Genomic DNA, 72089 nt, shown 5'->3' with positions numbered 1-72089 from the left:
GCAGAGATTGCTCCGAATCTGCGCTTCAACATACATTCATTAGAATTCTCTTATCTCTTCTCTTCTTTTCTTTTATTTTTATTTCATTGATCTAGCCAATGAATCGTTGTATAAATATTATAATAGATTATTGCACTTTATTGATATCGTGCAGGATTTGTTTATTGAACTAATTAATTCATTAAGTTGATTAATTGGAAAAAGAATAAGGGTTCATCATAGAATTAGTTGGTATAAATTATGTGTTCTTAAACCCTAGACTTGACAACCCTAGGAAGTAGTCAAAGGTTAAACGAGGTTGGGAGACAAGTTGCTGAGTAAATCATAATTTATCTCAGTGGAGAAAGTGAGGTCAAGAGATAAGCGAGAATCTGCTGATTAATTAATTAATAGAGCCCGAGAGGTAATACTAGTTAATTAATAGCTAATTCTTATTAAAACCTAAGTTCTAAAATTAGTTAATCATCTATTTATTAATTAGAGATTTAATAGACCATAGGCTAGAGGTTCGCATTATTGACACTGGGAATAGGAAATTCCATTAGGTTAATTTAGGTTTATTAATTTAATTAGTTTAATTAATATTTTGATTTGGATTCACACTACTAATTTGTGACTTGATTAGATTAGTAATTTTTTTCTTTAATTAATTTAATAATAATTTCACCAATATGCAATCCCTTGGGTATGATCATCAGAATACTTACCGGTGTTTAGTTGTTACACAATACTATATTACGATTTAACCTGTATGCTTGCGGACACAGCTAATTTAATTATATATTTTTGGTGTGATATTTTTACTATAAACGTTAACACGTTTATAGCAGTCAAGTTGTTGGTGCCATTTCCGGGGATTGTAATGATGAAATTTTTATTAGATTGGTTACTGTAAAATAATATTAATTGAAAGTTGAACGAGTTAGATAGTGTTCTAATTATTTACATAATTAATTATTTTCATTTTTAATATTTTTACTTACCTTGTTGATGACAAATTTAATCAGGAATGTTGATTTTTTATAAGCCTGTATACGAACTATCCAAATCGAGTTGCTTGCACGGAGCTTCCACAAACCAATGGAGTTGTGATTAAAAAGACGAGTAGCCTGAATGTTCAAACAAACTCCCACCTAAGTCAAACAAGTAAACATTTGAGAGGGATGGCGACCCGACAAATCAACGGAGTTATGACGGAGAATGTGAGATGCTTGACTACTCAGTTCAGCAAGAATTGGATTTAATAATGGATGATGTATATAGGTGCTTGCCTGAGAAAATTCAGAGCAAACGAAGACCAAGTCAGGCACAAGAAGTCTCAACAAATCAGCGAAGTTATGATTATAGGCTTGAAGCCTACGATTATTCATCTGAACTGTCGTATGAGTCAGATTTATATAAGTCCTTTCTTTAATCTTGAATTCCAAGCTAACTTAGATGAAATTCAAAAACAGGTGGACAGTTAGATGAATTAATCCGAAAGCAAATAGAAGTAGAGGCTCAATTGGAAGAGGTTGTACATGATATCCCTAATTTCGATCCAGAGGACCAATGTATTGTTGACGACCATTTGGAATCAAATCTTGAAAGTCAACAAGAGTTTGGCACAGAGACGAGAATGAATTGAATATAACTGAAGATGTCTCCAATCCAGTTAACATAGATTTAGTAGTTTAGTAGTAGAAGTAGCAATAAGATTAGAGGTAGAGGAGCTTCAACCATTTTTGAATGAAAGTGTAGACAAGTCGATACACTTTCTGGCCATAACCGAGGAGGTGCCAGCTGAAAAAGTAGACAAGTTATCTCATTCTCGTTTGATGTTGAAGATAAAACTGAAGAAACCAAAGCTTTTCATGACATGGAGGGGAGGAAGCTCGAGCCAATAATACCCTGGAAGACAATTTGGGGTTGGCTCAAATTTGACACCAAGTGGCTCGTGATGTGGATGTTGTGTCGGTCAAAGATAAGGCGATATCATTGAAATCGATCAAAAGTTCTATTTCAGATTTATTGACAATGGAATAAATGATAGATCAAAGTGTTGAGGACTATTTGGAATTTTTTCTTTAGGGGTGATATGGATGATCCCGACTTCAAAAAAAGGACTTTGCTTTTAAAGTTTGTTTGATTTTAAATTTTATTTTTTGTTGTTTTTTATTGTTAGTTATATTTTACGATTTAGATTTTTAATTGCATGTTAGAATTAAGAGCAAATAGGTTTTTGGACACAATGTGACAAGGAAAACCTAAGAGGGGACAAAAATGGACGACTGGAGGATTTTAACACATTATGAAGGGCTAGGAGCAACATTGTGTCGCGCCATGCACAAGCTATGGCGCGACACGCCTATGCTTTTCAGCCAAAATTGAGCCATTTTATTCTTAAAGCCAATTGAATGTCTATTTAAGCCCACCAATTTTAGTCATGAAAACACGCATCTCAAACATTCAAAGAAGATAAAACACCCTACTTTAGCTGTCACACCTCTTCCGCAAGATCTAGCTTCAAGTTTTTGCATTCCCTACATCCGATTCCCATAAGTAAGTTCTCTTGTCCTCATTTCTTCATAATTTTCTATTTCTCATCTTTTATTGGAGATTTATAGTCCACATCAATTGGGAATGAACTTTTTGGAAACTACTCGAGGTTTTGTGCTCTAAGTTTTTTGACCAACAGATTATGAGTGAGTATTTCGACTAGACTGATCATCGACGAAAGGTGTGTTGATCTACGACTCGAGCCATCATGGCCCGACCAAGAATTCGAGAAGGTGGGCTACTAAAGCATCAGTGTGGCGCAAGAGGAGCAAAACACCAATGATGGAGGAGTCCAAACCTGATTCCGACTAGTTCCGAACATTTTTATTTTATATTTGGACTTTGTAATTTATTTTATTTAGGATGATTTTTAATTTTTGCTTGCATTTTTAATTAGTTAGGATTTGGTAGTTTATATATATTTGTGTGTTTTACTTTTTCCTTGTAGGAACCCCACAACTTTACGACACTACAATTGCGAGCCAAAATCGAAATGAAGAGTAGTCCCACCAATTCAGTTGCACGAATCATGAAAATTGGGTAACCTCTTTCCTTTATATTTTTATTGCACATTAGGGACAATGTACTGAATAAAGTGTGGGGTGCTTTAGGAAAATTTTTAATATTTTTTTTGTTATTTTGTTTTTCTAGGTTTTAGTAAATTTTAAAATTTTTCTTACATATTTTCTATGTGCTTGAGCTTGTAGAAATATAAGTGATTGGTTAGGAGCATGTAAATAGGATTTTGTGAATAAACTATAAATTTAGTTTGATGATAATTGATTCTAAAATTTCTAATTTTAGACTACTTAATTCAATTCATTACATTGTGAATAGATTTAAGATGTTAAGTATACCACATGATAAATATATATATAAATAGAATGCATGTTTACTTGAATTATAGGTTGTAGAAATTGATAGACTTGGGTGATTTAATCCATGTATTTAATTACCTAGGGATGACCTAAGACATTGTTTGATAGACAATTTTTTGAGCCAAAAAGCTATCTTGTATATATTTCCTATTACCTATTTTGAAGTTTGAATCTATTTCTTGATGAACCGCAAATGAAACCTTAAGCCTAAATAATAATCTATTTGATTCTTTACTTTTTTGGTCCTTGCACGAATTTAGACGTTCGACCATTGATATTAAGGGATTAGGTAGATAAATCATGGTAGTTTCAAAAAGAAAAAAAAACGAGTGAACTAAGGAATTGTATGGTATAGTGAGTATAGGATTTCTTGAGTTTGTAGCAAAACAAGGCAAAATGCCAATCGAGAAAATGTTGAAGAAAAAAATAAAAATAAAGTGAGTTGGAAAGAAAGTAAGCTCATATTTGTTCAAAAAAAAAATACGAGCTCGGAAGATTGTAATCACGAATACAATACTAGGCCTTAGTAAATGGAGAAATAAGGAAGGTGAGGGAAGTGGATATAAGGTGGTGAGATTATTCAAAATTGGGGGAGTATCGGAGATAATATAATGTGCCAAACTCCTTTCGTGCTTAACCATTTTGTTGGACCTGATCTTTGAATTCCAAACCAACCTAAGCCGCAAAACATTACAAGCCAAAAAGTCCTATGTGACTTAGGTAGTAATTTATGTGGATGAAATTGTACCAAAGATTGATATTTTTACCACTTATATTCATTTGAACACAATTGTATATTTATATATCTATTTTTCTGGAAACCTATACTTAACATTCTGTTATTTTTTGCTTTGTAATTTAGTGAACTAACTCGTCTAATTTTAGAAATTGCGAGTCAATTATATATCATGCCAGATCTATTTTTTTTGGTTGTTGTTTTGTTTTGTTTAGTTTTCTTGAAGGAAAGAAAAGACTGAAGTGGGGGGATATTTGACCTGACAACAAATGTAGTAGTTATTTTGGTATATTTCTACACTTAAGGACCTTATTTTCTAGGAATTTTAATATTAATTATTAGGCTCAATTTATGAGTGTTGATGACTTATTAGACCGACACGGGGCTTAGGTAGGTTTAATTTATGTATTTAAGTATGCAGGTGGCTTAATTTTAGGCTCAATTGATGTAGGAACTTGTGACGAGTGCTGCACAAGCTTCCCAAGCCATGAAAGCATGAAAAAATCATCCAAAGTCATAAAATGACTTCTATGGCACAACACATACCCTTTGTTGGGCCATAGCAACCTAAGTTGAGCTATAGAAGCCTATGTTGAGTGATAGCCTGAACGTGGGTTACAAGCAATGATGACATCAGTAACCATATTTTGGCAGATTCTTGTAGATTTTATTTCTTACTTGCATCCAAAGTATCGAGGGCATATCAGAGATAAAATGCAGATATTACATAAATAATAGTCTTATGCACACAAATTAGGACATCTATCCATCCATCAAACACAATTTTACTATTCAATTTTCTTTTCTTTTTATGTTCGCTTAGTTGGAACTTTTTTATTTTGATGTGAAGACAATCACGAGCAAAGATTGCTTTGGATCCACGCTTCAATATATATTCATGAGAATTATCTTATCTTATCTCTTCTTTTATTTATATTTCGTTGATCTGGCCAATTAATCGTTGTAGAAATATTATAATAGATTATTGTGCTTTATTCATATCTTGCATGATTCATTTATTGGAACTAACTAATTCATTAAGTCGATTAATTGAAAAAAGAATAAAGGTTCATCATAGACTTAGTTGGTACAAAATATGTCTTAAACCCTAGTCTTGACAACTCTAGGAAGTAATTAAAGATTAAATGAGGTCGGGAGACAAGTTATCGAGTAAATCATAATTTATCTCGGTGGAGAAAGTGCGGTTAGGAGATAAACGAGTATCTTCTGATTAATAATTAGTAAAGGTAAGAGGTAATACTAGTTAATTAATAACTAATTCATATTAAAACCCAAATTTTGAAATTAGTTAATCTTCCGTTTAATAATTACAGATTTAATCGATCATAGGCTAGAGGCTAGTATTGTTGACACTAGGAATAATAAATTCCATTAGGTTAATATAGGTTTTAAATTTAATTAATTTAATTAATATTTTGATTTGGATTCATGCTACTAATTCTTGATTAGATTATATTATTAATTATTTTCGTAATTAATTTAATAATAACTTCTCCAATTTGCAATCTCTTTGGTACGATCCTCTGAATACTTCTTCGTGTTCTTTGTAACACAATATTATATTACAATTTTACTCGTACGATTGCAAACATTGCTGATTTAATTATATATATTTTTTGGTGTGATATTTTTCTATAAATGATAACACATTTATAGGTAGTCAATGCTATGTGTTGATTTGAAAATGCATTACTGGTTGTAAGTTTAACCATGTGATATAGATGAAATGCTTGGCATAAGATATGTCGTGTATTAAACAGTAGAATTGGCTGAGTGCTTGTGTATGAATTGAATGTATAAATGATTATGTGGTTTAATGGAGGATTGTCGAAGTGTGATTGAGATGGGAGGAGTAGCGGAGAATATGATATGTTACACGTTTTGCCTCTGGTATGGCATGTAAATGCATATATTTAGTCCCTTAGCTTTAATTAACTATTTTCTCGATAATATTATTTAACCGAAACTCAATATATTTTCATACTATCTTCATTGATACATATATTTTGTCCTTACAAACTCGGTTTATAGAAATGGGGTTTCAAAATTGTATTTTTCGATACTACTGAAAATTAGGTCACTACAATTCTTCGTCGAGAAATTTCGTCCTCGAAATTTACTTGAAAATAGGTGAAGATATTGATATCGCTTTGTCTCTTCTGGCTCCCACGTAGCCTTTTCCATGCTATGCTTGTGGCATAAGATTTTCAACAATCAGACATGCTCATTTCTCAATTCTTTCACATCTTGAACTAAAATTTTAATTGGTTCTTTGCTATAGGTCAAATGATATTGTAGCTCAATTTCTTCAAGGGATGAGACGTAGGAGGGATCAAATCTGTATCTTCTTAGCATTGAAACATGGAAAAAATTATGACTTAAATAATTCCGGTGTTGTAGCGCTAAAAGATAAGCAACGAGTCCAATTCTTTCAAGAACTTCATAAACTTCAATAAATCTTAGACTAAGTTTCCCTTTTCTACCGAAATGTAGAGTTTTTTCCAAGGTGAGAATTTTAAAAAGACTTTATCACCTATCTTAAACTCAATTTCTCTTCTTTCGACATAAGATTTTTGTCTATGTGAAGCAGCTTTTAAATGATCTTGAATAATCTTGACTTTATTTTCAATTTTTTGAACTAAATCGATTCAAATCATTTTAATTTCACTCAATTCCATCCAACACAAAGGAGTTCAACATTTAAAACCATACAAAGTTTCATAAGGTGCCATGTTGATACTCGATTGACAGTTGTTATTATATGAAAATTTCACTATCGGTAGAAATCTTTCCCAACTTCCTTCGAATTCAATCACATAGCTTCGCAACATATCTTCAAGTATTTGAATTGCTCGTTTCGATTGACCATCAGTTTGAAGTTGGAATGCTGTGTTGAAATTCAATTTACTGCCTAATGATTTATGAAACTTACCCCAAAATCTAGAGGTAAACTTTGGGTCCCGATTTGAAATGAAGGACAATGACACTCCATGTAATCCCAAGATATCAGAAATATACAATTTGACTAGTTTTCCCAATGAGTAATCGTCTCTTACTGGAATAAAATGAGCGGATTTCATTAATTTGTCAACAATTACTCAAATTGAATCTCTTTTTTAGGTGATAATGACAACCCAATCACAAAATCCATAGTGACTCACTCTTATTTCCATTTAGGAATCACTAGAGATTGTAACAGTCCTAAGGGAACTAGATGTTCAACTTTTACTTGTTGACACACTAGACACTTGGTCACATATTCAGTTATATCCTTTTTCTTGCTTGACCACCAGAAAAATGTTCCAGATCATTATACACTTTATTTCTACCTGGATGCATCGCATAAGTACTATGGTAAGCCTCTTGAAGAATGTCTCGCTTTAAAGTTGAATCATTTAGTACATACAACCTACTCCAAAAGTATAAACTCCTATATTTTCTTACTTTAAACTCACTGGTTTTCCCATTTTCAACTAATATATATTTTTCTTCAAGCTATCATTACACTCCTACAACTCTAGGATCCTTTGGAGAAACACAAGTTTAATTCTCAATTCCGTTAAACTAGGGCCATCGCTCTCCAAGTTCAAATGTGCATTCATCACCATCAAAGTGAATAAATAATTTTTGACTCAAAGCATCAACCATGACATTGGCTATTGCTGGATGACAGTTAATGATCAGATCATAACCTTTGAGTAGCTCAAGCCACCAGTATTGTCTTAAATTCAATTCTTTCTACGTGAGCAAATACTTTAAACCTTGTCCTTAGTAAAGATGTGACATATCTCACTGTAAAGATAATGTCTCAAAATCTTTAAAGAAAAAAACTGTAACTGTGGAAACACGAAAATATACACACTTTTCATGCCCTTTTTAACTCAAATTAATGCAGTTTTGGTGAAATTCTTGTTGAAAAATATATAATTGTTATAAAATAATTAAATTAAACTAAAATTATGAAAATTATGAATTTTAATTAATTTTATATAAAATTTTGATTAATTTTGATTATTTTCGACAGATTTGCACAAAGGGAGAAAAATGGCTCGGCAGACACTGCTAGAAGCGCAAAATTGAGAAGCAATTTTGAAGCATCAAGGAGGATTAATTTTTCAGCCTAAGACGGTCCAAATTATTTAATTTTGGGTTAAATAAATTATTATTTAATTATGAAAAGTGGCCCAATTGAGCTGAACCGAGAAAACTGATCCAACCGAGCACTGCGCAGCCCAAAACCGTCCCACATGCTGACCCAATCAGATTTTTTGGCTGATTATTTTTCTTGCAAAATGGCCCTTGAATACTCCTTCAAATTGCATTCAAACGTGTCCACTATTCATGCCGTTCAAGATTCGGCCCTACCTGAAAATAGCATGTTTGAAATCTTCAAACATGCCAATGTGTGGATGGCCATGGGGGGAGTATTTGGCTGTTGATTTTGGATATTTTTAGAAGCCTTCTCAACCTATAAATATCCCCCTTTGCTACTCACTTCAAACAAACCTAAAAACCTTTCATTCTTCATTTCTCTCTCACTTTTCTCTCTTCATTCCCTTCCATTGTTCTTGATTTTCTTCCTCTATTCCTTTGCCAATTTCAACTGTTGAAAAAAAGTCATTCAAACACCATTTGGAGCAGCATTCAAGTGTTCGTGGAAGCCTCGGTTCAACAAGAACAAGCGGGGATGGAGAAGTAGAGCAAACTAGTCAAACCTCGGAGAAACTCCGGATTTGATTCTTGTTCTCTATCCTTTTAATTTTGTTGTTGTTATGATGAACATGTCTATGAATATTTGTGATGTTGATATGTTTAATTTAATTAATATGACTTAAATTTAATTCGTGTTAGGTTGATTACATTTCATCTGCTTGAGTTATTAAAATTGTGTTTGTGTTGTTATAGGTCTCGGTAACATGTTTGATTAAGTAAAATCATGACTAAGTTATTCTTGCATTACAATTGAAAGGTAAATAATGAATTAATTACTTAAACGGATTGAAATTGTAATTAATTGACACAATACTTAATCAGTGCATGTTTGATCATCTAAGGAAGCTGAGGATTGAATTAGCAATGATATCTAACGATACATTAGCCTTGCATGACTTGCAAGATTATTGTGATTAAACTGTTTCAAGGTAGAATTACATTATTACTTCACGTAATCTTTTATGTGCTTATGAGATTGAATTAATTTTTTGAATTGGCATAGAGATATGTACAAGAGATTATTTTAATTTCATAAGCATGTATGTGCATTAACACGTTTGCTTAATAAAATTTGTTTAATCGGTGAATTGACATAGAGATATAGTCAAGAGATAAATGGATTTTGGTAGATAAGTATGTTCATAAGTTAGCAAATTACCAAGTTGCCGTGAATTTATTCGTAACAACATAAACATGAGTGTAATAATTCTCAGTTAATAAGTGTAATTAATCTAACACAATTATGTCATCTTGATTGAAATCATCTTTTGAGATCGCGGATTGGAACTTTTATTTTATTTTTATTTATTTTACTTAGTTAAAATCATAATTTTTAATCACCTCCTCAAATCAAAATATTTTTTTTTCCAAAGTGTTTTTAAAATTGCAGTAATAAATAATTATTGTCACAGTTCCTGTGGGTACGATAACTCGATATTTACTTGCCACTTTATTACTTGTTGCGATTGTGTACACTTGCACATTTTCGTCGTTCCAAGCTGCAAGCTCCAAGTCATGACTGGGATAATTCTTCTTATTATGTTTGAGTTTTTGAGACCATATTGCATCAATACACATCCTAAACTGATACGAAACACGTCACTGAGTACTACAAAATCCTTTCCTGACTCAGGTTGGGTTAGTATTTGTGCTTCAGTTAACATTGTCTTCAACTTCTCAAAACTTTGGTGAGATCTCTCAGACCATTCAAAATTAACATTCTTTTGTAGTAACTTAGTTAATGGGGCAGTTATCATCAAGAACCCTTTTACAAATCATTGGTAATACCCTACTAGGCTAAGAAAAATCCTTACTTCTGTGACATTCTTCGGGGGTTTCCAATCTAAAATGGTTGAAATTTTACTTGGATTGACACGAATGCCTTCAGCTGATATTACATGCCCCAAAAATCCCACTTCTCAAAGTTAAAATCCATATGTGCTAAACTTAGTATATAATTTCTTATCTATTAATACTTGTAAGACAATCCTCCATGTCGATTATGCTCTTCTTCATTCTTTGAATAAATTAAAATGTTATCGAAGAATACTACTACAAAACGATCCAAGTATGGTTGAAAAATTCTATTCATTAAATCCATAAAGGTTGATGGGGCATTGAAAAGCCCAAATGATATTACCAAGAACTCATAATAACCGTACCGATTTTGAAAGCAGTTTTTGGTACATCTGGGTCTTTAATTTTTAGTTGATAATATCCTGGATATTTTTTTTATTGTAACCTTATTCAATTGTCTATAGTTGACACACAGTCTCAATATATTGTCCTTTTCCTTTACAAATAGAACTGGAGCTCCCCAATGCGATACACTTGGCCTGATAAACTCTCGATCTAGTAGTACTTGTAATTGAATTTTTTATTCTTTTAACTCAACTGAGGCAATTCTGTAAGGTGCAATAGAAATTGGTGTAGTTCCATATGCTATTTCTATAGAAAATTCAACTTCTCTATCAGGTGACAAACCTGGAAACTTCTTTGGAAATACATCAAAAAATTATTGAATTATGGGGAATTGAGCCAACTTTGATCTTGATATATGGGTATCTAGAATATAGTTTAAACATGTCTCACACACTGTTTTGGCGAGTCCTGAATTTGGCGAGCAAACCAAAAGAAATCTGAGTGGCGTACTGCTATCTGCCCAAATAATTCTTTTGGAGTATAGATCGGGCATAGTAGATGTTATAATATTGAAAGAATTGTTTACAACATGTGTTGAGTTGTTAAGAGGAGGATAATGGTAAGAGTATTGGGGATTTTGAGTAACTTGGGTAATCACTGAAGGTATTGTATGCCTAGTTCATTTAGTCATGATCTAAATGAATTGGTTAGGAACTAATTGAATAGAAGAACAAGAGAAAAATATAAAAATATTGGGTTTTCATAGCTGTAAACCAATTATAAAGGCAATGGTGGCAGTTTGTGACACGTGTTAGGTTCTAATAAGGGCTTAGGTTAGATATTTAGATATTCAGGTTAGAAAAAAAGAAGTTTTACTCCTTCCTTATTCAAGAAGTATTGTTACTTGAAACTTAAAGAACCTAGAATAATTCTTTCTCCTTAAGCTAGAGTTGTAGATCTGGATCTTCACTAGTGATTACTTGTAACACCCTTAACCCGTATCTGTCGTTGGATTAGGGTTACAGAAAATTACCATAAAAATGGAACATTTAAACATAATTTCATTCAGTATCATAAACATACCATAATCCAATCATGCATACACATTCCATGCCTAAATTGAGCCCTCAAGGCCCTAGAAATACCTTAGAAACAATTCGGGACTAAATTGAAAACATTTGGAAAGTCTAACAAAAGTTAACAAAAAGTTGGAAACAGAGGTCACACGACCGTGCCCCTTACACGGCTAAGACACAGGCCCGTGTCTTAGGCCGTGTAACCTTCAAACTAGGGACACCCGATTGTGTCCTAGCCCATGTCCTCACCATTGTATCTCTTTGAGTAGGGTCACAAGGCCATGTGCCAAGCCATGTAATTCTTTGAGTTGCCCTATATCCCTGTGTGCTAGGCCATGTAACTCACTGACTTGCATACAATGGAAGTCTCAGATGACATAAGACCATTTCGTCAGGCTTTGTGCGATACACAGCTGAGTCACACGCCTGTGTCTCAGGCCACGTGGACATAAATTTACTTAAAATCAAGCCATTTCCTATACCATTTCATGTATGAACATTTAAACCAATTGTGCACACTTACAAGACATAAAAATCTACCTAAACATACATATGTATATGCCATTCCCAGACCCTAATTCAACTAACCAATATGTCATTCAAAGGCACCTCAAATACACACAACAACACTTACCTAAACATGCATATTTTACCACATTTCAATCTCCAATTACTAATTCAATACTTTCCAAAACATGCCATAACTTGACCATAAGGATATCAATTCAAAACATACATCATAAGATAGACAAAATGACACAATCTAGTAAGGTATCAAATGGTACCAAACCAAGACAACATCCATAACTTATACAAGCCAATTCACAAACTAACCATTCAACAAATGACATTACAATTCAAACTATACATGCCATTATAACCTTGGCCAAAAGCATTCAAAATCTATTGATATATATGTTGGATAGTGTGATAGATCTCCGAAGAGCTTCCAAATTGATCGAGCTTCTGATAATCTATAAAACATTGGAAAAAAACTACGTAAGCACATAATGCTTAGTAAGTTAGTAGAAAATAAACATAACTTACCATTCATTTACATAACATAAAGTATAAGCGTAGTATAACCCAAACCACAAGCTTGTGACAAGCCTATACATCATCATCAATACACAAGTTAGTGTGTTTGTACATGGTTCAAATGAATTCATACATAACAAGAAATTTGCACATGTATTCATATCATTTAGATCACCACTAATTTTCATAGGTTCATGATACATTACATTTGAACACTTACCCTTTCCATTTCCTTTTTCATACCTGTTGAACCATCTAGAATTTCATCGGACACTTGGGAAAGCTCACACGAAGTGTGCCTTTACATAACTGTAACCTTTCCTTTACATCATTACTCACATGAGCTGTTGAATGGGCTTGCTCACATGAGCTGTGGGTCAGAATGTAAACTACACGGTGCTGCTCACATGATCTGTGGAGTATTCGTGAAAAATGCAGGACCTCAGCCATCGGTAGGACATTCAAGACCGGGACTCGATAACCGTCATTGCATTGATTTAATTATACATTTATCGTTTGAAATTATTAATAACATAATAACATACGATTTGAAATAACATTAAAACGATAACCATTATACAAAATTACCTTGACAACTAGGGGCATAGAAATTAAATCAAGCTATTTCGAAGCTTTTGCTTTACATCGATCTAGGTCCGTACTTGGTCTACCTTGATCTAAATAGACAATTTCAGTCCATTTAATACTTATAGCATTAAATTTAGTCCAAAATTAATACTTATGAAAAGTACTATTTTGCCCCTAACATTTTAACTTTTCACAATTTAGTCCTTAAGCTCATGAATTGAAATCTAAGCATTTTAATCCATCTTATTGGCTAACTAAATTTATTAGGGACTTAAACCAACCCAAATAAATCATCATTTCATAAATTTAACATGAATTTTTACCATTTTTACAAATCGATCCTTAAATGCAAATTTCATCAAAAAGCACTTTACAAAACTTGTTTATTTCTGAAAAAAGATTCATAATCTATCATTAAATAGAAAAAACCATATAAGAACATTCAAGGCATAACTTTCTGCCTTTAACAATTTTGCAAATTGACCCCGAGCTAGCTAGATTAAGCTAAAACAAGATAAAAAATATAGAAATCATTAAAAATAAGATGAAAAACACTTACCATGCAAGTGCTTAAGCTAACCGAGCCTCAAACCCTAAAAATGGTTTCCTTTCCTTCAAACTTTTGGTGGTCATTTGCTTTTAGGAAGATGATACCATCTTTTACTTAATTTAATTTAGATTTATTTATCAAATTACTAATTTAACCTTGATCATTAAATTTGAAAATCAACTAAATTATGTCAATAAATGCCCATTTACCTTATGAATGGTATAATTACCATTTAAGTCCATTTAATTCCATTACCATAATCATTTAACTCTTTTAACTTATAGAACTCAACTTTTGCACCTGTTACAATTTAGTCCTTTCTACTTAATTCATCATGCAAACATCAAAATTTCTTATTGAAAATTTTAATGAAATTTTAATATGACCCTAATATAATCATGTAAGCATTAAAATAATAATAAAATAATAATTTACTCATCAGGTATGTGGTCCTAAAATCACTGTTCTGATTTCACTGGAAATAGGTTGTTATATTACTCCATGACAAGGTAAGATTTATGACTCTGCCTGTTATATTGTGAAAGAGTAAGTCTGTTGGATCTAGTAAATCAGTAAGATGATGATATAATGCCTTTTTTGGGGATTTCCAATGTTGGAAATGATTGAGAAATAGGTATATCTTAATGGGTTTCCATGTTCTATAGCAATAGTTGCTTCTAATTGCACGGTGGAAGTCTGGATTTGGAGTTTTGAGTTGCTGTAGGTGAGAATTAGGTGATTCTCTGTACTGAATCTTGTATGTGTACTGTTCATACAAGATACTTTTATGGTAGTTGATCGAACTATGAAATAGAAACCAGAAGTGCATAGTTTGAATGTTTGCTGAGGTTGCGTGTATAGTTTGTATGACTTTGAAAAGTTAAGTATGTTAAGTTTGAGTATGGCTGTATGACACATCTGAAATGCATTTGATGAAGTGTGTGATTAGTGGCTTAAAGTGTTGAGTCTTAAGCGATGTCAGTACATGAAGAGTCTGTCAAGTACGTCTGTATCTATTCACCGCGGTGGAGTCTAAAGGGGTCCGTCGAAAATAAAAACACGATCTCTGATATGAATAGTGAAGGAAAAGCCCATGGCTATGACACCTTCTAAAAGGAACTAAAGGAAGATGATTACCTAATGGGGTTCTCTATGTGTCCTAGGACGATGATGGGCAAATCTCGCATAACGTGATTTTAGGTAAATCTATATCGTAAACACATCAGGAAATGAATGCTTTTGTGGCATAAAATGAAAGGAATGCCTTTATGGCATAAAATGAAAGGAACGCCTTTGTGGCGTAAAATGAAAGAAAGCCTTTGTGACATAAAATGAAAGAAAGCCTTTGTGGCGTAATATGAAGGAAAGACTTTGTGCCAAACTCCGTAAGGAATGCCTTCGTGGCACACATTTAAGATTCGCCCTTGTGGCGAGCATTGAATCAATAGCCTGTGTGGAAAATTATGACGTGATAGCCTTTATGGCGAAGACTTGAAAGGACAATGTGCATGGTAAAATTTGAAAGCAGTGCCCTTGTGGTGTATCTTAGTAAGGCTCGCAATGGTGTAACCTAAATGAATGATTCTTAGTGGATTTTGTATTAAATTGCTTTAGCGTATTCAACATGGCTTGTAAATGTGATTAGAAAGATTAGTAAGGCACAATGTCTTTATAGGCTACGATGAAGTGTTATACAATACCATGGTTTGATTGTGAATAGTAAAGTGATGAGATATAGAAGAAGTGATGGATAAACATAAAAGAAACATATTTTGAATAAGGACTTTTTTAACTATATATTAGATGGAATGTACCTATTAAGTATAGGTGATCAAACATGGATTGTAGAATGATGACTTAAAGTTACTTATATTAGAGGAACAGTTATTCGGTCGTATGGACCTCTATAAAGGAAACAGGTAAATAATTACGAAAGATTAGATTGAAAGAGGCAAGTGGCGTATCAAAGATGTTGATGGGTAAGAAATGAGCTCTAAGCAAGGTATGGTATCTAATTTGTAAATGAGAATAGAAATTGAGGGAGTATTCACCAGTGACTAAGTTGAAGGTTCAGAACGATATGATCATCTAAATATGTTACTGGTTGAGATGTGCAGAAACGACACAGGTAAATGATGTTTTCCTCACTAAGTTCTTACGAACTTATATGGGTGTGTGTTTTGTTACAGGTGAATTGATATGAGTCTGCGTCAAGAGGGATGATGTTAGGTCTATGCCTAAGGAGTGGCGTATTACGTTGTTATGTATAGAGAGCAAGTTGGTGGCATGTTCAAAGAATATAATACTCCTTAAAAATTAAATTAGGTACCTGTAATAAATTAAGGTTCCAATTTGGATATCATTGTAGTTTAATTACCTCGTGTTGTATCTGTATTTACACATGTGTTTTAGTTTGAAATTTGTAGTTAAGTAAGTTATCTTAATCTATAAATTTTATAAGTAAATTAAGCTTGTGTCTTTATTTGTGAGGTAATACCCAAGATTTGGATTTGATTGATTGGGTCGGGTTGAGGGTGTTACAATTCTTGAGCCATTATTGTAGAAATTGTATTGGTCAAACATTTTAGATTTATATTCCTTAACATCACTATCTCACCCCCATGGTTTTCAGTGAGATTCTCTTCAGCTTGGAATTTACTATGGCATTGTGGGAAGCTAACAAATCCATACCAAGTATTGCGCCAAATTAATTGAATGGTAATAACATAAGGTTGGCCAGAATTCATGTCTTTCAAATTTCAGTGGATAATTCCTACAAAAATTATTAATAACACACGCTGGCCCAATGGGTTAGTTGACCTACGGTCAACTAATGCATGTAGATGTTGTAACACCCCTAACCCGTATTTGTCGCCGGATTAGGGTTATGGAACATTACCATATAAGCAAAACATTTAAACTCAATTTCATTTAATAACATAAACATATCATAAATCAATCATACACATACATATCATCCCTAAATTGATACATCGAGGCCTTAAAAATAACTTAGAAACAACTCGGTATTGAATTGAAAACATTTGGAAAGTTTAAGAAATGTTCACAAAAATTTGGAAATAGGGGTCACATGGCCGTGTGCCCAACATGGCTGAGACATACGCCTCGTGTCTCAGGAAGTGTAACCTTCGAACTAGGGACACAACGCCGTGTCCCATCCCGTGTCCTCACTCGTGTAACTCTCTGAGTAGGGGTACACGGCCGTGTCACATGCCCGTGTGCCAGGCAGTGTAACTCTCTGAGTTGACCTACATGCCTGTGTGCCAGGACATGTACTAGGCCATGTAACTCACTGACTTGCATACAATGGAACTCTTAGATGGCACACAGTTTTTTTGCTAGGCTATGTGCCACACACGGTTGTGTCACACGCTCGTGTCTCAAGTCGTGTGGACCTAAAATTCACCTAGAATCATACCAATTCACTACCATATCATGCATAACTTCTCAAACCAATCATGCATACAAAAAAGAGACTTGAACATCACTTGAACACACCTCAAAGTACCATTTCAAAGTCCTAACACAACTAACCAATATGCCGTACAATGACACCTTAATCAACAACCAAATATTACCTATCTAAACATGTCATTTATACCATAATTCAATCATCATTTACTAGTTCAACATTTACCAAAACATACCACAACCGTATCCATTAACACATCATTTCAAGCATACCATTTGAACCATTCAAACATGCATAGTAGCATAACCAAGTTGACACAATTTGACAAAGTATCACACGATACCAAAGCAAGATAACATCCATAACTTATACAAGCCAATCAACCAACTAAACATTCATCACAATGAAATTACAAGTCAACCTATACATGCCATTATAACCTTGGCTAAAATATTCAAAAACTACCGATATTTATGCTGGATAGTGTGATAGATCTCTGACGAGCTTCCAAACCGATCGAGCTTCTGATAATCTAAAAAAAACATAGGAAAGAAACTATGTAAGCAATTAATGCTTAGTAAGCTCGTATAACAAAAACACAACTTACCATTTCATTTGCATAATGTAAATATCATAATTATAACACCAACTAAACCATAAGCTTGGCATAATGCCTATAAAACATCATCAAATACACAAGTTAGTGCATTTATACATAACTCATTTAAATTAACCATATAATAAGTCATTTTCCGTATAAAAAGACATCATTTGATTCATACATCCTTTCTATGAGCATATGCATAATTCCATTTGAAAATTTACCATTTCAATCTCTTTTCTTTCTCGTTGAACCATTTAGAATTTCATCGGATGCTTGGTAAAGCTCACACGAAGTGTGCTTAAACATATAACCGTAACCTTTCCTTTACATCATTGCTCACACAAGCTATGAAATGGGCCTGCTTACACAAGTTGTGGGCCAAAATGTAAGCTACACGATGCCGCTCACACGAGCTGTGGAGTATCCTCAACAAATGTAGGACCTCAGCAATCGATAGGACATTCATGACAAGCACCCAAAACATTAAAACCTTAATGACATATATTCGAATTCCTAAGGTTCAACCGGGACTCGATAACTGTCATTTGATTTGGATACGCATCACTCAATTACATTATGAAAACATAATAACATATATTCGAATAACATGAATACAACAATCGTTCATGTGAACTTACCTCGACAACTAGAGGCGTGAAGGTTAAATCGAGCTATTCCAAAGCTTTTGCTTTGCCTCATCTAGGTCCGTACGTGGTCTGTCTTGATCTAAATAGACAATTTCAATCCATTTAATACTTCTAATATTCAATTTAGTCCACATTTCATATTTATGAAAAATTACTATTTTGCCCCTAACATTTTAACTTTTCACAATTTAGTCTTTAAGCTCATAAATTGAAATCTAAGCATTTAAATCACTCTTATAGGCTAACCGAATTCCTTGGGGACTTAAAGCAACCCAAATAAATCATCATTTCACAAATTTAACATGAACTTTTACCATTTTTATAAATCAATCCCTAAATGAAATTTTTTTCAAAAATTACTTTTCAAAACTTGTTTATTTATCAATAAGGATTCATAATCTATCATTAAATATCAAAAACTGTATAAGAACATTGATGGCATAACCCTCAACCTTTAACAGTTTTACAAGTTAACCCCCAGGCTAGATAGATTAAGCTAAAACGACCTCAAAAACATAAAAATCATTAAAAACGGGGTTGAAAACACTTACATGCAATCAACACAAACTTGCTCAAACCAAGATGTCATCCATGGAGTTTCTTCTTTAAAATAGATTAGGGCAAATAAATGAGGGTGATATCATTTTTCTTTTCTTTTAACCTTATTTACCTAATTACCATTTTAACCTTTAAAAACTTTAATAATTTCATTAAAACCATGTCCATAAACATCCACTATCACCTCAATTGGACTATTTACCATCCAAATCCTTCAGTTAAAGGTTTCATAGTCATTTGACCTTTTTAACTAATGGAACTCTACTTTTACACTTTTTATGATTTAGTTTTTTTTCACTTAATTAATCATGCAAACATCAAAATTTCTTAACGAAATTTTAATACGACCCTAATATAATCCATAAACATTAAAATAATAATAAAATAATAATTTACTCGTTAAATTCGTGGTCTTGAAACCACTTTTCTGATTTTACTAAAAACGAGTTGTTACACATGTATATAAAAAAGAAAATTAACCAACAATCATATCTGGATCATCAACCTCTTCTCTGGCCCTAATAGCATAGGCTCTGGCAGGAGTGCGAGTCTTGGATTTTAAATAAGTCTCTATTCCTATAGTGGTACTACCCATTCCTGATTTTCTACCTTTTTACATTACTGACATTGGCGTTGTAGTTTGCTTGATGCTTTTCTCCGTCATTTTCAGTCAATCTCTCATAAAGTGATCTTTGGAGCCACGTTTGAAATAGGCTCCTTTCATTATCCAACACTCTCCTGCATGATTTTTCACACAATTCTCACAATTAGGTCTAGTCATATTTAAGATATTTTTAGTACTAGCGATTGGCATAACTTGAGGTCGTTGATTGCCGTATTTTTGCCCTCCTCTCCTTGGGATCCCCGAAGGAGTAGAGAAATGACTTCAAAAGTCATTGGTCTTCTTAACTAGTGGTCATGGAAATATTCTAACCATACCTTGTTTACCAAAAGCTCAATTTTTGGACTTAGCTTGTCGTTTCTCATTCAGCATATTCTCTATTTTATGGGCTCACTAAGACAGAATGACAAATTCTTTTAGCTCTAAGGCTCTAACCAACATTCGAATGTCTCTATTCAGTCCCCATTCATCAAGTCCACATAACTGCTTCACTGGTTAGAAGCCCCTAAGCATATTGACTCAGTCAAATGAATTCTTATTCATATTTAGCCACCATTATATTCCCTTGTTTCATCTCCATAAATTCTTTTTTCTTCCTCTCTAGATATAATTGGCTTGTATACATCTTTTTTAATTCTGTTTGAAATAATTCTTAATTTACTCAATCTCCTAGGGTTATCATTGTTAGGGTCACCCACCATTGGTATGCTTCCTCCTTAAGCAAAGGCACTGCACATCTCAAACCATCCTTGAGTGTACGTAATAGTTCATTAAGTGCTCTTGAAGCAATACAGAACGTTTATTGGGTCGTCATCCTTTTAACCCTTAACCTCTTCTGCCCACCCTTATGAAGTTTTTCAATTATAGGGTGATTAACAAGTGTTGGTGTAGGAGCTTAAGTTCGACTTGCGCAACTAGGGACACTTCAGGTGAAATGGGTGGAATTTGTTGTTTGGGAGTCGAAGGGGTTGTTCCCATAAATTGATTGAACCATTGGTTCATCATTTGAATAAAAACATTCCTAGCATCACCCTTTGGCTCTTTCGGGTCAAGAAAATTCTAAGCTCCTTGATTAGAGGTAGGAGCATTACTTTCTACCTCATCATCTACTACTTGTCTTGAGTTAGCTGACATGGATAATCTATACAGAAAACTAAAGCCAATTTAAATCAATGATACATTACACTATCGTAGACTTTTGTGGTATATAATTTTAGACTTGATATACATTTCAATTTAGACCTAGAATCAACTAAAACTAAGCTCTGCTACCACTAAATGTAACACCCCACACTCAACCAAAATACTAGGTCTTACGAGATGCCACATTCGTTATCGAAGTAACTATAAGTGGTTACGGTTCAATTAGACAGTTCATAGTTGCTACTATAATCATTACTCAATCATGACATGCTTTACAATTATAATCTAGCTTTGTACAAGTTTACGAAAACCCTTGGATAATCCAAGGTTGGATACAAACTAAAATGCAGAATTTTCAAAACTTAGTGAGTTGGCGTCAAGACTAAGGTAGACCCACATCGCGAATTCATCGATAGAGGCTCAGTGTCACGAATTTAGATGTGGAGTTTTGTGACTTAGGTAGTAGTGCATTGATGTCACTACTTCAAACAGGGAATGTAGCTGTTGAAAGAAATCTAGTTTGAAAATCTTTTTCTTTCATAGTGGAAAATTAAAATTTTGAAAATCGACCCAATTTGTTATATTAATAGCAATAAACCTTAGATCAAAATCATACCTTTGTTTTCGAATAAGAGGATCCTTGATGTTTTTCAACTTTCAACCAAATGATCTTCTTTGTTATTCTCGTACCACGAATTGCTTCGAGTGTGGGCTCGAACCAATTGAATCAAAACACAGAAGTAGAAAAAGATCTCTTTTCCTTTTGGGTTGAAAATGAAAATTCTCTCTCTTTTTAATAGAAACCGATAGAATTGTTATTCTAGAAAAATATATTTAATAGTTGGGAATAAATTGTCAGTATTTTTTTAGCAAAGTAACAATCTCTCAAAGTTGTGTTAATAGCTCTACCGGTGCCATCTATTGACAAAAAGAGAAAGTAGAACCCTTGTTGAATTGTAGAAGTTTATTTCAGCTACAAAAACAACTTCTACTTAGGGTAGGAGTATGGTGGAAGACATCCCCTAATATTCCTGCCATGGTTGTCCCCCTTCATAGCTTTACTAGCCCTTTCATATTCCCGGGCTTTTCAACCAAGTACGTTATAATTTGAGCCAACCCGATTCTACTTTTTTGTTTCCTAAAATAAATTTTAATATTTTATATTAAATCATATCTCATCCCAATTTTATCCCTAGTAAAATTTTTGAGAAAATATGTTTAATATTTTACCACTTAACATGTTCACTATGACCGAGTGGTTTATTTTTATTTTTGAGCTTTAAAATTGCTAAAAAAAACTTATTTTTCAGATCATTTATGAGTAATCCATGTACATTTGCAAATGTATCATTTCTCATTTCCATTTCCATTTCGATTTCCATTTTGAGAAACTTACATTCATTTCCAAATGATTCCATTTCTCTATTTTGGAGAAAACAATAATAGTTTCTAAATGTTTCCCATTTCTCTATTTCTATACATTCCATTCATTTCGATTCAAACATGTAATTCATTTATGGTTTCAACGAGTTAGTAAAGGGACCGATTGTACATATGCAATTAGGGCTCTAATGATCTATAATTAAGTTTTAGTTTTTCGCCTATTAAGAATAAACTCATTTAGTCATGAAGTTATTCCACTATAGTATCATGATTGAGCTCCCCCTAACAACATTCCATTACAAAAGCATTTACTCAGTGCTCGTCTAATGACGTTGTCATAAGCGTGTGACCCCCATAGCATATCCTTAATCTCTTTGTGATAATATCCATTCTCCCAATATGATCTTATTTTATTTCATGGTAAGCATTACATCTGTAACACCCCAAACCCAACTCGTCCGTCGGATTTAGGAATTGAGTGTTATAATGGACCCATTTCACCTATACTTAATTTGTTTATCGCCTAAATTGTTATAAAAAAACTAAATTAAAACCAATAATAATTAAAAAAAGGGCCTTAAACCACTAGATGCTTTGTCTCTCAAATTTCTATCTCTAATTCGACTTTTTATTTATAATGCAACTCTTAAAACTCTTATCCAGACTAACTATCCCAATACCCAAATTCTAAGTGTGCTATCTGGATACAACATAACAATTCTTGGGGCGAAGCCTCCCATGGTACCCCTTTCCTATGTGCATAAATTTGATCCCATAGTGATCTCTGATCCCCACTCCATCTTGCTTGGTCTTTCCTTTAAGTCCTCGAACATCCTCGTAAGTCCTATGAACATCAGTCAACTTCGTAAGTTTGAATAAACTTAGTGAGTTCCTTCACTGCACAATAAGTTAACCCTATCACACAAGGGCAACAAATGTAAAATAAATTATACTTATAATAACTCCTTACTTGCTTAAGGCGGGTGTTCTTTATCTAGGTGGCATATTCTACCCGATCTTCTGAGTTACTTGGCTCACTATAAGACTTCCCTTTATCAGAGTCTCTACTTGACTGTACACCAAATACTTCCCCATATCTGTGATCATATCCTTAATTCTCATCTTTCCTCCCTTTTACCCTCCCCTCACATGGGATGTTCATTGACCTTAAACTGATTCGACTATAAGCCACCTTTCCATACTATTTCCCAAAAGACTCGTTAATGTTTCCATATTATGCTGTCTTGTAGCAAACTTCAGTACTATGGCAAACCCATTCTTGTTCACCTTATTGTTCACAGTGGTGGAAATAATTCCAGTAACCCACCCATAATTTGAACCTTTCCTAAGGACTCACTTATCCGGTAATGCCCCACGCTAGACCCGTCCATTGGATCCAGGTATGGAGCGTTAAAATGGGCCTATACTACTTTTTTATCGACTAAACTAATAATAAATAGACTGACATAAAACCAATACTAATTCTTATATCCAAGGGCCTTAAGCCACTAAATGTTAAGGTCCTCATAGCTTCAATTCTAATCAGACTTTGATTACAAAGAAATTCTTAAAATTTTGCTAAGGATTATCTGTCCCAAAATTCCAGATCCTAGATATGCTATTTGACTACGTAGAAATAGTTCTTGAGACTGTGCTTCTAATAGTACCCCATTCCTATGTGCATGAATCTATCCAACAGCAAGCCTCTATCTCTACTTCATTTGGCTTGGTAGATTATGGGTCCTTGTTGACAAATAAACAAGTTTTGTAAAGTGATTTTTGATGAAAATGACATTTGGGGACTTATTTGTAAAAGTAGTAAAAGTTCATGTTAAATCTATGAAATGATGGTTTGTATGAGTTGATATAGGTCCCTAGAGAAATTGGCTAGCTTGACAAAAGGATGAAAATGCTTAAATTTCAATTTATGAGCTTAAGAACTAAATTGTGATAAGTTAAAATTTTAGGGGTAAAATAGTAATTATGTAAAAAATATGAAATATGGACTAAATTGAATGATAGGGATATTAAATGAATTATATTTGTCTATTTAGATCAAGATAGACCACGAACGGATCTAGATCAGGGAAAAGCTAAAGCCTTGGATTAGTTGATCCTGTTTTTACGCCCTAGTTGTCGAGGTAAGTTTGTATGTACGGATTATATGTTATTATGTATTAAAAATGCTATTGACCTAATGTATATCCAAAAATCCTACCATGACAGTTATCGAGTCCCGGTTGAACCTTAGGAATTCTAGATTAAAAATGACATGTCATTAGGGTTTTTATATTTTGGGTGACAGTCTTAAATGTCATACCGATGGATGAGGTCCTACATTTGTTGCAGATACTCCACAGCTCGTGTGAGCAGCATTGTGTAGCCTACATTCTGACCCACAACTCATGTGAGTAGGCTCATTTCACAGCTCGTGTGAGCAACGATGTAAAGGAAATGTTACGGTTATATTTTTAAGCACACTTCGTGTGAGCTTTCCCGAGTATCCGATGATATTCTAAATGGTTCAATGGGCATGAAAAGGAAAGGAATGTTAAGTGTTCAAATGAACTATATCATGTATTCATGGAAAGGAAATGATGAATTCAAATGAAGTATGTTCATATACAAATGGCTTACCTTATGTTTAATTCAAGTGAATTATGTTTGAATGCACTAACTTGTGTTGGTGATGGTGCTTAGGCTTGTGCCAAGCTTGTGGTTGGATTACATTATGCTTATACTTATGTTATTTAGATGAAATGGTAAGTCATGTTTCATGTTTTACGAATTTACTAAGTATTATGTGCTTACGTAGTTTTCTTTCCTATGTTTTATAGATAATCAGAAGCTCGATTGGTTTGGAAGCTCGTCGGAGATCTATCACATTATCCAACATTAATATCAGTAGTTTTTGATGTTTTGGCCAAGGTTATAATGGCATGTATAGGTGGACTTGTATTTGTATTTAGTTGAATGTTAGTTGACGATTTTGCATGTATAAGTTGTTTTGGTTGATACACTTTTGGTACTTTTGGCGCCTTATTAGTACGTGTGAATGTGGCTATGTTATGATTCATGTTTGAATGGCCAAAATGGTATGTTTATGTTGAAGTGCTATTGGTCATAATTATGTTATGTTTTGAGATGGTATTGAACTAGATGTGTATGATTGAAATGTGGTAAAGTATACATGTTTAGGTAAGTTTGAATGTTTGTATTTGAGGTGTCTTGCATGACATATTGGTTGAATGAACTTGGACTATTGAATTGTTCATTTTAAGTAGGTTTTGGTCATGTTTTAATGCCTTGGTATTGTGTACTAAAGGCCTTTAGTTGGTTGCATGGCTTGGTGTTGAAAATGGCTTGAATTTGGGCAAATTCATGTCCACACGGCATGAGACATGGGTGTTACACGACCTAACACATGGCCTGGTACACAAGCGTGTGGGGCTATTTCGAGAGTTACACGGCTTGGCACACGGGCGTGTGACACATGGGCTAGGAGACGGATGTGTGTCCTATTTTGGTTGTTACATAGCCTGAGACACGGGCGTGTGTCTAAGTTGTATGAGGCACCAGGCCTGGCCACACGGTCATGTGACCCCAGCAGTCAAATTTTTCCAACTTATTATACGTTTCAATTGATTCCAATTTGGTCCCGAATTATTTTCAGTGTATTTTTAAGGCCTCAACGACTTGATTTAGGGATGATATGTATGTGATTGAATGATTTATATAATGTTTAGATCAACGTATGAAATGTATGTTTTAATGTTCCATTGGTACGGTAATGCTTCGTAGCGCTATTCCGATGACGGATAAGGGTTAGGGGTTTACATTTAGTGGTATCAGAGCTACAGTTCAGTCAATTCTCAAACTGAACGTAGCATGTATGAGTATAGAATTACGTGCAATTATATAACCTGGGATAGTGTGATAACTCTTGACTTGATTTGAAATATGTTTTCATATAGATAAGATGTCATCCAACCAAACTAATTTTGATGAAGTTGAAAGTAACGCGCAAGCATCCATTCACAGAGTAGCGTCAAGTGGTAGTAGGCCCATATCTAAAGGCCTGCAAGGTGAGGCTAAGGAAGCCTTCTTCTAGATGATGGCTAAATGGTTATTCGAGTTCGTGCTAACAAACCCAATGGCTCGACGACCTCCACCCCAACCAGCCTCCGTAGTTCCTCAGGGTTAGAAACCAATACGAGTGAGCATGCCTCCATTTGATAAAATCTGTAAGTATGGTTGTAATGAGAGATCGAGTAAACTAGAAATTCTTTCAGACTGAATTCTGAAAGAAATATGTGAGTCAGAGATTTCATCGACAAGAAATGCAAAGAGTTTCTTGAGCTGAAACAAGGCCGAATGACAATATGTAAATATAAGAGAGAATTTATTTGACTCAGTAAGTATGCTGGAGAATGTTGTCTGACAGAGGTTGCTATCTGTACTCAGTTTGAAGATGGGTTAAATGAAGATATCAAGCTATTAGTCGGGATCCTTGAGCTGAAGGAATTTGTAGTTTTGGTTGACAGAGCGCACAAGGCTGAAGAACTTAGCAAAGTAAAAAGAAAAGTTGATTCTGAGGCTTTAGACTCGGGAAAAAGGCATATGGGAAAGTCATACTCATTGTCGTTAAAGACGTTGAAAAAATATCATGGTCGTTCGTCAGCTTCAATGGGTTATTTCGGGAAAGAGAGAGCAATATTCGAGCTTGAAACTTAGGCTACATCTGTAGCGAGTGTGGGCAGTGTCAGAAACAACAAACCCGAATGTCAACAATGTAATAGACGACACTTTCGTGAATGAAGATTGAAAGACGAAGCATGTTTTAAATGTGGTTCATATGAAAATTATCTCAAAGATTACCCGGAATGGTCAGATAAGGAAAAGGCTCAAACTACTCGACCAGTAATACAGTTGCGAGAGGGAGACCACCTCGAAACACTAGAAACACATGTAATAGACATAGTAGGATGAAAGACTTTACAGTGAGATCTAAGGCACGAGCATCGGCAAGAGCTTACATGATTTATGCTCGAGAGGAAGCTTCAGCACCTGATGTTATCACTGGTACATGTACATTTTCTATCTTTGATGCTAATGTTAATGCTTTGATTGACCCGGGGTCAATGCACTCATATGTATGCAGGACTTTAGTGTTAGTTAAGAAGTTAACTTTTGAGCCTATTGAGTTTGTGGTTAAAGTAACAAACCCACTAGGTAAGTATGTGTTAGTTGATAAAGTTTGTAAAAACTGTCATTTGATGATCTGGGGTTACAACATTTCTACTGATTTGATGTTACTATCTTTTGATGAGTTTGATGTGATACTGTGTATGGATTGGTTAACTATGCATGATGCTATTGTGAACTATAGATGAAAGCATATTGTGTTAAAGTGTCAGAACAGTGAAAAGCTTCGAATTGAATTAGACAAACTAGATTGTGCATCTAATGTTATTTCGACTATGCCAACATAGAAATATGTTAGAAAAGGATGTAAAGCGTATCTTGCATATATATTTGATTCCAAAGCTTTAAAATTGAAGCAAGAATCGATTTCAGTTGTATGTGAGTATAAACATATGCTTTCAGAAGAGTTACCAGGGTTACCGCTGATCAGAGAGGTTGAGTTTGCTATTGAATTAATGCTGGGAACATCTTCGATATCGATTACTCTATATAAAATCGCACCTACAAAGTTGAAAGACTTGAAAGCTCAGTTGCAAGAGTTGACAGATAGAGGATTTGTTTGGCCTAGCTTTTCTCATTCGGCTGCTCTTATGTTATTTGTTAAGAAAATGGACAGGTCAATGTGACTATGTATCGATTATCGATAGCTCGACAAAGATACGATCAAGAACAAGTATCCATGCCACGTATTAATGATCTGTTTGATCAGTTGAAAGGTGTGATGGTATTCTCAAAGATCGATATTCATTTTGGTTATTATCAGTTACAGGTTAAAGAGTCAGATGTGCCGAAAATCGTGTTCAAAACCAGGTATGGACATTATGTGTAATACCCCTAACCCGTATCTATCGTCGAATTAGGGTTACTAGGCATTACCGAACAATACACAGCTTAGGAGAGTCATTCATTACTATTCATGTTTAAGGTAGTATAAACTTAATTAAACGAATCATATGTACATCTCCTTTATAGCATTCAAATAATAAAATTATAACATAGATTAATACATGACAAATTCCATGTGCATACATTAAGACATTCAAACATATATCGAATACATGCCAACATATCAATTTATTTTGAATAATATCAAACATATCAATTCCTTAACTCTGCATGTGCGCATGTTAAAAAACCAAACAAACTATTACACACCAATTATTGTCCAAACACATATGCAACCTTAGTATCATTACCAAATAGTCGAACATATCTTTATGTAACATAAATAATTTGCATTTTAGCCTATCACTATGAACCATTATAAGAGCACAAAATACAAACCATAGTACACCCCATTTGCATGCTAATTATCATGCATAAATTGCACTCACATAACCAATTCCCTTCTCACCTATTTCAGCTCTCAAATTTAGATTCAAAAGTAGCACAAAATCTTACATGTAATCAACTATTGATGCCGCTGTCCTTACACGAAATCATATACGATACCAATGTCCCAAACATGGTCTTACACGTAAATCTCAAATCGATACCAACATCCCAGACGTGGTCTTACATGAAATCACATATCAGAGTCCTATGTCATGACATAAGTATCCTAACTATTCCTAAGGTTTGTACGGGGCTTTCAGACGTCGTAAGTCGATCGATTCATGCTCGTAATAAATCATTCTATTCTAAATTCAATTCGATAATGTAGTTATACATACATACAATTCAATTCGGCTATGTACATAATAAAAATATTCAGTTTAACATCATTTATTCACTTAGGAACTTACCTCATGCGGAGACGAATGAACCGGAACGACTAATCGACAACTTTTGATTTCCCCCGATCCAAATTCAATTTCCTCTTTTCTTGATCTAATTTAATACAAATTTAACTTATTTAATCACATATTTACTCAAATTCATCCAAAACCACATAAAAGGGCAATTAGCACTTTATCCCCTAACATTTTACGTTTTTCACAATTTAGTCCTTATTTCACAAAACAAAAAATATTCAAAATTTCACCAAACTCAAATATAGCCGAATTTTACTAAGGTTCATAACAGCCCATTTATTTCATTTATTTTATATTTTGACCCCTCAATTTACAAAATTCACAATTTAATCCTTAATACACATAAAAATCACTTAATTAAACATAATAATCTAACAACTTATTTTTATTTTCCATCATCAAACAACAAAAACTTAATTAAACATCATTTATTCACTTATGAACTTACCTCGTGCAGAGACGAACGAACCGGAACGACTAATCAACAACTTTTGATTTCCCCCGATCCAAATTCAATTTCCTCTTTTCTTGATCTAATTTAATACAAATTTAACTTATTTAATCACATATTTACTCAAATTCATCCAAAACCACGTAAAAGGGAAATTAGCACTTTATCCCCTAACATTTTACATTTTTCACAATTTAGTCATTATTTCACAAAATAGAAAATATTCAAAATTTCACCAAACTCAAATATAGCCAAATTTTACTAAGGTTCATAGCAGCCAATTTATTTCATTTCTTTTATATTTTGACCCCTCAATTTACAAAATTCACAATTTAATCCTTAATACACATTTTACTAAAATCACTTAATTAAACATAATAATCTAACAACTTATTTTTATTTTCCATCATCAAACAATAAAAACAACAATTTCTCATCAATGGCAAATCACAAAATACACAACCAATTCAAAAAAAATTCAAGCATGGGCTAGCTAGTATCGAAAGCAACGATCTCAAAAACGTAAAAATTATCAAAAACAAAGTAAAACACATACCCGAATCAAGCTTCCAAAGGTGCTGAATATTCAAAGCTTTCAAAGCTTTATTTTCTTCTTATGTTTCGGCCATTTTAGTTTTTTTAAAATTTTATTTCATGTTATTATACTTTTTACTATTTTAACCTTAAGTATTTAATTAGAAACTATATAATGGTTGTCCATATTTGTCCATTCAAATATTTAATGGTCAATTACAACATAAGGACTCCACATAATAATAGCCATAACAATGTAGCAGTTTAAGAAATAGCTAGCGACTTTTGCATTTTACGCAATTAAGTCCTTTCATCAAATGTTGCACAAAAACGATAAAATTTTCACACGAAACTTTCACACATATTAATTCACATACTGTAAACACCAAAAATAATATTAAAATAATTTTACGAGTTCAGATTTGTGGTTCCGAAACCACTATTCTGATTTAGCTAAAACTGGGCTGTTACAACTCTTCCCCCTTAGGGATTTTCGTCCCCGAAAATCTTACCGGCGAATAAGTTTGAGTAACATTCTCTCATAACATCCTCAGGATCCCACGTAGCTTCTTCAATTTTGTGTCGATGCCATAAGACTTTCACTAAAGAGATTTTCTTATTTCTCAATTCTTTAACCTCGCGATCTAAAATCCGGATCGGTTCTTCTTCGTACGTCATGTTAGGTTTAATTTCAATCTCAGACGGAGAAATCACATGCGAGAGATTAGATCGATATCGTCAAAGCATAGATACGTGAAATACATTATGAATCTTTCCTAACTTAGATGGCAACAATAATTTGTAAGCAATTGGCCCGATACGCTCAATAATCTCATACGACCCAATAAATCTCGGACTCAATTTGCCTTTACGACTGAATCAGAGTATTTTTTTCCACGGAGACACTTTCAAAAACATTTTATCCCCGATCTGAAACTCAAAATCTTTCTGTTTCAAGTCTGCATAAGATTTCTGACAATCTGACGTTGCTTTCAGACTATCGCGAATCACTTTCACTTTCTATTCAGTCTCTTTGATCAAATAGACCCCATGTATCTTATTCTCATTGAGCTCAGTCCAATACAAAGGATTTCAACATTTGTGACCGTACAAAGCCTCGTAAGGTTCCATTTTGATACTCGATTGAAAGATATTATTATACGCAAATTCAATCAGTGGCAAGTATTGTTCCGACGTACCTTCAAACTCAAGAATGCAACATCTCAACATATCCTCAAGTATCTGAATAATCCGCTCGGATTGACCGTCCATCTGTGGGTGAAAAGCAGTGCTAAAGTGTAATTTCATACCTAATGCATCTTGCAGTTTCTTCCAAAATCGCGATGTGAATCTCGGATCTCTGTCCGAAATAATAGATATAGGTACTTCGTGCAATTTCACAACTTAAGAAATGTACAATTCAGCCAGCTTATCAAGCGAATAATCTGTGCGTACTGGAATGAAATAAGCCAGTTTAGTCAGTCTGTCGACAACTACCCAGATTGCATCTTTCTTACTCGAAGACAAAGGGAAACTCATACAAAATCCATCGTGATTCTGTCCCATTTCCACTCGAGAATCATAACCGGCTGTAGTAACCCAGATGGCACTTGATGCTCAGCTTTAACTTGCTGACAGATTAGACATTCTGAAACAAATTCAGAGATATCTCGTTTAATATCAGGCCACCAGTAAAGTTGTTTTAGATCGTTATACATTTTTGTACTACCCGGTGAACAAATAACCGACTACTATGAGCTTCATTTAAAATCATCTAAATCAATTCTAAATTTCTCGGAACACATATTCGGCCTCTAAACCTCAAACAACCCTCAGCATCAACTTGGAACTTTGAATCAGTATTCAAATCACATTGAGCCCGTTTTTCTAAAAATTCGTTATCGACTTTTTGAGCTTTTCAAATCTGCTATACAAATAAAGGTCTCGCTTTTAATTTAGTTACAATCGAGCCATCATCATTTAGAGCCAAATGCGAATTCATTGCATGAAGAGCAAACAGAGATTTTTGACTTAGAGCATCAGCAACAACATTGGCCTTTCCCGGATGGTAGTCAATCACAAGCTCGTAATCTTTTAGTAACTCTAACCACCTTTGCTGTTGTAGATTCAGATCTTTCTGAGTCATCAAATATTTTAAGCTTTTGTGATCAGAATAGACATGACATTTCTCACCGAACAAATAGTGGCGCCAAGTCTTCAACACAAATACAATAGTTGCCAATTCCAAATCGTGTGTCGGATAGTTATTTTCGTGTGGCTTTAACTGTCTCGAGACATAGGCTATCACTTTGTCTTCCTGCATCAAAACACAGCCCAAACCATTCAAAGATGCATAACTAAAGATTACAAATTATTTACCCAATTCTGGCTGAACTAACACTGGAGCTTCAATCAACAAAGCTTTCAATTGATCAAAAATTTTCTGGCACTTTTTTGACCACTCGACCTTAACATCTTTCTCAAGTAGTCTCGTCATCAGGGTTGCAATCATTGAGAAACCTTTTACGAATTGTCTATAATAACCAGCAAGTCCTAGAAAACTTTAGACTTCGGATATATTTCTCAGAGGCTTTTGATCTAGAATTGCGTAAATTTCTCTCGAATCAACCCGAATACCCGATGCTGATACAACATGTCCCAGAAAATTGACTTCTCGTAACCAGAACTCACATTTACTGAACGTCGCATATAACTGCTTATCACGCAAAGTCTGTAGTCCTAATCTTAGGTGTTCGGCATGCTCAAATTCATCACGGGAATAAATCAAGATATCATCTATGAACACAACCACAAATCAATCCAATATGGTCTGAAGATCCGATTCATTAGATCCATAAAAGCAGTAGGTGCATTAGTAAGTCTGTAAGGCATAACCAAAAACTCATAGTGTCCGTACCTCGTTCAGAAAGTAGTTTTCAGCACATCGGAGTCTTTAACTCGTAGCTGATAGTAACCTGATCTCAAATCTATCTTTGAAAACAAAGTATCCCCTTTTAACTGATCGAACAAATCATCAATCCGTGGTAAAGGATACACATTCTTTATAGTCACCTTATTGAGCTGTCGGTAGTCGATTCAAATTCTCATAGTTCTATCTTTCTTTTTCACAAACAAAATTGGTGCACCCTAGGGAGAAAAACTCGGTCGTACGAAGCCTCTATCCGTCAATTCTTGCAACTGAGCTTTCAATTCTTTTAATTCGGTTGGTGCCATCTGTACGAAGCTATCAAAATCGGAGTTGTCCCCGGCACTAACTCAATACCAAACTCAACCTCTCGGATTGGCGGCAAACCCGATAACTCTTTGGGAAACACATCCGGATACTCGCACACAACTTGTACTGATTTAATTTTCTTTTCGGTCACTTTAGAATCAACCACATAGGCAAAGTAAGCTTTATAACCTTTTTTCAAAAATTTCTGAGCTAACATCGAAGATATCACTGCCGGTAAACAATTCAGATCATTAGACTCAATCCGAATAATCTCATCATTCTGACATAGCAAATCAAAGGTTTTTCGTTTGCAATTCACAATAGTATCATGTAACGTTAACCAATCGATACCAAGAATTATATCAAATTCATCGAATGGCAACAACATCAAATCACAAACTCAGTAAACTCTACAGGCAAAGTCTTACTGGATACTAAAGTCTCACATACATAAGAATGAGTTGATCCAACATCAATCAATGGAACAACATTAATATCATAGAGAGTGAAAGTACAAGTAATAACATCTGGGGATGAAGCCTCTTCGCGGGTGCAAATAGCATAAGCTCTGGCAGGTGCACGAGCCTCAAATCTAACAGTTGTGTCTTTAGTTCCTCTCTGATGGCTACTCACATTACCCATATTTCTAAGTGGTCTACCTTGAGCTGACATGTTACTCGGTCTCGTATTCTGCACTGTGTTTTGTTCAACTAACTCAGGGCATTCACGAATGAAGTGATCCATCGATCCACATTTAAAACAAGCCCGATCATTCAATCTACAATCACCGGGATGTTGTTTACCACAATGTCTACACTCAGGTTGGTTCGGTCGAATGTTACTAACACTAGCAATCGAGGTGGCTTTCGAACTCACAGGTGGTCTATCTCAGTCCCGTCTAGAATAACCCACAGTAGCCTTTGAACGACTAAAATCATCCCGAAATTTCTTTGATGCTGACAGAAATGACCTACTCGATGATCTCTTTCGTGAATCTCTAGCTTTGAAATCAAATTTTCTTTTCTCTTTCCCGAGCTCTTTAGCTTTGCATGCTCGCTCGACTAGTACCACGAACTCTTTTATTTCCAGAATACCGACTAGCAGTTTAATGTCTTCATTCAACCCGTCTTCAAATCTTTTAGACATTATTGCTTCAGTCGATATACATTCCCGGGCATATCTGTTGAGTCTCACAAATTCTCATTCGTATTCTGTCACTGTCATGCGACCCTGTTTTAACTCAAGGAATTCTTTTCATTTTTGATCTATAAGTCTCTGGCTGATATATTTCTTTTGGAATTCAGTCTGAACGAACTCCTAGGTAACCCGCTCTTTCGAAACCACCGACACTAGTGTATTCCACCAGTGATACGCAGAATCTCGAAGTAAAGATACAACACATTTAATACACTCGTCAGGGGTACAGGATAGCTCATCAAACACACGAATAGTATTATTAAGCTAGAATTCAGCTCGCTCAGCATCATCATCAACAGTGGCTCTGAATTCTTCAGCCTCATTTTTTCTAATTTTATCAACCGGAGGTTTATTTAATCTCATCAGATCAATAACTTAAGGTATTAAAGGTATCTGAGGAGGATTAGGCGGGGGTGTAGGTTGTTGAGCAGCCAGATTTGTACATATATATCGTGTGAACCAATCATTCATCATCAGGAAGGAGGCTTGTTTATCTTCTCCCTCGTGGCTACTTGTAATAGGTCTAGAATCAAATTGCACTGCCCCTTGAGCGTGAGCGGGTGCATTACTTTCCACGTCATCTGCTACCGCTGAACCAGGATCCATTTACTATACAAAAACACATTTTCAAATGTCAGGAATCATCACACTATTGCAATATAAGAATATGGCATGTATAGCTAGACTCACACGCGCTACGTTAGTCCTAGAATCGATTAAACCGTAGCTCTGATACCAATAAAATGTAACACCCCTAACCCGAATTAGTCGCCAGATTAAGGTTACTAGGCATTATCAAACAATACACAGCTTAGGAGAGTCATTCATTACTATTAATGTTTAAGGTAATATAAACTCAATTATACGAATCATATGTACATCTCCTTTATAGCATTCAAATAATCAAATTATAACATAGCTTAATACATAACAAATTCCATGTGAATACATTAAGACATTCAAACATATATCGAATACATGCCAATATATCAATTTATTTTGAATAATATCAAACATATCAATTCCTTAACTCTACATGTGCGCATGTTAAAAACCAAACAAACTATTACACACCAATTATTGTCCAAACACATGTAACCTTAGTATCATTACCATATAGTCGAACATATCTTTAATGTAACATAAATAATGTGCATTTTAGCCTATCACTATGAACCATTATAAGAGAACAAAATACAAACCATAGTACACCCCATTTGCATGCTAATTATCATGCATAAATTGCACTCACATAACCTATTCCCTTCTCACCTATTTTGGCTCTCAAGTTTAGATTCAAAAGTAGCACAAAAATTTTACCATTCAATATTAAGCTAACTTTTCCATTACAAGTCATGATCATTATTAGCCATCACAAGCTGAATCTAAATAACCAACTACACATGATCATATTGTTGGCATGCACACTTATTTTACTTATTACTAGCCGATTATAACCATTAACTTAACATTTTTAACTATCCAAATGGTCATAATTTCAATTATCAAATATAAATGCAACAATCATACCATTCCATCCCATAACATATTTCGTAAACACACTTCTAAAATAAATTAGCATCATGGCCTAATATACATTATGCTTATCATTACCCCTTATTGAATCATATAACAAACATCACAAACATATATACTTAGTACTAAGCTTACCAACTTGAACTAATTCATATTACAAATCATACCTTCCAAATAAGCCAATATTAAGCCACAACCGAAGTATACATCCATCAACCATGTTTACTTCGTTTGATTCGAATCATAAAAATCAACAAATACAAACCATACCAATATGTCAAGCTTACCATAATGAACAATCATAAGCCATACATATCATTACTTTAAACCGTAAGCATATACCAAGCACACCACACATATATGACATGCATATTACTTACTAATATATTACATACTATAACTCAACAAGCATCCATCATTTACCTCATTGCCGAAACACATGACCAAATTTTCATAACGATTAGCATTATAATCAAGCCATTTTCGCATGGCTAAATATATACATACTTCAAGATCAAACATATTATCTAGCCTATACATGCCATAGGTTCAAAGTTAAAACTTATAAAATACCGAAAAAGTGATCAATAGTGTGACGAAGTTCCTTGACGATCCCCGAGCTCTTAACTAGCTTCCAAAATCTATAAAACAACTAATGAACACACACATAGTAAGCTTAAATAGCTTAGTAAGTCATAAGCAAATAAAATTATTAAATGAACATTAGCATTATAATTTCAACTAGGCCGAATATGAACAATCTCATATACATATAAATCACTCTTTTATCATGCATACTTTATATCATCATCACAAGTACTATACTTACCTTATTTTCATGAACATTTAACTTTGCACGTACCTAAACTATTTAACTCGATTTCACATTCAATCTTATCTCAACATTGCCCGTTGAACCATTCGGAATCAATAAGGATACTCAGCTAGCTCCAAAAGCTCGTACAATGCCAACGTCCCAAACGTGGTCTTACATGTAATCAACTATCGATGCCACTGTCCCAGACAGGGTCTTACACAAAATCATATACGATGCCAATGTCCCAGACATGGTCTTACTCGTAAATCTCAAAGCGATGCCAACATCCCAGACATGGTCTTATACGAAATCACATATCGGAGTCCTATGTCATGACATAAGTATCCTAACTATTCCTAAGGTTTGTACGGGGCTTTCGAACGTCGTAATTCGATCGATTCATGCTCGTAATAAATTATTTCATGCTAAATTCAATTCGAAAATGTAGTTATACATACATACAATTCAATTCTGCTATGTACATAATAACTACATTCAATTTAACATCATTTATTCACTTATGAACCTACCTCGTATAGAGACAAACAAACCGGAATGACTAATCAACAACTTTTGATTTCCCCCGATCTAAATCCAATTTCCTCTTTTCTGGATCTAATTTAATACAAACTTAACTTATTTAATCACATATTTACTCAAATTCATCCAAAAACACATAAAAGGGCAATTTGCACTTTAGCCCCTAGCATTTTACATTTTTCACAATTTAGTTCTAATGTCACAAAACACAAAATATTCAAAATTTCACCAAACTCAAATATAGCCAAATTTTACTAAGGTTCATAGCAGCCCATTTATTTCATTTATTTTACATTTTAATCCCTCAATTTACAAAATTCACAATTTAATCCTTAATACACATTTTACTAAAAATCATTTAATTAAACATAATAATCTAACAACTTATTTTTATTTTCCATCATCAAACAACAAAAACAAAAAATTTTCATCAATGGAAAATCAGAAAATACACAACCAATTCAAAAATTCAAGCATGGGCTAGCTAGTATTCAAAGAAACGATCTAAAAAACATAAAAATTATTAAAAACTAAGTAAAACACATAACCGAATCAAGCTTCCAAAGGTGTCAAATATTCAAAGCTTTCAAAGCTTTATTTTCTTCTTATGTTTCGACCAAGAAAGATGAATGCATGGCCATTTTAGTTTTTGTTTTATTTTATTTCATGTTATTATACTTTTTGCTATTTTAACCTTAAGTATTTAATTAGAAACTATATAATGGTTGTCCATATTTGTCCACTCAAATATTAAATGGTCAATTACAACATAAGTATTCCACATAATAAAAGCCATAACAATGTAGCACTTTAAGAAATAGCTACTTTTGCATTTTACGCAATTAAGTCCTTTTATCAAATTTAGCATACAAACGATAAAATTTTCACACGAAACTTTCACACATATTAATTCACATACTTTAAACCCCAAAAATAATATTAAAATAATTTTACGAGTTTAGATTTATGGTTCCAAAACCACTATTCTGATTTAGCTAAAATCGGGCTATTACATTATAAGTTTCTTATGATGCCATTTAGTTTGACTAATGCACCTGCTATATTCAGACCATATTTAGACAGATTTTTTGTTGTGGTCATTAATGATATTTTGATCCATTCATGGGATGAGACAGAGCTTGCCCAACATTTGAGAATTGTGTTACAAACCTTACACAAAAGGCAATTGTTCGCTAAGTTCAGCAAATATGAGTTCTAGCTTCAAAAAGTCAAACTTTTGGGACATGTGGTATTGGCAGATGGTATTAGATTTGATTCGAGTAAAATTTATGCTATGTGAGATTGAAAACTTCCAGGTAATGTATCTGATGTTAGAAGTTTTTTGGGTTTTACCGAATATTATAGAAGATTCATCAAGGGATTCTCGATGATTGCTATGCTGTTGACGAGATTGTTGCAAAAAGATGTTAAATTCGAATGGTTAGAGAAATGTTAGCAAAGTTTTAATCGGTTGAAAGCTTTGTTAAACAAGGCACCCGTGTTAGTTCAGCCAAAGTCTGGTAAAGAATTTTTGATTTACAGTGATGCTTTTTTGATCCAAGAAGGAAAAGTAATAGTGTATGCTTCTAGAGAGTTGAAACTACACGAAAAGAATTATCCTACCCATAATTTAGAGCTTGCAAATATTGTGTTTGCTTTGAAGGTTTGGCGACACCATTTGTACCGAGAAAAATGTCATATCTTCACGGATCATAAAACCTTGAAGTATTTGATGTCACAAAAATATTTGAATTTGAGATAACGCAGATGGCTCGAGTTATTGAAAGATTAAGACTTGGTCATTGACTATCATCAGGGAAAGGCTAATGTTGTTGCTATGCAGTGAGTAGAAAATCCCAGTTTGCCTTACAAGCATTGAACACGATGTTGATATTGATAGATGACGGTTCAATTTTGGCAGAATTAAAAGCTAGATCGACTTTCTGTAATAGATTTGTGAAGCTTAGAAAGGTGACGATGTTTTCATAGCTAAATGAAAATAGATTAAGATGACAACCGATTAGATTTTTATGTTGGTTTCGATGACAGTATCTACTTCAAAGGTAAAATTTGTGTTTTGAGAAATTCTGATCTCATTCAAAAAAATTTACAAGAAGCTCAAAATAGTAGCTTGTCAATTCATCCTTGTAGCAATAAAATGTATGACGATTGGAATCGTTGTATTGGTGGTCGGGTATGAAACTAGAGATTTTAGATTATGTATCGAAATGTTTGGTTTGTTAGCAAGTTAAAGCTGAGCATCAAGTACCTTTTGGTTTTTTACAACCAGTGATGATTCCAGAGTAGAAATGGGAATGTGTCATGATGGATTTCTTATTAGGATTGCCTCTATCTCTGAGAAAAATGATGTTTTGTGGGTCATTATAGATCGTTTGAAGAAGTTCGCACATTTCATTCCAGTGCATACAAATTTTTCACTCGAGAGATTGGCAAAGTTGTATGTTGCTAAGATTGTTAGATTACACGGTGTGCTAGTTTCTATCATTTCTAACAAGGATCCATGGTTTACGTCTCAATTCTAGAGTAAGTTACATGAAGCTCTAGGTACTAGACAGCATTTTAGCACAACATTTCATCCTTAGTCCAATGGTCGGTCCACGTGAGTAATTCAGATACTTGAAGATATGCTTCGATGTTGTCTTTTGGAGTTCGAAGGTAACTAGGAGAGATTTCTACTGTTGGTTGAATTTGCTTATAATATTAGTTATCAAACGAGCATTAAAATGTCACGTACGAAGCTTTGTATAGTCGAAAGTGTTGAACTCTGTTATATTGGACTGAGTTGATAGAGAAAAAGTTATTTGGCGTTGATTTGATATGGGAAACTGAAGAAAATGTCAAAGTGATACAAGCAGTTTGAAAGCAGCTTCGGATAGACAGAAATCTTACGCAGATTTAAAATGAAAAGATATTGAGTTTCAAATCGGTGACAATGTATTTTTAAAAGTATCGCCTTGCAAGAAAGTTTTTTGATTTGGCTGGAAAAGAAAGCTTAGTCCACAGTTTATCGGGCTGTACGAAACCATTAAGAGGATTGGACCAGTAGCTTACAGATTGGCTTTACCGTCAGAATTAGAAAAGATTCATAATGTCTTCCATGTATCAATGTTACAATGGTATCGATCAGATCCTTCACACATGATTTCACCTGTTGATGTTAAGATACAGCCAGATATGACGTACAGTGAAGAACCGATCAGAATTCTAGCTCAAGAAGTTAAAGAATTGAGAAATAAAAGCATAGCTTTAGTAAAAGTTCTTTGGCAACATCATGGTATAGATGAGGCCACTTGGGAACCGTAAGAAGCTTTAGTAAACGATACTCTAACTTCTTATACTTTCTAATTATTTACAATTTGGTCCTAAATTTTTTCAATGTATTTTTAGGGCCTCGAAGGCTCGATTTAGGGACGATATGTATGTGAATGAATGATTTATATCATGCTTAGATTAATGTATGAAATGTATGTTTTAATCTTCTGTTGGTACGGTAATACTCCGTAACCCTATTCTGACGACAGATACAGGTTAGGGTTGTTACACCACACAAGATGACATCTTATTCTAGCTCAATTATGGTTGGTGAGCCTCAATTCATTAATAAACCTCCTTACTTCAATGGTGCAAATTATTCATATTGGAAGACTAGAACGACATTGTTCATACAAGCCAACAATCTTGTCGTATAGGACATCATCATGAATGGTCCATCCATACCTCAAAAGCAAGGATGAGAGATATTAGTTTCAAAGAGCAAAAAGGAATGGAACGAGGAATATAGGAGAAGCATAAAACTCAACACTAAGGCCATGTACACTCTCTTTTGTACACTTGGTTCAGAAGAGTATAGTAAGGTATCATCATGTGCCAATGCCATGGAAATTTGGGATAAATTAGAGCTCATTCATGACAGTACCAATCAAGTCAAGATATCAAAGGTGAGAATTTTCACTCTCAATTATAAGACGTTTATGATAAAGCTTGACGAGGACATCAAAGTGATGTTTGATAGATTCACCATCATCATCATTAAGCTCAAAATCTATTAGAAAACCTATTCCAAATAAGGAAGGACTCAAGATTGAATCTACCAAGGAGAAGGACCCTATCATATTCTATGAATGCGAGAAGGTGGGACACATCAAGTTTGATTATCCTCAATGGAAGAAAAGAGGGCCAAGCAAACAAAAACTCAAGGCTCATTTTCATACTTGGAGTGATGAAGATTCATTCGACAATGAAGATATAAAAGTAGCCAACCTTTTCCTTATGGCCATCGACTACTCTAAGGTAACTTCTAACTCATCCAATTCAACTTGTTATTGTTTTGAGGAATTACAAGATGCTTATGAGGAGTTGGGTTTGGAGTTTGAATTAATGGTTTCAAAATATAGAGAAAGTAATTCAAAACTAAAAGATGAAAATAATTCACTCTCCAAAGTCAAGCATGAACTTGAAAGTAAAATAAATGATATGCAAGTTAGTATAAATGATTTTGGAAAAAGAATTTTGACTTGCATAATTTTCTTTCTAAAGTTCATAATGATAATAAAAAGTAACTTGAGTTGCTTAAGAGTGAAAAAAACTCACTCTAACAAAGTTTTACCAAAAATATTTTTTAGAGGAAAAAGCTCAAAACAAAACTTTGTCGAAACAAGCTTTAATTTCTATAAACATAGAGGTCCCCAAAATTTTTACAAAGGAAAACTTATTAAAAGTATATGGGTCCCCAAAGGACACAAAAGTTCTCAAGATAAAGACATCCTTTCAAAATGGATACATGAAGGGACTATTCATCTCATGCATTGAGTCTAAAATTATCAAAGAAACATTAAATGATGAATATTGGATATTGGTTATACAATAAGAGTTAAATCAATTTGAGAGAAGTAAAGTATGGACCCTATTTGAAAGATCTAGTGAAAAATATATTGTAGGTAGGGGTGTTAAAAAATGCCCGACCTATTGACCCGGTAAAAAAATAGGTATTTTTTATTTTTAAGTTTTTTTGGGTCGGGTACCCGACCCGCTATTTTTTATGGGTACACAGGTTGGGCTTGGGTCGCAATTTCTAAATTCCAAGGGTACCTGACCCTGTTACCTATGTTTATTTGTATTTTTTATTTTTAAATTATTTACATTTTTTAGTTAAAAATTAAACTGATTCCAAATTTTTTACCCTAATTACTAAATTACTGTCCCACTCGTTCAATTCTTCCACGTAAATCATCTCAGTGAACTCCACTCCCACCAATCGACTGACCATCTGTGACCACCTGGCGCTCGTCATCTGACCACTCCCACCATCACTGCTCGTCGCCATTTCAAAGCTCAAGTAAGCACTACTATTCAGTATTTCAGTCTACCCGTGTTTCTCTTTGTCTCTTCTCAAACTTCTCTGTTTTGTTCTATTTTTGTTTGTTTTTTCTTTGGTATACTAGTCAGTCAATTTGAGCTTTTGTTTTCTATTTCACTATGGTGCTTTGGAAATCTTTTGGGTGATAGACAATTAGAAATTATGGATATTTTATAACAACCGTAAATGCTAGAGCTTGATATTTACTATTCTTATGTTTAAAGATTCTAAATTATTGCTTGATTGTTTCCATTTTATACCTTATGTTGTGACCCTATAGGAATGAGGAGACGAATGATTTGCTATTAACTTTGTCTAGTATTAGACAATTAGACTTTCATCGATTTTATTCTACAATCTGTTTAATCATAAAGACTGCTCTATACTTTTTTTTCTGAATGCACTTTGTTCTTGCCTATGCCCTATGGATGGCTTCTGTTCATAAATCATGTTCCTTTTTCCTGATGTTATTTGTTGACTGTAATTTAAAGGTTTTTGACGATACTACCTATGATGAAAAACTCATTTCTTAATTAATTGTTTTGATTGTAATTGTCATCTTAACTGTTCTCTTGGTTATTATTTAGTCCACTTTTTCCACTAGCTCTGTGAGAATAAGTAGTTGAGTTATGGTAGTTGAATTATCTAATTTTCAACTTATTTTTTTATGATAAAATTTTAAAATTTTAGCCAAGAGTATTTGTTATCATGGTTCTCGTTGCTTTCACCTTTCATTGTATATGTTGGCATTTTGACTTTTTCTTTATGTTGTCACTTTTTTCATGTGTTTAACCAATAATGGTTTAGTTAATTTTCTTCTATATAAGGAAGAAGGCAAGTAAATATAAATAAACTAAACCAAAGCTCATGTGTACTTTGTTTGTTCTACGAATCATAATTAACAAAAGTATATGTTGTTTTTTTCAGAATATGTCGACGACTTAAAGAAGATATCTTCCTTAGCTGAATTGTCTAAAGAACCTGAAAAGGCTAAAATGGTGATGGAGACTCCAACAAGTGCAAAAAACAAAAAGAAATGGGAGAAGGCCATTGAAATTACAACAGATGGAGGTAAAAAGAGGAAATCGTCTACTATTTTGGATCATTTTAAAATAATTGATGGTGATTAAAATCATGCTGAATGTATTTATTGTGGTGGAAAGACAACTTGTTCATCTAACACTAGAACTAATGCAATGAGGCATCACAATAGTCGGTGTAAGAAAGACTCTTTCAACCTAAATAAAAAACAAACAATCTTAGATTTTGAGTCTAAGACAAAGTGCAACGCTGATGGGACCATAGAAACTATTAGAGCTTGTTTGGTTTGGTGTATTGGCTATGCCAATACACCCCTAATCGGTGGGCCCCACCTAATACCTCTCTAATCCGTCGTTTGGTTCAGCGTATTGCTAGTACGCGTGTATTTCGTTACTTTCCTAATCGGTGAAAAGCACCGATTTCTATTCCCCTTCGCCTGATTAGGTGACGCTCAAAGAAACCCTCCTCTTTACCCTCCCCCGATCCCCTTTGTTTCTCTTCTGTTTTCCACCTTCATCTGATTTGCTTCCTTGTTTCATTACTTTTCTTTTCTGCCGATTTGGTCCCAGTTTATTTTCTTGCCTTTTCTACCGATTTGCTCCCTCGATTCTTTTCTTTTCTATTTCGACCGATTTGCTCACAGTTTCTGCCGATTTGCATCATCGGTTAGTCTATATTTCCCGATAGAATAATATCCTTTTCTATTGTAGATGAAAACAAAAACTTTCGAAGTAAACCTTTTCTATTGTTTTTATCTAATCGGTTTCCCCTTTTGCTTTTTTCAGGTTCTTCTTCATTGTGCCCCGATTTGCTAATAGGTTAGTTTTCCATAGTTATTTTCTTTGTATTGCATGTGTGATTGAAATGTGTTTTCTGTTGTTGGTTAGGCTTAAGAAATGCATGCTGTTGATTTGCTATTATTTTTATTATGGATATTGTAGGGAAAATTATGCATGTATGTCTTTTCATCAGCATAGGACCGACAATCCTTTGAAAACAATAGTCGGATTAGGCTTAACAGATGATCCTTTAAAATTGTTCTCTCTTCTCTGCTAACCTTCGCTTTTGAATTTTTTTTTTGATAATGGATGGTTGTTTTATAGCCAAATTATGAAGTTTGTTTGATCGAATTTTGATAACTTTTAAGTGGTTCCCAGTGTTTGAAGTTGTTCTCTCTTCTCTGCTAATCTTCGATTTTTGTTTGTTCTGTTGTAATTTTCGAGTCCTTTTTTGATCTCCAAAACCGAATGAGATTTCTTCTTTGTTTGTTTGTTTAAGTGCCCGAATCGAGTCGTTTTTAATTTGGTCCTCTGAAAGTAGCAAAATAGGTAAGATGAAAATGTTAGATGATAACGAATGTTCAAAAGAATTTATAATGTTAAGAATATTGAATTTCATCTTTGAGTGTGGATCATAGAAACTAGAAGTCATTAGATGCAATTTGTGTAGTCTAGCTTTGGATATATGTGTGAAGATACGACATCGGTACTTCAATGTCTTTTATGTATTCCATTTTTTCTAAAATAATTATACATACACATGGTCAGTTACATAGATATCAAAGACCTTATGATTTCAATCTTGTAGGTAAGTTAAAGTACTTGTACATTACAAATTCATGTTTGAAGAGTTTATAGGTGATAAAGATTTTGTTGGTTTGTTCTGGACATTGTTTTGATAGTCTCCTGGAAAATGTTATTTTAGTTTGTTAGTGAGTAGAAGATGAAACTGTTGTGGCGGTTGTTTTGATTGTCTGCTGGAACTTGTTCTTGATTTGTTAGTCAGTAGAATATGAAACTGGAACTTTATTTGTTCTTGATTTGTTAGTCAATAGAATATGAAAATGGAAATCAAATGCTGTTTGGGAGTTACTTGCAGGACCACTCTGTTTATAATAATTTAATTTTATTAAATGTCAACCAAGTTGTGATTGAGTGATAATGTATAAAATGAGAAATTTAAAACCTTGTCTTATGTAATAATATAGATTGGGACGAGCATAGGATTTGAAGAGCATGTGTTTTGAACATAGGCCATGATAATACAAAGGAAAAAGTCAGCCATTAAAATAAGCAAGTAATTAATTTCAGGTTCAATTAGCATTCAAAATAAGCTTTCAAATAGGCTTTCAAAAAATTGTAAAAGCATTGCTAAAACTTGTAAAAGCAAGTAATTAATTTCATTAAAATACCTTTCCTTTAATTAATTTTCATGCCCTTCATGATGTTTTAGGGTGAAAGTTTGTAATCTATTTACCAAAGCTAAATTATCATTATATTTTTCTTTATATGACATTTCACCGACCAAAGTAAGCTAATTGAATGTGATTAATTGCTCTCTTTTTATTATGGTTTACGTCACTATCTCTCAAACCATATTCATTTCTTTTACTTTTGTCTCTAATTTTTTACATTGGTATTTAAATTATTTTTCGATTATTATTTTAGTCAAAGAATTTAACGAGTTTAAAAATAAATACTCCATTCGATCGGTCGAATGCACCACGTGTCTATTCTTTTTCTTCTTTCATGTCATCTATAAATCATATATAATAAAACTAAATTAAAATAAGACCTGAATGAATGAAAGTCAAAAAAATAATGTTGCTTAGAAAATATTTTCACATTTGAACCTACCATGTGAAGAAAATCTAATTAAACTTGGGTCTCCAAATTCATATTTATTGAACCCATTTTACTATTTCTAAGGAAAATTATATATAAATTTGTTTTCAAAGTGGTCAATAATGTGAAATCATAAAATAGCAATTCCTTCAATAATTAAAAACCTTAATTATTTTAATCAACTTAAAATAAGGACTTTAATATTTTATTATTAAATCAAATCCTCATTCTTTATTTTATTTGTTTTAAAATTATAAAACCTTAATTAAACTAATCATAAATAAATAAACTAATCAATGTTCAAACTTTGAACATGCTTTATTAAACTAATCAATGTGAGGACTTTGAACATGCTTTAATGAACTAATCAATATATTTATATTTAAATTAAATGTTATTCAAGTTTTAAAACTTGAAGTACACATATAACAACAATTAATTTTAGGTCAATTATACATACACCAACAATTATACATACACCAACAATTAATTTTAGGGTAAATAAAATAAACCAACAATTAATTTTAGGTCAATTATACATACACCAACAATTAATTTTAGGTCAATTATACATGCTTTATAATTTCTTTATTGTTTGGGTGATTCATAAAGAAATGAAATTAAAGTTGCAACGATATCATTTAGTAGATACTATTTTGCTTCGTGTGTTCTAAATTTGTATTGTTTATTTTTATTTGATAATGTGTAATTGCAACTTCAATTCATTGATAGTGTGTTCTAATTTTAATATGTTGCAGTAATGGCTCGTCTGCCTTTAATTGCACAAAGTGTGAGGCGTAAAAGAATTGGTCTTGCATTGACAATATGGTTGGAAATCTGTAGAATTGCGATATGGTTCTTGTTTAGAATGGGTGCCAGCCTTAGCCTACAGACTTATAGACCAAGGATTAGGTCCTATACCTTAGATTTTTATGCAAAACGGGATTATGTGAAGAGGCTTGTATATGCTAGTGACGAGACTTGTATTGAACAAGTTAGGATGAATAGAACTACCTTTTTTAAACTATGTGAGATGTTAGAATCGATAGGGGGATTGAAGTCGTCAAGGTTCATGCTTGTTGATGAGCAAGTAGCAATGTTTTTACATATCATCTCCCATCACCTGAAAAATCGAGTTATCAAGCATCACTTTAGAAGGTCCGGGGAAACTATAAGCACAGCATTTCATAGTGTTTTAAATGCTGTCATACACTTACAAGATGTCTTATTTAAAAAGTCGGAGCCAATTACAGCCGATTCTTCTGACACAAGGTGGAAATGGTTTAAGGTAGTAGACTGAGTTTTATATATAGCTTGTACAACATTTAGTTGACTTAGATTTAAATTAGTATTCTAACTCAAGGTTTTATATCATGTGATATAGAATTGCTTAGGTGCTCTTGATGGAACCCACATCAAGGTTAGGGTGCCAACAGTTGATAAACATAGATATCGAACCCGAAAAGGTGACATAGCAACAAATATGCTAGGTGTTTGTACACCTGAGATGCAGTTTGTTTATGTTCTTCCGGTTGGGAAGGTTCGATTGTCGATGGATCGGGTGCTTGAGGTGCCATTAGTAGAAGACATGGACTAAAAGTTCCTCATGGTAAAGTGTATAGTTAGAGGAATTTTAATTATTCATTAAGATCAAACTTTTTTTGCTGAATTAATCATTTATTAAAAAATTATTTTATAGGTTGTTATTATCTAGTTGATCTTGGATACACAAATTGTGAGGATTTCTTGCACCATTTAGAGGACAATGATATCATCTGAACGAGTGGCGTCGGGTTATCAGCCAAGTTCTTCGCAAGAGTTTTTTAATATGAAACATGCCTCAGCACGTAATATCATTGAAAGATGCTTTGGCTTATTAAAACTTAGATGGGGAATACTTAGGAGTCCATCGTTTTATCCTGTAAGGGTGCACAATAGAATTATTATTGCATGTTGTTTGCTCCATAATTTTATTCGAACCCATATGAGTATTGATCCTATTGAAGCGGAGGTGGGAGAAGGATTACCTACCAATGTGGTGGATGACGATGAACCGAATATCACAAATATTTATCCATCGGATGCTTGGGCAACTTGGAGGATGGAACTAGCTAACCAAATGTTCGATGAATGGCAAGCATTTAGAAATTAGTTAGGTTTAGGGACAAATTGAGTTTGAATTGATTTGTTGATGTTATTTTATGTATCTAGTTTATGAAACTTTGGTGGTCTTTGATTAAAATTCTGTATTGTACTAAACTTTGTTGAATTATAATTTAATTATCTTTTCATTCAGCATGTGTTATAAATTATAATTTAGTATTGAACTACCGATATAATATTATAAACTGTTCACCTTTTGATTCATGATATTCAAAATAGTAAATAATGTTAATTTGTTTTTTTTTCTTAAGAACAATATGTCAGGTGTTCCACCAACGGGTGCTTCTTCTCAAGCTTCTCGAGGAAGCAAAAGAAAATGGGTTCCAGAAGAAGATGCAGCCTTGGTTTCTTGCATGGTGGATTTGCACAATGTAGGGACATTTAATGCTGATACCGGGTTCAAAGCCGATTATTTGAACGAGCTAGAGAAAATGCTAGAAAAGGCTTTACCAAGAGCAATGTTGAAGGCGAAACCAAATATTGAATCTCGATTAGGTGCCTAAAAGGAATGGTCATCGCTCACGACATGCTTAATGGCCAAAACAACAATGGTTTTGGTTGGGACGAGCATAAGCACTTCGTTGTTCTTGAAGATGCGCTTTAGAATCCTATGTAAAGGTAAAATGTATTTCAAGTATTTATTTGTTTTTTTACAAAACTTATAACTAATATGATTTCCTCATTTTTTTTAGAGTCACAAAGAAGCCTCTCAGTTCAGACATCGTTCTTTCCCTTACTACAACCAGCTTACTGCGATATACGCAAGAGATCGGGCGACTGGGAAAGACGCTCAAACAGCTGCTGATGTTCTTGAAGAAATACATGCTGAGGATGAACGTACTACATATATGAATGAAGAGAGAAACACATTCTATGACTGCGAAGCTGACGTCTCTTTAGACGTTATGGATGTTTCTGGTACAGATCCGCGAGGAGATAGAGACCAAGGGGGTTCCTCATCTTCAAACAAGAGAAAGAAGAAATCTGATGCTCGTGATAATGTGTATTCTTCATTTGAGGAGGCTACCACTTTGTTGGGGGAAAAAATCCAGGCCGTTGGCGATCAAATCAGTAGGAGTATTGCCTCCGAGGTGGTAGTTCAGCAGAAGTTAGAAGAACATCAAAAGATGGAAGAGAAAGCTTCAAATTTATATTCAACCTTATGGTCAATTGAAGGTTTAACCGACGATCACGCATATGATGCTTTGAGTAAAATTCGATCATCCAACTCAAATGATCGTTTTCTTTAGTTTACCTTCATGTCTGATTGGAATGGGTCGGAAGATTTCTTTCTCACCATTAAATATCAATGTTCAAACTTTTGATGTTGTAAAACTATATAACATATGGATTATGATGTACAATTTCATTTTCATCTAACTTTTCTTAATATAAGTTAATTATGTTTATGCGAATATAATTCTCGGGTTATATATTGATTTTAGTAAATTCATATAAGAACATTTTATTATTAAGAATTTTATGAAATTATATATGACTATTAAATTATATTTAATATTAATTATTTTAAATTGTATAAATTCATATAAGAAAATTTATTATCAAGAATTTTTGAAATTTAATATTAATTATTAAATTATATGTAATAATTATTATTTTAAATTATACAAATTCATAAAATATAATTTATTAGTTATAATTATTTTAAATTATTTTAAATCATATATTTTAATTAAAATATATTTAATATTAATTATTTCAAATTTTCATTTATAGTATCATATATTATGATTTGAGTAAATTCATATAAGAATATTAATTATTAAGAATTTTATTAAATTATATATTTTAATTATAATATATTTAATAATAATTATGTTAATTTATATTTTACAGATCATATATTATGATTTGAGTAAATTCATATAAGAATATTAATTATTAAGAATTTTATTAAATTATATATTTTAATTATAATATATTTAATAATAATTATGTTTAAATATGATTAAATTATTTATTATTGATATTAATAATCTTATTAAAATTTAAATAACAATAACAATAATAATTTACCAAAACAAATTTCGCTAATTATAAGAATTTTATTAAATTATATATTTTAATTAAAGTATATTTAATAATAATTATGTTTAAATATGACTAAAATATTTATTACTGATAATAATAATCTTATTAAAATTTAAATAACAATAACAATAATCATTTACCAAAACAAATTTATGCTAAGGGTATTCTAGTCATTTTAGTTTTTTTCCATTATGCTATTACACCTCTATTCCATTCAACCAAACACAAGATTACTATTACGCCTCTATTCCATTACATTCAACCATACAGCGATCCAAACGCACCCTTAGTGTTCCTAGATTATGGTATTTTGATCAGGATGAGATTAGACAAGCACTTGCTAAAATGGTGATTATTGATGAGTTTCCATTTAGTTTTGTTGAGCGTGAAGGTTTTCGTTACTTTTGCAAGATTGTTATTCCTGATTTTGTTCCTCCCTTATGTGCTACTATTACAAGAGATTGTTATGCTCTTTTTATTGAAAAAAGGAAGATGTTAAAGAACTTTTTCAAGAATTTGTCTTCTAGGGCATGTCTTCCCATTGATACATGGACATCTGGTCAAATTTTGTCATATATGTGTCTTGCTACCCATTTCATAGATGATGCTTGGAAATTACATAAAATGATCATTAACTTTTGCCCTATTGCTAGTCATTCTGGGGAGCTTATCGGTAAGGTTCTTGAAAAGTGTATACTATAATGGGGTCTTAAGAGGATCTTGACTATAACAGTTGATAATGCTAGTTCTAATAATCTAGTGATCAAGTATTTGTAGCAAATTGTTAACTTATGGGATGAAACTATGTTTAATGATAATTTTTTCATATGAGATGTGCTACACATATTCTGAATTTGGTTGTTGAATATGGGCTGAAAGATGTGGATGTTTCTATTATGAGAGTCCATGCTGCTGTGAAATTTGTGAGGTCTTCCCCTGCAATGCTTCAAAATTTTATATATTGTGTTGAAGAGGAGAATATAAAATGTAAAGGTCTTGTTTCCTTGGACAGTGAAACAATGTGGAATTCCACCTATTCCATGCTTAAAAGTTTTGTAGTGTTTAAGAAGGCATTCAAAAATATGAAAATTGAGTACCTTCCTTACACAAAAGAGCTTAGGAAAGTTGGTGGTGCTCTTGATGATGAGGATTGGGACAAAGTTGTTTGTTTCTTACCTTTTCTTGAAATCTTTTAGGAGAGTACATTTAGCTTCTCTGGATTAAGGTATGTGACTGGTAATACCATTTTGGAAGAAATATATGATATTGGGTATACAATTAATCGTTATGTTGATGACTTGAATGATGGGCTTAAGAGTATGGCATGCCAAATGAAGTTGAAATTTGATAAGTATTGGGAAAATGTTAAGAATGTGAATATGTTGATGTTCATTGCTTTGGTTCTTGATCCTAGGCATAAGTTAAGATATGTTCAGTGGATTGTTCATCGTTCTTATGATCCTAAAAACTCTTATGCCATGTGTTAACAAATTAAAAATACTTTGACATCATTGTTTGATTTTTATGCTTCTTCGCATTTTTCGTCAACACAAATGGGATCATGCTCTTCAGATTCAATTTCTAGTGGCCACGATGGTGAGAGAGAAATAAGAAGGTTAAAAGGAACAAATTTGAGGAAGGACTATGTGATGGAGACAAAATTAATTGATACTTCAGAAACAACAACTGAGCTAGATAGATTTTTAGGAGATAAATGTGTTCGTGATAATGATGATAGTTTTGATATCTTGCTTTGGTGGTCTGCACAAACAAACAGTTATCCTATTCTTATGACAATGGCACGAGATATACTTGCAATTCCAGTTTCTACCATTGCTTCGGAGTCCGATTTTAGCACGATAAGATGTGTTCTTGATTCCTTCTGGACTTCTTTGACTCCTAGGTTGGCGGAAGCTCTTATTTGTACTCGAGATTGGATTCGTTCTTCTCATGACCCCATTATAATAGAGGAGAGCTTGCTAGCATTAGAGAATATTGAAGAAGGTTAGTTTTCGATTTCAAATTTATTATTGTTATTTTGTAATATTTATTTATATAGTTTAGATAATATAGTTTAGATATTTAAATCTTTATATTTCTAAACATACATTGTTCTTGCATATTTGAAATGGTTTTTTTGTAGAGATGCAAGATTTGACTTTGGAGCAACCAACTATTCTCATTGATGAGACAAATGAAGTTTTGGACATCACACCATGCCATGATGATTGATGAGTACACGACTATATGTTTTATCTTTCGTTGTATTTTTTTTTGAAGTTTTATCTTTGGATTATGTAATTTGGATTTCTAAACTTTATATTTGGATTATGCTATTATCTACTTTGGATTTTTAAGTTTTTCATTTTGGATCACTATAAATTGTATGATTTGTAAAAAAAATTGCACAAATTTAATCCGAGTACCCTGTGACCCGAAAATACGGGTACCCATTTATTACGGGTACCTAAAATTTTGGGTACCCGATATTCAAGGGTCAAGTCAAGGGCCAACATTTTTGATACCCGAAAATTCGGGTACCCGGTTATGAACACCCCTAACTATAGGTACTAAGTGGGTTTTAGGAATAACATAGATGAGAGTGGTAATATAGTGAGGAGCAAGGCTAAGCTAGTTGCTTAAGTTTACAATCAAGAGGAAGAAATAGACTATGATGAGACATATGCTTCTATAGCTAGAATGGAAGCCATTAGGATGCTTTTAGCTTTTTCATGCTTTAATGATTTTAAATTATATCAAATGGATGTAAAAAGTGTTTTTCTAAATTTTTTTATAAATGAAGAAGTATATGTTGAACAACCACCCCGTTTTGAATATCTACAGTTTCCAAACCATGTTTTCAAACTTTCAAAAGCTTTATATTTCCTAGAGCTTGGTATGAAAGTTTATCAAATTTTCTTATTGAAAAAGGTTTTAGTAAAGGGAAGGTTAACACAACACTTTTTATTAAAATAAAATACAAGAATTTATTAGTAGTTCAAATTTATGTCGTTGATATTATTTTTGGTTCTACTAATGATTTTATTTGTCAAGAATTTTCTAAGTTAATGCAAGGTGAATTTGAGATGAGCATGGTGGGAAAACTAAACTTCTTCTTGGGACTCCAAATCAAGCAAATGAATGATGACATCTTCATCAATCAAGCTAAGTACACAAGAGAAATGCTCAAGAATTTTGGGATGGACAATCTCGAACCACAAGCTACACCAATGAGTCATTCTACAAAGCTTGACAAATATGAGGAAGGTAAATTTGTAGATTTAAAATTGTATAGGTCAATGATTGGCGTTTTGTTTTATCTTACCGCAAGTAGACCAGGCATTATGTTTAATGTATGCTTATGTGCTAGATATCAATCTTGTCCTATGGAATCACATTTACAAGCCTTTAAGAGAATCTTTAGATACCTAAGAAACACTCCTAATTTAGGCCTTTGGCATCCTAGAGATTCATCCTTTAGCTTGCATGCATTCTCAGGTGCATATTTTGGAGATTGCAAATTAAATAGGAAAAGCACCTCCGGTACTTTTCAATTCCTAAGCAACTTGCTTGTATCATGGTTTTCAAAGAAACAAAATAGCGTTGCCTTGTCCAGCACCAAAGCAAAATATATTTTTGTTGGTATTTGTTGTGCTCAAGTTTTATGAATGAAACAAAAACATATGGACTATGGAATTGATGTAGATACCATTCCTATCAAGTGTGACAATACTAGTGCTATTTGCCTCACTCAAAATCCCTTAAAAAATTCTAGAACTAAGCATATTGAGATTAGACATCATTTCATTAGATATCATGTCCAAAAAGGAGAAATAGTTCTAGAATATGTAGACACCTTAAATCAGTTAGCAAATATTTTTACAAAACCTTTAGACAAACAAAGATTTTGAACACTTAGAGGAGAATTAGGTATTATTACATTGCCTTAAATTTGTGTTCAAATGAATTTTAGCATTTTGTTGTTTTAAAAATATTTTATGACTTAAAATTGATTGCAAAAGTATATATGCATGATTTATATGCCCTTGTATGCAAAATTTAGGGGAAGTTTTCATATGGATAATTGTTCTATTTTGACCTCATTAGTTTAGCATGACTTACTCTTTTGATGCTATTGAACTTGCTAGAATGGACTAAATTTTGTTAACTTAGTTTTTTTTTTCTTTTTCACAAATCATAGGCATCATGCTTACATTATGCATTTTCATGCATTAGAAACCATTAGGAATGATTTTAGAGTCATTTTAGGACCCTTAGAACCCCTTAGGACTAAAAATTTCATTTTTGCAATTTTACTGCACTTGGAAAATAGAAATGCAGTTTGGTATTGATACCAGTTAAAAAATATCAACACTTTTGTAAAAATATCGATACTCGAGAGAAAATATAGATACCTCCCGGTGTTTAAGGCACCTGCACCGTGATTTTAAAATCAGTTTTGCCAAAACCCTATTTTTCTCCACTTATTCAAAAACTACAAATTTCTTCCCCAAAGTTTCTTCAAATTTATTGATTTTTCATCAAATCTTGACTTTTTAAACACTCTTAAACACTATTTCTTCAAGATTTGTTCAATGTTTCTTGAACATTTTTCCTATTTCAACATTTTTAAGGTAAACTCTAAAATTTTTAAACTTGTGGTTTTGTGCAATGTAGTTGAAATTTTAATTTTTGTTGGATTATTGAATAACACCCCTAACCCATATCCCTCACTAGATTAGGGTTACAGAGCATTACCATACAATTAGAACATTTAAACTTAATTTCATTGAACACCATAAACATACGATAAACCAATCATACACATACATATCATCCCAAAATTGGGCCCTCGAGGCCCTCAAAATAGCTTAGAAATGATTCAGGACCAAATTGAAATCATTTGGAAGCTCTAGGAAAAAGTCACAAACATTTGGAAATATGGGTCACACGGCCATGTGCCTCACATGACTAAGACGCACGCCCGTGTCTCAGGCCATGTAACCTTCGAACTAGGGACACACAGTCGTGTCCTAGCTTGTGTCCTCACCTATGTAACTCTCTACTTAGGGTTAGACGGTCGTGTCACATGCCCGTGTGCCATGCTGTGTAACTCTCTAAGTTGCCCCACAGGCCTGTGTTCCAGGCCGCATGTTAGGCCATGTAACTCATTGACTTGAAACCTAAGGAATTCACCAGATGACACACGACCAAGTCGCAAGGCCGTGTATCTCACACGGCTGAGTCACACACCGTGTCTTAAGCCGTGTGGACCCAACATTTACCTAAAATCAAGTCATTCCAAATTCATTTCATGCATGTACCTTTAAGCTAAATATGCACACTTTCAAAGCACAAAAACCTCACCTACACATACATATATTTTCCATTTCAAGAAATCCTAATCAACTAACCGATATGCAATTCAAATGCACCTCAAATGCATTCAACAACACTTACCTAAACAAGTTAATTTTACCACATTTCAATCATCAAATTCTAGTTCAAAACTTACCAAATCATGCCACAAACTTGACAACTATGATACAATTACAAATATACAATAGGAGTCATTCAAAACATGCATCATAAGTTAACCAAAATGACACAAAGTAACATGGCATCAAATGGTGTCAACCAAGTTAACTTCCACAACTTATACAAGATAAACACCAACTAAACATAAAACAAAATGCCATTAAAATTCAACCTACACATGCCATTATAACCTTGGCCAAAACATTCCAAAAATACTGATATATTTTTTGGATAGTGTGATAGATCTCCGATGAGCTTCCAACCAAATCGAACTTCTGATAATCTATAAAACATAGAAAAGAAACTATGTAAGCAATTAATGCTTAGTAAGGTCATATAAACTTAAACACAACTTACCATTTCATTTACATAATGTATATAGTATAAGTGTAATACCAACTAAACCATAAGCTTGGCATAATGCCTATACAACATCATCAAATTCAGATGTTAGTACTTTTGTACATGGGTCAAATGAATTCGTTCATAACCATGTAATTTACACATGTATTCACATCGTTTAGATCACAATTCCTTTTCATAAGTTCATGATACATTCTATTTGAACAGTTTCCATTTCGTTTCCTTTTCATACCTATTGAACCATCAGGAATTTTATCGGATACTTGGGAAAGCTTACACGAGGTGTGCATTTACATAATTGTAACATTTCCTTTACATCATTGCTCACACGAACTGTGAAATGGGCCTGCTCACACGAGCTGTCGGTCGGAATGTAAGCTTCAGGATCCTGCTTACAGTAGATGTAGAGAATTCGCAACAAATGCAGGACCTCAACCATCAGTAGGATATTCAAGACCAACACCCGAAACATGAAATCCCTAATGACAAGTCATTTGTATCCTACGAATTCCTAAAGTTCAACCGGGACTCGATAACCATCATAGCATTTATTTGTTTATACATCATTCAAATCACATTATAAATAACATAATAACATACTATTTAAAAAGCATTAATGCGATAGTTTTTCAAACGAACTTACCTTGATAGCTACGAATGTAGAAGTTAAATTGAGCTAATCCGAAGCTTTTACTTTGCCTCGATCTAGGTCTGTGTGTGGTTTATCTTGACCTAAATAGACAATTTCAATCCATTTGATAATTATAGTATTCAATTTAATCCACATTTCATATCTATAAAAATTACTATTTTGCCCCTAATATTTTAACTTTTCACAATTTAGCCCTTAAGCTCGTAATTTGAAATCTAAGCATTTTAATCCCTCTTATAGGCTAAATAAATTCTTCAGGGACTTAAACCAACCCAAATATATCACCATTTCATATATTTAACATGAATTTTAACTATTTTTACAAACCAATCCCTAAATGCAAATTTCATAAAAAATCACTGTACAAAACTTGTTTATTTCTCAACAAATGTTTATAATCTATCATTTAACATAAAAAAAACCAATCAAGAGCATTCATGGAATAACCCTTAACCTTTAATAGTTTTAGAAATTAGTCGTCGGGCTAGCTAGATTAAGCTAAAATAGACTCAAAAATATTAAAATCATTAAAAATAGGGTTTGAAAACTCACCATGCAACAACCCTAAGCTTGACTGAATGCTTACCTTCTCCAATGGCTATTTTAGGATTTAAAAAAAAAAAGAAGAAGATGAAGATGACAACATTTGGTTCATCTTTTGTTATTAAATTTTCTTTTATTACCAAATTACTAAATTAACCTTTAAAAATTATCATAATTTCATTAAAACCTACCCATGTACATCCACTATCAACATATATGGTATAATTATCATTCAAGTCCATTCAATTTAATTGCCAAAGTCATGTAAGCCCTTTAGCTAATAGAACTCAACTTTTACACCTTTTTATGATTTAGTCCTTTTTACTTAATTAACAATGCAAACATCAAATTTTCTTAATGAAATTTTAATTTGAACTTAATAAAATCCTAGACACTAAATAAATAATAAAATAATAATTTACTCGTACGAACTGTGGTCTCGAAACCACTGTTTCGATTTCAATAAAAATGGGTTGTTATAACTCTCCCCTCTAAAAGAATTTTTGTCCCTGAAAATCTTACCAAAAAATAGATTTGGGTATTTCACTTTCGTAGCTTCTTCCGATTCCTAGGTAGTTTCTTCGATTATGTGACATTGCTAGGGAGCTTTAACTAAAGTTATACTTTTATTTCTCAATTCTTTAACTTCTCGAGCTAAAATTCTGATCGATTCTTCACTATATGTCATATCTGGCTAAATCTCAACATCAACAGGTGAAATCAAATGTGAAAGATCTGATCTATGCTGTTGTAAGATTGATGCATGAAATACGTTATGAATCTTTTCTAACTCTGACAGTAAAGCCAATCGATAAGTTATTGACCCAATCCTTTCAATGATCTCATACGGCCCAATTAATCGCGGACTAAGCTTTCTTTTTGGGCCAAATCGGAGAACTTTCCTCCAAGTCAATACTTTTAAAAATACCTTGTCATCGACTTGAAATTCTATATCTTTTCTTTTTAAATTTGCGTAAGATTTCTGATGACCAGAAGTCACCAAACTATCACGTATCACTTTAACTCTTCCTTTGGTTTCTCAAATCAAGTCAACTCTGAATAACTTTTTATCACTTAGCTCAATCCAGTATAGCAGTGTTTGACATTTCTAACCATACAAAGCTTCGTATGGTGTCATTGTAATGCTCACCTGATGATTGTTATTGTGTTCAAATTCAACCACTGACAAAAAATTTTCCCAGTTACCTTTAAACTCCAAGACACAACATCGAAGCGTATCTTCGAGTACCTGAATTACTTGCTTAGACTAACCATCAGTCTGCAGATGAAACATTGTACTAAAATGCAATCGAGTACCCAGAGCTTCATGTAACTTACTCCTGAATCGAGATGTAAATTGTGGATCCCTGTCAGAGATAATAGAAATCAGCACACCATGCAATCTAATAATCTTAGAAACATACAATTCTTTCAATTTATCAAGTGAATAATCCTTACGCACAGGAATGAAATGCGTGGATTTCGTCAAACGGTCTACAATAACCCATACAAGATCTTTATTTCTCAGAGATAGAGGTAATCCTAATACAAAATCCATTGTAACACATTCCCATTTCGACTCTAGAATCATCACAGGTTGTAATAAACAAGAACGTACATGATGCTCGATTTTAACTTTCTGACAGATCAAACATTTTGATACATATTCTAAAATCTCTCGTTTCATACCTAGCCACCAGTACATCTATTTCAAATCACCATACATTTTATTGTTTCCAAGATGTATTGATAAGATATTACTGTGAGCTTCCTGTAAAATCTTCTGAATGAGATCAGAATTCTTTAGAACACATACGCGATTTCTAAAATACAAACTGTCGTCTGAACCAACATGAAAATCTGAATCAAGTGTCTATCTAATTTGTTCTCGTTTAACGATCAATTCAGCATCACATTTTTGGGCTTCACAAATCTGTTGCAAAAATATCAGTTTTGCTTTTAATTCAGCTAAGATTGAACCTTCTTCAATTAACGTCAACTCTGTGTTCAAAGCTCCAAAGAAAATAGAGATTTTCTACTCAAGGCATCAGCAATGACATTAGCCTTTCATGGATGGTAATCAATGATCAAATCATAATCTTTCGGCAACTGAAGCCATCTATGTTGTCTCAAATTTAAATCTTTCTGTGACATCAAATATTTCAAGCTTTTGTGATCTGTGAAAATATGACATTTTTCTCTGTAGAAATGGTGTCGTCAAATTTTTAAAGTAAATACGATAGCTACAAGCTCTAAATCGTGAGTTAGATAATTCTTTTCGTGTGATTTCAATTGTCGAGAAGCATACGCTATCACTTTTCCTTCTCGCATCAAAACACAACCTAAACCATAAAATGAAGCATCACTATAAACTATAAATTCTTTACTAGACTCTAGCTGAACTAACACAGGTGCCTTGGTTAACAACACTTTCAACTGATTAAAACTTTTTTGACACTTTTCATACCATTCGAACTTGACATCTTTTTGAAGGATTTTCGTCAACGGTGTAACAATCATCGAAAATCCCTTGACAAATCTTCTATAATATCAGACTAAACCCAAAAAACTTCTGACTTTTGACACATTTCTTAGAGGTTTTCAGTCCACTATAGTTGAGATTTTACTCAGATGAACTCTAATACCATCTGTCGACACTATGTGTCCCAAAAATCCAAATTTCCGAAGCTAGAACTCACATTTGCTAAATTTAGCAAACAACTATTTTTCGCATTAAGTCTGCAACACAATTCTCAAATGATGGGCAAGCTTTGTCTCAACTCAAGAATAGATCAAAATGTCATCAATAAACACAGCAAGAAATTTGTCTAAGTACAATTTGAATATTCTATTCATCAAGTCCATAAATATAGCAGGTGCATTGGTCAAACCAAATGGCATAACAAGAAATTCATAATGTTTGTACCTGGTTCTAAAAGTAGTCTTCGGTACATTCGAGTCTTTAACCCGTAATTGAAAATATCCAGAACGGAGACCAATCTTCAAAAACACTGTTGCACTTTTGAATTGATCAAACAAATCATCAATACGTGGCAAAGGATATTTTTTCATGATCATGACTTTGTTAAGCTGTCAATAGTCAATACACAATCGCACGGAACCATTTTTTCTTAACAAATAAAATAGGAGCACCCGAAGGAGAAAAGTTGGGCCGAGCAAAACTCCTATCTGTCAATTCTTGCAACTATGCTTTCAACTCTTTTAATTCTGTCGGTGCCATTCTATACGGAGCTATCGATATTAAAGATTTTCCTGGCACTAATTCAATAGCAAACTCAACCTCTCTGATCGGTGGTAACCCTGGTAATTCTTCTGGGAATACATCTATGAACTCACATATAATTGGAACTGATTCTAATTTCAATTCTAAAACTCTGGAATCAAATATATAAGTAAGATACGCTTCACATCCCTTTCTAACATATTTATGTGTCATCATAGCTAAAATAACATTAAATGTACCATCCAATCTATCTTATTCAATTTGGATCCTTTCACCATTCTGACATTTCAACATATCTCGCCTATAGTTCAAAATAGCATCATGCAAAGTTACCTAATTCATACCCAAAAATACATCAAACACATCAAAGGGTAATAACATCAAATTAGTTGGAAAGTTGCAATCCTGAATCATCAAAGGACAATTTTTACAGACTTTATCAACTAATACATACTAATCTGAAGGGTTCATTACTTTAACCACAAATTCAGTAGATTCAAAAGGGAATTTCTTATCCGACACTAAAGTTATGCATACATATGAGTGCGTTGACCTTAGGTCAATTAAAGCATTAATATTAGTATAAAAAATAGAGAATGTACCGGTGATCACATCAGGTGCTGAAGCTTCTTCTCACGCACGAATCGCAAAAGCCCTAGCTGGTGCCCGTGCCTCAGATCTAACAGTAGAGTCTTTCATTCCACCTCGACTATTACCCGTATTTTCTACGTTCCGAGGTGGTCTCCCTCATGCAGCTGTATCACTTGAACGAGTATTTTGAGCCTTTTCTTTATCAAACCTTTCAGGGTAGCCTATAAGATAATGATCATAAGTACCACATTTAAAACATGACCCGTCTTTCAATCTGCATTCACCAAAGTGTCGTCCACTACATTGCTGGCATTCAGGCTTGTTATTCCTGACACTACCCACACTCACTACAGATGTAGCTTGAGATTTCGAGCTCGAATGATGCTTTCCTTTATCTCTCCCAAAATAACCTACCAAAGCTGATGAACGACTATGAACTTCTTTTGACTTCTTTGATAAAGATGAGAATGATTTTCCCGTAGGTCATTTTCCCTTATTACGAACCATAAAATCAGCTTTTCTTTTCACTTTTCTAAGTTCCTCAACCTTGTGTGTTCTATCAACTAAAACCAATAATTCTTTTAGCTCAAGTATTCCAACTAGTAATTTAAAATCCTCATTTAAATCGTCCTTAAACCGGGTACACATGACAACCTCTAATGGTATACACTATCGAGCATACTTGCTAAGTCGCACAAATTCTTGTTCGTATTCAGTCATAATCATACGGCCCTATTTCAATTCAATAAATTCTTTGTGTTTCTTGTCAAGGAACCTCTAACTTACATATTTCTTTCTAAATTATGTCTAGAAGAATTCCCAATCCACACGGTCTTTAGGTACAATCGCGATCAAGGTGTTCCACCACTGGTAAGCTGAGTCTTTCAACAAAGAAACTGCCCACTTTAAACATTCAATCGGCCTACAAGATAATTCATCAAAAACTCTTACTATGTTTTCCAACTAGAATTTGGCTCTTCGGTTGAACCGCAGAATGATTCAGCCCCATACTTTCGAATTTTATCAACTAGAGGCTTAATTGTACGTATTTGATCCAAACCTTAAGGAACTATAGGGACTGATTGGGGTAAAGGTGGGGATGGAGGCCGTTGAGCCATTGGGTTCATTCTCACAAACTTTGTAAACCAGTCGGACATTATCTGGAAGAAGGCTTCTTTAGCCTCTCCTCTCCAGCCCTCAGTCACAAGCCTACTACCACTAGAAGCTGCTCGGTGAACGGAGGCTTGCGCATTACTTTCTACTTCATCGGAATCAACTCAGTTGGATGACATTTTATTTGTATGAAAACGTAGTTCAATTTCATTCAGGAGTTATCACACTATCACAGGTTACATAATGGCATGTATTTCTAGACTCCATACATGCTATGTTTAGTCTGAGAACTGACTAAATCGTAGCTCTTATACCACTAAATGTAACACCCATAACTTGTATTCGTAGCCAGATTAGGTTTACAAAGCATTACTATACAATCAGAACATTTAAACTTAATTTCATTCAATAAAATAAAAATACCATAAACCAATCATACCATCCCAAAATCAAGCCCTCGAGGCCTTAGAAATACCTTAGAAACGATTCAGGACCAAATTAAAATCATTTGGAAAGTCTAGGAAAAAGTCACAAACATTTGGAAACAGGGGTCACATAGCCGTGTGCCTCACATGGCTGAGTTGCACACCCATTTCTCAGGCCATGTAACCTTCGAACTAGGGACACATGGTCGTGTCCTAGCCTATGTTTTCACCCGTGTAACTCTCAAAGTAGGGTGACACGGCCGTCTCACATAACCATGTCTTAGGCCATGTAACTATCTGAGTTGTCCCACACACCTGTGTGCTAGGCCGTATGTTAGGCCGTGTAACTCACTGACTTGAAACCTAAGAAATTCAATAGATGACACACGGTCGTGTCACAAGGCCATGTGTCTCACATGACTGAGTCACACGCCTGTGTCTTAGGCTGTGTGGACCTAAATTTTACCTAAAATCAAACCATTCCAAATTTGTTTCATGCAGTTACCTTTAAGCCAAATATGCACACTTTCAAAGCACAAAAACCTTACCTAAACAAATATATATTTGCCATTTCAAGAAATCCTAATCAACTAACCAATATTCAATTCAAAGGCACCTCAAATGCATTCAACAACACTGACTTAAACATGTCAACTTTACCAAATTTCAATCATCAAATTCTAGTTCGAAACTTACCAAATCATGCCACAAACTTGAATACTATCATACCATTCCAAATATACCATGGGAGTCTTTCAAAACATGCATCATAAGATAACCAAAATGACACGAAATAACATGGCATCAAATGGTACCAACCAAGTTAACTTCCACAACTTATACAAGCTAAACACTAACTAAACATCCAACAAAATGGCATTAAAATTAAACCTATGCCATTATAACCTTGGCCAAAATATTCAAAAACTATTCATATATTTGCAGGATAGTGTGATAAATCTCTAATGAGCTTTCAACCAAATCGAGCTTCCAATAATCTATAAAACATAGGAAAGAAAATATGTAAGCAATTAATGCATAGTAAGCTCCTCTAACCTTAAACACAACTTACCATTTCATTTACATAATGTATATAGTATAAGTGTAATACCAACTAAAACCATAAGCTTGGCATAATGCCTATACAACATCATCAAATTCACAAGTTAGTACTTTTGTACATGGTTCAAATGAATTCATCCATGAACAAGTAATTTACACATGTATTCACATCATTTAGATCACAATTCCTTTTCATAAGTTCATGATACATTCCATTTGAACACTTACCATTTCGTTTCCTTTTCATACCTGTTGAACCATCAAGAATTTTATCGGATTCTTGGGAAAGCTCACACGAAATGTGTATTTACATAACTGTAACATTTCCTTTACATCATTGCTCACATGAGTTGTGAAATGGGCCTGCTCACACAAGCTGTGGAGAATCCGCAACAAATGCAGGACCTCAGCCATCAGTAGGACATTCAAGACCAGTACCCAAAACATGAAATCCCTAATGACAAGTCATTTGTATCTTACGAATTCCTAAGGTTCAACCGGGACTCGATAACCGTCATAGCATTGATTTGTTTATAAATCATTCCATTCACATTATAAATAACATAATAACATACAATTTAAATATCATTAATATGATAACCGTTCATACAAACATACCTTAACGGCTAGAGCCGTAGAAGTTAAATCGAGCTAATCTGAAGCTTTTACTTTGCTTGGATCTAGATCCGTACGTGGTTTATCTTTATCTAAATAGACAATTACAATCCATTTAATACTTATAGTATTCAATTTAACCCATATTTCATCTTTATGAAAAATTAATATTTTGCCCCTAACATTTTAACTTTTCACAATTTAGTCCTTAAGCTCATAATTTGAAATCTAAGCATTTTAATCCCTCTTATAGGCTAACCAAATTCTTTAGGGACTTAAACCAATCCAAATAAATTATCATTTCATATATTTAACATTAATTTTACTATTTTTGCAAACCAATCCCTAAATGCAAATTTCATAAAAAATCACTGTACAAAACTTATTTATTTCTCAATAAAGGTTTATAATCTATCATTTAACATAAAAAAACCATTCAAGAACATTCATGGCATAACCCTCAACCCTTAAAATTTTTACAAATTAACCCACAGGCTAGCTAAATTAAGCTAAAAACAGACTCAAAAACATAAAAATCATTAAAAACGGGCCTTGAAAACTCACCATGTGACAACCCTAAGCTTGAATGAGTGCTTATATTCTCCAATGGCTATTTTAGGGTTCAAAACAACAAAAAGATGAAGATGACAACATTTGGTTCATCTTTTGTTATTAAATTTTCTTTTAATTACCAAATTACTAAATTAATGTAACGCCCCAAAATTTTTAATTTTGTTATTGTAAAAAAATATGACACAAATATTTGTCTGCTTCAATAGTTAAGTGTTCTGGGTGAGTGTATAAGGTCCCAAGCTCAAGCCTTGACTTGGGAAAATTTTGGTATTTTTATTAATAAAGCCTTATCTCTGGTCAGTAGGCTTATAGTTAAAAGTTGGAAAAATATATCAGAATAGGCCTGCTGCTCTAGTGGCTAAGGTTTCTGTAGGAGGGTGGGAGGTTTGGAGTTCAAGTTCTTATGTGAGCAAGGGAATTATTTTTGTTGCCTGGCTATGTGGCATGGTGGAGTCCTAGTCAAATTGAAATTTCAAGTAGTGGAGTTGTTGTGGGAGGTTAGGGAGAAAATTAAGGAGATGAGTTACCAGATTTTTAGGCATTATCTTTTTGTTTAGTTTTTTTTCAAATTTCAGACTCTTTTCCACCTTACTGACGTTTTCTCTCTTCTCCCCCACTCTCAATTTTTGATTTTCCTCTTTTTTTCTAAATAATAAATCCTTGCTACTAAATTTCCTTTGAATTCCCCTTCCATTTTCGTTGTCTTTCTTCATCTTATTCCCTTTGTGCAGCATGCAATTCTGTTGTACGGTAAGTTTTCATTTTATTAAACTCAAATGTTACTCTAGATAAGGGATTAAGGGTGTTTAGTTGACTGTTTAAGAGTCGATCGTAAGACTGGAATTAACATTCATCGATTTGACTCAAAGTGGTGATCGTTTGGTAAGCGTATAGGGTATGCGTTTTCTTGTGTTGTTTGGGCGAGGGGTTTTGGCTTTGAATTCTTTCTTAACTTTGTTGAACTCTTCATTAATAAGGAATGGTTATTTTTAAAATAGTGAATCATTTTGGTTATTATCTCCCTCGTGTTGAGTAGTGGTGGAATTGTGCGAAGTTAGAAGGTTTTTAGTGATCTCGAGATTGTGTATGCAGTGAAAACGATACAGGTGTGTACCCGAAACGCAAAAAATGGGATTCTATGAAAAGATAAAATTTCCTGTTGTCGAGAAATAATAGAAATAAGAGAAAATGATGCGAAAAATTGTAGAGAAAGGAAATAAGGGTGTTATAATCTTGGAAATCAACATTCTGCACTAAAATAGTTTTGGATAGTAGCAGTAGTCTAAATTTGAAAAATCATCTAAAATAGTAAAAATTGATTTAGAGGTTGAATAAAATATAAAATTAAAGCTTCTTGAGTCTAGGTTTCCATGGAAGAAACAGTGTAAGCAATGAAATTGTAAGTTTTGAGATATAATGAATTTTGTGAGACAAGGTCAGAATGGTTTCAAGTTCCCCTGTTCTGACTTTGGAAAACCATCAAAATTTGTAAAAAATAATTAGGGGCTTAAATATGTATATGTTTAAACCCTTAATCAGTCTACTTTCATGATAAACAAATGGAAACATCATCCAAATTTCGTATTAAGAGATAAATATTTTTTAGTAAGGAAAGGTTGAAGTTGTGAAATAGCAGAATAGGGATAACTTTGAAGATTTTTCTGTACTTATTTGATAATCTATAAATTCTAAAAATTTTATGGTAGAAAATTATTTGAGTCTAGTTTTGAAAACATCAAGCGGATCTTAATTTGGAATTCTGTAGCTCAAGTTATAAGTAATTTAGTGACAATGAATCAAGTAGACAGCTCTGAATGATCATATTAGTAAATTGTGAAAACATATATGAATATTTAGCTAGAGTGGGTTACATTAAAAATTTATCACACGGATAAGGCTAATTTGGGCCGAGTGGGTCACACGGGCACACACGGGCGTGTGGGCCCATTTTTATCGAAATGTCTCTAAGGTTGCACGGGTTGTCCAAGTCGACTGTGAACCTACTGTAAGGTCGGTAAGTGCTACTTAGGCCCCTAAATATGTGAAATTGACTGAATGATATTTGTACTGAGCATGTTAAAATCTAAACTGAATATATTTATTGAAATTGCACAATAGCATATCATCCATGGTATGTTGCATTGCATTGGGTTAGGGTTGTTATTTGGAGGAAGTGTACTGAAAGGCTTTAAGCCTAATTTATTGGTAGCTCAGCTGTAAACTACTATTTTGTGTCGTATTCGGTACTAATTGGAGTGTAGGGATGGGTGGGTTGATTATATCCCCACATGGACTGTAGGGTTGGACGGAGATGTTATATAGAGAATGGTTGGGTAGGATTTTGCTATTGCATAATTGTTACTGCTACTGATACTGTGATGGTGTGAAAACTCACCCTTTTTGCTTAATGTGCACAGGTAATCCCCAAACTTAGATGGATCGTTGCGACGGAGGACTCAGCGGTGACCATAGTAATTTTTGGACTTCATGGTTTTCAATTTACGTTTTATGATTTAATTATTATTGATTATTTACGTTGTAATTTAATGACCCTCTGGGACTTTGGTTTTAAATTTTGGGTTTTATTTATTTGTTTTACTTTATGGATTTATACCTGCTGGTCGTAGGAAATCCGGTTTTCAAAAAGTTAAAGTAGTTTCTAAACGCATGATCACTTAGACTGTTTTATTAAAGCTTTCGCAACGAGTGATGTTTCAAAACAAATATTCTAAATGAATAAAGACGACTTCCTAAGTTCTAACAAAGGTTTACTAAAGATAATAACATGGAATGTTTTCAACGTAACAACGAGGTTTCAAAAACACTATCGTGTGACATTGCCAAATATGGCCATAACGTCTAGGCAGGGTTTGGGGTGTTACATTTAGTGGTATCAGAGCCAAGTTGCAAACATCGATTGTCGATTATGGGTTTTAAATTTTTTCTTTAAGAAATTGGTTTTTAAATAATTTGAAATATTTCTACTGAGTATGTGGTGCACCAAGTCCCCGGCGCCGATCCTGTAAGTGTTCTGAAACTAATACATGCTATGATAATCTGAAACTGATATATCTTATGGTATTCTGAAACTACTTAGGTAGTATATTGTGAAAACACTCTAGATAGTGTATATTGAGACTTTAGCAAAACTAATAGAGACTGCGATTTACGAAAATCACTCTGGATTACTGAAACTGTTTACATAAAACATCTGTTAGTAAATACTAAAACTGAAACTGATGCATAAAAAATTGTAATACAGATAAATCTGAATAGACATGAGCGCACGAGGTATTCGAGGACGTGGTACTCAAGGCCGAGGTAGAGGCCGTAGGGGGGTTCGATTTGAGTTCTCTTCCCTGGGTAATATACCAAATTTGACACGAGTGAGACGCCAGTGTCGTCTGCTAATAAGACTAAGTCTCATGATCGTATGGCTAGGGATGACGCATTGTCCTAGCCTATGTTGAGGATATTGGAGAGGGTCGCGGGTCAGCTACGGAATGACTCTAGTTCAATGGAGCTGAGCTCTTCAGGGGGTCACTAGGGTCGCCTCTAATGTGGCCGAGTATTGGATTGAGGCCACGGAGAGGATCATGGATAACCTGGATTGCACCTCCGAGAAGAAATTAAAGGGTACAGTCTCATTGTTGCATGATGAGGCTTATCAGTGGTGGCTTACTGTTAAGGAGGGCACTCAGCCTGAACGTCTGACCTGGGAGTTCTTTAAGATCACCTTCCAAGGAAAGTATGTGGGAGCTAGTCATGTGGACGCCCATAGGAGGGAGTTCTTAAATCTAACACAAGCAGATCGATCAGTGGCATAGTATGAGGCTAAATGCTTGCGTTTGAGTCACTATGCGCGAGGTATGGTGGCGACTGAGTATGAGCGTTGTATCCACTTTAAGGATGGCCTTATAAATAATTTGAAAGTCCTGATAGTTCCGTAGAGGGGGTTTGATTTTTCTTCATTGATTGAGAAGGTGAAGATTGCCAAGAAGGTTAAGTGTGCTGAGCGCCAAAACCACTATAGGGAGAGAGGTAGGAACAAGAGGGATTCAAAGCCCTCAAGTTCTGTGCAGAGGCTTAAGAAAAAGACCAGAGTTGATGGGCCAATTAGAGCTGGGCCCCCTGTTATCGCTGCTGTACTGCAGCCATGTGTGGACTGTGGTAGACGCCATCAAGGCGAGTGTTGGAGAAGGACTGAGGTGTGCTTGCGGTGTGGGTCATTGGAGCACCTTATAAGGGAATATCCACTGAGGGCCGATCGAATGCAAGCTTCGGATATTGGTACGGCACAGCCACAAAGGGTAGTACAGCAGCCACCGAAAGGCCATGGACAGGGCAGAGGTGGTAATAGTATCAGTCATGGGCAGAGGTACTGGACAGGCTGAGGCGAGACAGCCGGCCCTAGTTTATGCTGCTCATTGTCGAGAAGATAGAGATGCTCCGGACGTCATCACTGGTACATTCTTTATTCTTGATGTATCGTATATTGCCTTGATTGACATAGGGTTTACTCACTCATACATAGCTAGCAATATATCTGGAAACTTGAGGATTCCAATTGAGAGTACTTCTAGTGAGGTGACTGTGCTGAGCCCACTGGGGCAATCTGTTAGAGTTAGCAAATTGTACAAGGATGTTACTTTAGAGGTTCAAGGGATGGTATTTCTGGTTGATTTGATGGAGCTTCCATTTGGGGAGTTCGATATGATATTGGGGATGGACTGTTTGGGCAAGCATCGTGTCACTTTGGACTGTACGACTAAAAGGGTCGTATTGAGAACTGAGGAGGGTAATGAAGTAGCTGTGATTGGGGAACGTCAGAATTACTTGGATAACGTGATCTCTGCATTGGTAGCTAAAAACTGGTTCCCAAGGGATGTGAGGTGTATTTGGCCTACGTAAGTGTTTCCACTTCTAGAGACCCTACTGTGAAGGACATTAGAATTGTGAGTGATTTTGTGGATGTCTTTCCTGAGGAGCTACTGAGTTTACCTCCAAATCGAGAAGTGGAGTTTGGGATTAAGCTTTTCCTTGGTACAGCTCCGGTGTCTATCGCTCCCTATCGAATGGCACTGAAGGAGCTTACAAAGCTTAATGCTCAAATTCAGGAGTTATTGGATCTTGGGTTCATCTGCCCTAGTGTGTCCCCGTGGGGAGCACCGGTACTGTTTTTTAAGAAAAAGGATGGATCCATGAGGATGTATATTGACTACCGAAAACTAAATAAGTTGACTATTAAGAACAAGTATCCACTTTCGAGGATTGATGATTTGTTTGACCAGTTCCAAACGGCTTCTGTGTTCTCTAAAATTGACTTGTACTCTGGTTATCATCAGTTGTGGGTTAAAGAGGCTGATGTGCATAATACAGCATTTAGGATTGTTATGGTCACTACGAGTTCCTAGTGATGCCATTTGGACTGACTAATGCACCGACAGTTTTCATGGATCTAATGAACCGAGTGTCTTAGCCCTACATGGATTGGTTTGTAGTGGTGTTCATCAATGACATATTGGTTCATTCGAGGACTGTGGATGAGCATGATGAGCACCTTAAGATTGTTCTTTATATTTTTAGGGAAAAGCAGCTCTATGCTAAGTTTAGCAAGTGCGGGTTCTGGTTACGTGAAGTAACATTTTTGGGTCATGTGTCTATCAAGGGGATTCGAGTTGATCTTCAAAAAATTGAGGTTGTATTTGATTGGAAGCAGCCTAAGAATGTGTCTGAGATCCCCAGCTTTTTAGGGCTAGCAGGTTATTACCGATGGTTTGTGGAAGGATTTTCACTGATCGCAGCACCGTTGACTAAGCTGCTACGTAAAGGTGTACCGTTTGAATGGAGTAATGCGCAGCAAGACAGCTTTAAGAAGCTTAAGACTGTACTGTCTTAGGCTCCTATTTTGGTACAGCCTAAACCTGGAACGTAGTTCACGGTTTATAGTTATGCATGACATGTCGGTTTAGGATGTGTGTTGATGCAGGATGGTAAGGTGGTTGCATATGCGTCTCGTAAGCTTAAGACACACGAGGCAAACTATCTGATGCACGATTTTGAGTTGGTCGTTGTAGTCTTTGCATTGAAAATCTAGAGGCATTATCTGTATAGTAAGAAGTGTATTATCTACACTGATCACAATAGCTTCAAGTATCTCCTTACTCAAAAGGAGTAGAATCTAAGGCAACAAAGATGGGTTGAGTTGCTTAAGGATTACAACTGTACCATTGAGTACCATCCTGGCAAGGCCAATGTGGTGGCCGATGCATTGAGCTATAGGGCTATGATCGATCTGAGAGCGATGTTCGCTTGACTTAGCCTATTCAAACTAACATGGATTGAATAGATTCGAGGTAAATAGTTGGGGGGATAAGTTTCTCAGGTTACGTTTTCGTCAGGAGAGAATGGTTACACTACTAACTTTGGGATAAACAGTGATGGGGTACTTTGTTTTCGCGGTCGGGTTTGTGTACCGAATGATGAGGATTGAACACAGGTGATTCTGAGAGAGGCGCATGGTAGTCCCTATGCTAAGCATCCCGATAGAAATAAGATGTGTCGAGATCTTCAGGAATTGTACTAGTGGCCAGGGTTGAAGCATGAGGTTATTGACTTCGTTGCTCGGTATTTGACTTGTCGTGAGTTAAAGTGAGCTTGATTACCTTCGAGTTT

This window comes from Gossypium raimondii, chromosome 3 (assembly GCF_025698545.1).
Source record: "Gossypium raimondii isolate GPD5lz chromosome 3, ASM2569854v1, whole genome shotgun sequence".
Taxonomy (NCBI): Eukaryota; Viridiplantae; Streptophyta; class Magnoliopsida; order Malvales; family Malvaceae; genus Gossypium; species Gossypium raimondii.
This window is presented reverse-complemented; position numbering follows the sequence as displayed.